Consider the following 67,757-nt stretch of genomic DNA (forward strand, 5'->3'; position numbering starts at 1 on the left):
ACTTGGTAGAAGCATTTGGCAAAAAAGTGCTTATACTTGAGACAACATGGCAAATGGTGATAATATTTATAGAACACCTGAGAAACAAATGAGCCAGTTGTGAAGCTATTTGCCTTGATGTGTAAAGAGGAAGAAACAGGAATGGTCTTGAGTTTGAAAGGTCAATTTAAGAATTGTTCATTTTTGTTTTTAAAAGATTAATAGTGCGAGCAAGAAAAGGAGGACAGGACTAAGTTAGGCAGTCCATTGGACTCGAGTGATTAGGATGGTGGAGAAAAAGTTACTTCCTGACTCAGTCACCAAGGAACACCAGCTAGAGGCATTCTGGACATGTTTCTTGTAGTTGTTAAGAGACACTGTTCAGGAAGTAGAAACGGTAGAATTGTCAGGCCATATCAGATTGCTTTGACCTGGGAAACTGTACAGAATGGAATCAAACCTGCTATACAACTTTTATAGATTTCAGATACGTAGAATATGAGCTACTCAAAAGATAAATCTGTTGTGGACAAATTGAGAGCCTGTTAGAAACACTTGGGCTTCGTTCCCACAAATAGTTCCAGAGTAGCCAGGGAAAAGTAAATTAATTTACCCAAGCGTGGCTGGAATGTAAATACTGGATAAGTCACTGGGCAGCGCAGTGGTTAGCTCTGCTGCCTCACGGCGCGGAGGAATCAAATTCAATCCCGTCCCCGTGTGGAGTTTGCACGTTCTCCCCGCATCTGTGTGGGTCTCACCCCCACAACCCAAAGATGTGCAGGGTAGGTGGATTGGCTTGTCATTAGAGGAATGGTTGAGGGCTCTGGGTCTGTACTCGTTGGAGTTTGGAAGGATGAGGGGGGATCTTATTGGAACTTGCAGGATACTGTGAGGCCATGATAGAGTGGACGTGGAGAGGATGTTTCCACTTGTAAGAAAAACTAGAAACATCATCTCAGACTAAAGGGACGATCCTTAAAGCTGAGATGCGGAGGAATTTCTTCAGCCAGAGGGTGGTGAATCTGTGGAACTCTTTGCCGCAGAAGGCTGTGGAGGCCAAATCACTGAGTGTCTTTAAGACAGAGATAGATAGGTTCTTGATTAATAAGAGGATCAGGGGTCATGGGGAGAAGGCAGGAGAATGGGGATGAGAAAATATCAGCCATGATTGAATGCCGGAGCAGACTCGATGGGCCGAGTGGCCTAATTGTGCTCCTATTTTTGATGGTCTTATGGCTACGCTAAATTGCCCCTTAATTGGAAAAAAAATTACTAGATAGTCACTAATAAATCCAACGGGGAGTTCAGGAGAAAAACGTACCCAGGAGCAATGAGAATGTGGAACTCACTACCACAGAGTGCTTGAAGTGAATAGTATATATACGAGCAAGAAGGGAATGGTGGGTTATGCTGCTAGTTAGATGAGTAAGAATGAGAGGAGACTCAAGTGGTGCAATGAATGCTGACTTGGACTGGTTGGGCCAAATGGCCTTTTGCTAGACTTATTTCTATGTAATTATCCAGGCAATTAGTCAGCAAGTCGGGTAGCATCTGTGGAGAAACCGAAGTCAAGTCAGTTGACTTTTCAGGTCAGCCTTCGTCCTGAGGTGGTTGACTGACTGGCGTCTCTTTTTCTTGGGAGCTTGCTTGACTTGTTGAGCATTTCCAGCTGTTTCTGTTTCTACTTTCTGTAAAGTTGAATCAATATGCTGATGCATCCTCCAAGCCAGAGCGAGCCCTGATCCCATTTGGTAAACTCCATACAGACTGACAGTGCAAGCAGAACTGCCACACTTTGAATATTTGCATCAAACTCTGCTTCAGTTTCTAAACTGCTGAGGAGATTGAGCAAATTGTACTGAAGTTACACTCCATGTGGAATCGAGCCACAGTGTGAGGCACTTCGGGGGTCTCCATTATTTATTTGCAGATGTGAGGAATTTATTTTCATATATTCATTCTCGGAATGAGAACATTGCTGGCAAGGCTGAAATTTATTGCCTAGCCTTCGTTGCCCTGGATGCAACGGAGTCTGTTGTTCAGCCACTTCAGGGTTCAGCCACTTCAGGGGATAGTTCAGAGTCAACCACACTCTCATAGACTCAGACCTGGTAAAGACAGCAGGTTTACTTCCCTAAGGGATATGAGTGAACTAGTTGGATTCTTTCACAGAAGTCTGACAGCTTTATGGTCACTTTCACTGGCCCTAGCTTTTTATTTCACAAATGAAATTCACGGGACTCGTTCAGTGCGTACTACAGTGCATTGTGGAGCGAGAGATATTTCAGCTCCATGATATGGCCCCAAATAAGATTTTTCTCGTGTGCCTGTTAATTTGGTTTGAAAAGCATTGATAATGCAGTTGTGGTGCCAGCATTCTGTTTAGGTTTCACTAAAATCATAAACGGTATCCCCATTGTCACAGCAGGCACTTTCTTATTTTTCGTGCAAATTGCCCAGACTACAGCTTTATGTTGACATCTCGGGGGGCAGTATAGTATACTGATTTGTTATGAGTTCATCCTCAGACCAGGAACGCCTAACTGACTGTTGCCATTGTCGGCATCGCTGAATCATGGAGTCGGTTATACAGTTGGGAAATTTAAAATAAAAGGCACTGTAAATTGAACTTGCATCCCAATAAACTGCCCTTTAAATTTCACGCTAGCTATTATATATAGCACAGAAATAGGCCATTCAGCCCAACTGGTCGATGCTGAGTGTTTATGCTCCACAAGAGCCTCCTCCCATCCTATCAGCATGTCCTTCTATTTCTTTCTTCTTTGTCTTTACCTTGATTCCCCTTGAATGCATTTATCCCATTTGCATCAACTACTACCATGTGTTGCCGAATTCCACATTCTCAACACACTCTGGTTAAGCGGTTTCTCCTGAATTCCTGATTGGGTTTATGATTGACTGACTTCGATTGATGGCCCCTAATTTTGTGTTCCCCCACAAATGAAAACACCTTCTCTGTGCCTACCCTAACAAGCTCCTTCATAATTTTAAAGGTCTCCTTCGGGCTTTCTCTTTTCTAAAACAGAGCACCAGCCTGTCTTCTCTGGTAGTTATAATACTTCTGGTACTATCTTTGCAAATCCTTTTTGCATTTCTCTAGTGACTGTATTCATTTTGTAATGTGGAGACTGGGAAAGTTGTGTTATAGTTTGATGCAGTCTCCAATATTAATATTTACCAGCACAAGCAAATTGGTGTCACAATACAGAGCCACATAGACCAAGAAAGGAAGAATTTTGCAAGTGCGTGTATCCCAAAGTTGCACCAGTTTGTTGTGATGGTGTGACTGTTGACATCCCTGTGCAATGCTACTTGGAGATTGAATTCTGTGACTTAGAGTATGGATAGGAGCGAAAGCAACAGGGTAGTTGTTGTGGGGGACTTTAACTTTCCAAATATTGACTGGAAACGCTATAGTTCGAGTACTTTAGATGGGTTTGTTTTTGTCCAATGTGTGCAGGAGGGTTTCCTGACACAGTATGTAGATAGGTCAACGAGAGGCGAGGCCACATTGGATTTGGTACAGGGTAATGAACCAGGACAGGTGGTAGATTTGGAGGTAGGTGAGCACTTTGGTGATAGTGACCACAATTCGATTACATTTACTTTAGTGATGGAAAGGGATAGGTATATACCGCAGGGCAAAAGTTATATCTGGGGGAAAGGCAATTATGATGCGATGAGGCAAGACTTGGGATGCATCGGATGGAGAGGAAAACTGCAGGGGATGGGCACAGTGGAAATGTGGAGCTTGTTCAAGGAACAGCTATTGAGTGTCCTTGATAAGTATGTACCTGTCGGGCAGGGAGGGAGTGGTTGAGCAAGGGAACTGTGGTTTATTAAAGCAGTCAAAACACTTGTCAAGAGGAAGAAGGAGGCTTATGTAAAGATGAGACATGAAGGTTCAGTTAGGGCGCTCGAGAGTTACAAGTTAGCTAGGAAGGACCTAAAGAGAGAGCTAAGAAGAGCCAGGAGGGGACATGAGAAGTCTTTGACAGGTAGGATCAAGGATAACCCTAAAGCTTTCTATAGATATGTCAGGAATAAACGTATGACTAGGGTAAGAGTAGGGCCAGTCAAGGACAATAGTGGGAAGTTGTGCTTGGAGTCCGAGGAGATAGGAGAGGTGCTAAATGAATATTTTTCGTCAGTATTCACACAGGAAAAAGACAATGTTGTCGAGGAGAATACTGAGATTCAGGCTACTAGACTAGAAGGGCTTGAGGTTCATAAGGAGGCGGTGTTAGCAATTCTGGAATGTGTGAAAATAGATAAGTCCCCTGGGCCGGATGGGATTTATCCTAGGATTCTCTGGGAAGCTAAGAAGGAGATTGCTGAGCCTTTGGCTTTGATCTTTAAGTCATCTTTGTCTACAGGGATAGTGCCAGAAGACTGGAGGATAGCAAATGTTGTCCCCTTGTTCAAGAAGGGGAGTAGAGACAACCCCGGTAACTATAGACCAGTGAGCCTTACTTCTGTTGTGGGCAAAATCTTGGAAAGCTTTATAATAGATAGGATGTCTAATCATCTGGAAAGGAATAATTTGATTAGAGATAGTCAACACTGTTTTGTGAAGGGTAGGTCGTGCCTCAAACCTTATTGAGTTCTTTGAGAAGGTGACCACACAGGTGGATGAGGGTAAAGCAGTTGATGTGATGTATATGGATTTCAGTAAAGCGTTTGATAAGCCCCACAGTAGGCTACTGCAGAAAATACGGAGGCATGGGATTCAGGGTGATTTAGCAGTTTGGATCAGAAATTGGCTAGCTGGAAGAAGACAAAGGGTGGTGGTTGATGGGAAATGTTCAGACTGGAGTCCAGTATCTCGTGGTGTACCACAAGGATCTGTTTTGGGGCCACTGCTGTTTGTCATTTTTATAAATGACCTGGAGGAGGGTGTAGAAGGATGGGTGAGTAAATTTGCAGATGACACTAAAGTCGGTGGAGTTGTGGACAGTGCGGAAGGATGTTACAAGTTACAGAGGGACATAGATAAGCTGCAGCACTGGGCTGAGAGGTGGCAAATGGAGTTTAATGCAGAAAAGTGTGAGGTGATTAATTTTGGAAGGAATAACAGGAAGACAGAGTACTGGGCTAATGGTAAGATTCTTGGCAGTGTGGATGAGCAGACAGATCTCGGTGTCCATGTACATAGGTCCCTGAAAGTTGCCACCCAGGTTGAGAGGGTTGTTAAGAAGGCATACGGTGTGTTAGCTTTTATTGGTAGAGGGATTGAGTTTCCGAGCCATGAGGTCATGTTGCAGCTGTACAAAACTCTGGTGCGGCTGCATTTGGAGTATTGCATGCAATTCTGGTCGCCGCATTATAGGAAGGATGTGGAAGCATTTGAAAGGGTGCAGAGGAGATTTACCAGAATGTTGCCTGGTATGGAGGGAAGATCTTATGAGGAAAGACTGAGGGACTTGAGGCTGTTTTCGTTCGAGAGAAGAAGGTTAAGAGGTGACTTAATTGAGGCATACAAGATGATCAGAGGATTGGATAGGGTGGACAGTGAGAGCCTTTTTCCTCGGATGGTGATGTCTAGCACGAGGGGACATAGCTTTAAATTGAGGGGAGATAGATATAGGACAGATGTCAGAGGTAGGTTCTTTACTCAGAGTAGTAAGGGTGTGGAATGCCCTGCCTGCAACAGTAGTGGACTCGCCAACACTAAGGGCATTCAAATGGTCATTGGATAGACATATGGACGATAAGGGAATAGTGTAGATGGGCTTCTGCGCAACATTGAGGGCCGAAGGGCCTGTACTGCGCTGTAATGTTCTATGTTCTAAGGGCATAACCAACTTATTTTCCTATATTTATTGTCAGGATGGAGAATTTTAATTCTGAGGAAAGACTGGTGAGTTTGGGGTTTTCCTTGGAATGCAGAAGGTTGAAGGGAGATATGACTGAAATGTATAACATTATATGAGAGGCCTAGAAGAGTAAACAGGAAGGACCTATCTCCCTTAGCAGAGAGATCAATAACCAGAGGACATAGATTTAAAAATACTTGCTGGAAGAATTGGAGAGGAGTTGAGAAATGTTTTCATTTGCTTTGTATTTTGTTTAAAATAGTATTTGGATGTGCATCGAGGTGCTACAACCAAAAGAGCTATGGGTCAAGAGCTGGAAAATGGGATGAGGCTAGGATGCTGTTTTATAGCTGGCATAGACATGATGGACCAAACGGCCTCCTGTCAATTTCTATGATTTTTATGTGCTGTCAAGTAAACATATGCTCCATTTTTGCCTAGATTTCTGTCATATTACATTGAATTGAATGGAAACATGAGCTTAATTGATGGAGAATAACAATGTGTTGAAACTGTAGATGTGGTTTCAAATTGTGCAGGGTCTTTTTGATTATGTTCTGTATGTTTCAAAAATCCAGTATTTGGTACTGTGCTTTTTTGTTGGCACTGTGGGCAACAAGGCAACTTTTAATCTTGCAATTGGATTCATAGAATTTACAGTGCAGAAGGAGGCCATTCGGCCCATCGAGTCTGCACCGGCTCTTGGAAAGAGCACTCTACCCAAGGTCAACACCTCCACCCTATCCCATAACCCAGTAACCCCACCCAACACTAAGGGCAATTTGGACACTAAGGGCAATTTATCATGGCCAATTCATCTAACCCGCACAGCTTTGGACTGTGGGAGGAAACCGGAGCACCCGGAGGAAACCCACGCACACACGGGGAGGATGTGCAGACTCCGCACAGACAGTGACCCAAGCCGGAATCGAACCTGGGATCCTGGAGCTGTGAAGCAATAGTGCTATCCACAATGCTACATGCTGACCAGATACTCAATAGTTGAGATTCTTGGTGAGTGGGATGCATCAGTAAAGAATGACTGTATTTTCATGCAGGAGAGCGCAAGCGATCCCTCCTTTTACAAAAACGTCGGGAGAGCTCCCTGTGATCAAAAATTACATCCAACTTTTCAGTTCTCCCTGGGCCACACGTGACTGGTGATATCAGGTCTGCTAGTTGCAAGAAATTCCAAGACCGTTGGACCAAATGGCCACCTTCTGCGCTGCATAATTCAAACAGCAGAAACCTGCTTCTCCACAGTGCATACTCTCTTGGCTCTGAAGTTTAAAGTTAGGGTCGATGGGCCTGATTCTGCTCCTATATCTTGTGAACGTACGAATTGTACAGTGTGTTCAGCATAGCAACAAGCGGTCCAATAGATCGCACTACAGTTCTTCATGCTGCACACATGCTCCTTCCAACCTACATTCTCACTGCTCTCTGGATAAGAGGTTTCTCCAGAGTCCCCCAACTTCTGATTCAGGCAAGGTTGTTACCTAGTGAGTTAGGGTTGATAAATATTTGTTTGGGGAGTGTGTGGGGGGGAATTAGCTCTTGCTTGCATTGCAGTGATATTCACGGCTGATGTCAGGAAGCATCTTTCCAAAGAAAGGGTAATGGAAATTCTTTCCCATCCCCACAAAAAAAACTTTGATTTGGTTTTGGGTGGGGTTGGTTTTGGGAGGGGTTAAGTTAAAGGTTCAGATCTGAGAAAGTTAGATTTGGTTGGGTAGGGGAGTAGCAGAATGTGAACCAAAGGCAGGTAAATGGAGTTGAGGTATGGACCAGCCATGATCTGATTGCATGGCCAGAACAGGCTTAAGGGAGCAGCCGCCTCCTGCTCCAATTTACTACTGATATAATCACAATGTTCTAGCTGACCAGCATTGTTTGGTTACAACCAAGTGATTGTTAAACATAAGACTGTTTTTAAATACAGGAACAGAAATATTTTTATATATCAGTACTGGAGAGCAGGACAATTGGAGCATTCTTTTATCTGAACATTGCCTGATTTTCAGCTACTAGTTGGATATGTGGACCTTGTCCAGTGCAGTCTCACCTGGTTGTGTGGCTGTAATCGGTAAATGTCCTTTATCTAAAATAAGACACTAAAATTCTTAAATGTAAAATGCATACAGTAGATTTCTAGCATTATTCGTACTCTTGGATTATCCACTGCAAATTTTAAAACCTGCATGAGGCTGGGGCTTAGATTTTTTTGGCCATCTTTGCAAATCACCACCGAGGTATTGATAACCTAAAGGAAGCAATTGCTTTTGTATCTTTCTTATCCTCTGGCTGTTCCAAGTTACTTTACAGCCATTTATTTAGTTTTTGAAGTGTGGTCAGTGTTACGTCATTTAACTTAATTTGTTCTGTAAATGCTGCAAGGAAACTTGTTTAACTTGACTCTGAACAGCAGTGTGACATCCCATTGCATTATCTTTTGCCTCCTACCATTATGGCGGGCAAAGAACAGCCGCCCAAGATTTTGAGAGTTGCTGTGATGGGCTTTGACAATCAGTACTTCCAAGTAAATGACTAATGACATTTAAAAATTGCTGCATGTTCTTTTATATTCCATGATTCCAGAGATGAGGGGTTTGTCGTATGAAGAGAGAGATTGAACAGTTTAGGCCTGTACTCTCTAGAGTTTAGAAGAATGAGGGGAGATCAAATTGAGGTGTACAAGATGATAAAAGTTATGGATAAAGTAAATGTGGAGCAAATGCTTCCTCTTGTGGGGCATTCTAGAACGAGAGGATAAGAGGTAGACAATTTAAAACAGATGAGGAGAAACAACTTCTCCCAAAGGGTCGTGGATCTGTGGAATTCGCTCCCCCAGAGTGCGGTGGATACTGGGACGGTGAGTGAATCTAAGGAGGAGTTAGACAGATTTTTAAAATTGGTAATGGGTTATGGAGAAGGGGCAGGAAAGTGGGGTTAAGGCCAGGATGAGATTGGCCATGATTGAATGGCAGAGCAGACTCGATGGGCCTAATTCTGCTCCTATATCTTGTGAACGTACGAATTGTATAGTGTGTTCAATGGATCGCACTGCAGTTCTTCATGCTGCACACATGCTCCTTCCAACCTACATTCTCACTGCTCTCTGGATAAGAGGTTTCTCCAGAGTCCCCCAATAATAATCTCTATTGTCACAAGTAGGTTTACATTAACACTGCAATGAAGTTACTGTGAAAAGCCCTGAGTCGCCACATTCCGGTGCCTGTTCGTGTACACAGAAGGAGAATTCAGAATGTCCAAATTACCTAACCGCGTGTCTTTCGGGACTTGTGGGAGGAAATCAGAGCACCCGGAGGAAACCCGCGCAGACACGTGGAAAACGTGCAGACTCCGCACAGACAGTGACCCAAGCTGGGAATCGAACCTGGGACCCTGGTGCTGTGAAGCAACAGTGCTAACCCACTGTTACCGTGCTGTTCATTGGAGTGCTTACTGACTTATCTTTTATTTAAGGCTCATTGTTCTGGTCTTCCCCATGAGTGGAAGCATTTTCTCTGTCTGCTGTATCGAGCCCCACCATAATTGTAAAGCTCTTTACCAGCTCTCCCTGCAACACATTCTCTTTTCTAGAGGAATAAAACAACTGCCCGTTCAGCCATTCCAGATAGCTCTGTTCTGGTATCATCCTAGTAAAGGATGAATGTGTTTCCTTATTAATGTTGTTCTTCTGCCAAAGCAATCATTACTTAAAGGATGCGTGACAATTTAATCTCGGGTACGGCATTTCAAAGCGGCCATTAACGATTCATCTCACTGCTATAGATGACGAGACCTTGCTATCAGAATCTATTTGAGCAAGTTTGTCTCGTGGAGGCCCGTAGATTAAAACTGACCAAAAATTCAGGATATGGTGTTGGAATTCGAAAGGGGAAAAGTTTCCTATTTTGAGCTTAAAGATAGCTACATTACAGTGGCATGGTGGTTAACACTGCTGCCTCACAGCTCCTTGGACCCGGGTTCAATTCAGGCCTCGGGTGACTGTGTGGAGTCTGCACGTTCTGCGTGAGTTTCCTCCGGGTGCTCTGGTTGACTCCCGCAGTCCAAAGATGTGTGGATTAGCCATGCTAAATTGCCCCTTGGCATCCAATGGTTAGGTGGAGTTACAGGGATAGGACGGGGGAATGGGCCAAGTTAGGGTGCTTTTTCGGAGGGTCGGTGCTGATTCGACGGGCCGAATGGCCTCCTTCTGCTGTGTCTGGATTCTATGATTAGTTGCACTTTGCGGATTTTATAACTGCAGTCTCATGCAGTGTTCAAGCATCCTGTGGGCACAAAGTCACGTTGCCAACGAGAGAAGGGAGCAGCATCTGGTGTGCTACATCACCTACTGCCCAATTGCCTTGGATGTCAGCCACAGCTCAGTGGGTAGCACTCAACTCTGATTGAAGATTGTGGGTTCAAGTTCCACTTTAGTGACATGACCTTGTAATCCAAATTGACTGTTCAGTGCCTGTATTGAAGGAATGCCGCACAGTCAAAGGTGCTGCCATTCAGATGTGACTTTAAATGGAGGCCCTGTCTGCCTTTGCGGATAGAATTAACAAAATCTGCTGGCCACTATCTCGAGGAGCAAGACTATTCTGCTTGGTGGCCTGGCTGGTATATTCTCAGTCAACAACATTAAAACCAATTTAAAAACACAAACTTCTGGAAATACTCAATAGGTCAGGCAGCCTCTGTGGAGGGAGAAACGGAGTTAATATTTCGGACAGGATAGATGCTGAGAGGTTGTTTCCCCTTGTGGGAGAGTCTCAGACCAGAGGAAATAATCTCAATAAGGGGTCACTTGTTTAAGACTGAGATGAGGAGGAGTTTCTTCTGAGAGTAGAGAATCTGTGAAATTCTTTATCACAGCGGGATGTGGAAGCTGGTCGTTGGGTATGTTCAAAGCTGAAATAGATAAATTTATAATTCGTAAAGGAATCAAGGTTGTGGGGATACAGCAGGACAGTGGAGGTGAGGATTGTCAGATCAGCTGTGATCTCATTGAATGGTGGAGCAGACTTGATGGGCCGAATGGCCTACTTCTACTCCTACGTCTTTCAGTCTAATTCTGTGTCACTAAAACAGATGATTGAATCATTATCACTCTGCTGTTTGTGAGAGCTAGCTGTGTGGAAATTGGTTGCTGTTTCCTATCTTACAGCGGTGACTACTTCAGAAAGTTCTCCTTCAGCTTCAAAGATTTTTGGGACACCCTGAGGCCATAATGGCCACAAATCTCTTCATTATATGAAATAGTGGTGTTCAGATTCCAGCCTGGATTTGTGGGAATGTGTTTTGTGGGATTTCAAAACATCACCAAATGGATAATTGAGCCAAGGCCATCATTGTTCCATTGGACCGATACCCTTGGAATCCTTGGTTTTCTCTTAAATGCGGTCTATCACTGTCTGGCGAGGTGCTGGCAGGTTGATTCTTACTCCAATCAGTGTGAATCAGGGAACTACCTGATCTGCGGGTACAAACAGTTCAACTTGAGGTTGCCTCTAAATCAACAGCACTAATCCCAAGCATCGCAGCATACCGTGCCAACAACACACACTGTGTTGTAACTGAGAACAATTATACCTTTAACATTGTTCAGTAAAGAGGTGTTCTGCTCAAGTTGTTTTATTTGCTTTTATAGGATGTGGACTTTGCTGGCTAGGCCAGCATTTGTTGCCCATCCCTAATTGCCTGTGAGAAGGTGGTGGTGAGCTGCCTTCTTGAACCGCTGCAGTGCATATGGTGTAGGTACACCTACTGTGCTGTTAGGGAGGGAGTTCCAGGATTTTGACCCAGTGACAGTGAAGGGGAATGGCGATCTATTTCCAAGTCCGGGTGGTGAGTGACTCGGAGGGGAACCTCCATGCGGTGGTGTTCCCAGGTATCTGCTGCACTTGTCCATCTAGATGGTAGTGATTGTGGGTTTGGAAGGTGCTGCCTAAAGAATCCTTGGTGCGCTCCTGCAATGCATCTTGTTGATGGTATACACGGCTGCTACTGTGCGTTGATGGTGGAGGGAGTGAAAGTTTGTGGAAGGGGGAGCAGTCAAGCAGGCTGCTTTGTCCTGGATGGTGTTGAGGTTCTTGTGTTGTTTGAACTGCACTAGTGGAGATAATTCTATCACACTCTTGATTTGTGCTTTGTAGGTGTTGGACAGGCTTTGGGGAGTCGGGAGGTGAGTTACTTGCAGCAGGATTCCCAGCCTCTGACCTTCTCTTGTAGCCACAGTATTTATATAGCTAGTCCAGTTCAGTTTCTTGTCAATGGTAACCTCCAGGATGTTGATAGTAGGGGACTTAATGATGGTAATGCCATTGAATGTCAAGGGGCAATGATTTGATTCTCTCTTATTCTAGATAGCCATTGCCTGACACTTGTGTGGCGCAAATGTTACTTGCCACTTGCAACGCAAGTTTGAAAACTGTCCAGGCCTTATTGCGTTTGCATGTGGACTGCTTCAGTGCCTGAGGAGTCGCAAATGGTCCTGAACATTGTGCAATTATCAGCAAACATCCGCACAGCTGATCTTTATTTTGCAAGGAAGATCATTGATTAAGCAGCCAAATAAAGGTGATTTGGCCGAGGAGACTACCCTGAGAATCTTGTGCAGTGATGTCCTGGGACTGAGATGACTGACCTCCAACAACCACAACCATCTTCCTTTGTGCTTGGCTCCAACCAGTGGAGAGTTTCCCCCCTGATTACCATTGACTCCAGTGATGCTATGGCTCCTTGATGCCATACTTGATCAAATGGTGACTTGATGTCAAGGGCAGTCACTCTCTCCTCCCCTTTGGAGTTCAGCTCTAGTGTCCATTTTTAAATCAAGACTGCAATGAAGTCAGCAGCTGAGTGATCTGGCGGAACCCAAACTCAACATCAATGAGCAGGTTATTGCTAAGTAAGTGCCGCTTCATAGCACTGTTGATGACGCCATCCATCACATTACTGATGATTGAGAGTAGACTAATAGGGTGGTAATTGGCCGGGTTGGATTTGTACTGCTTTTTGTGTACAGGACATAGTTGGGCAGTTTTCCACATTGCCGAGTAATGCCAGTGTTGCAGCTGTACTGGAACAGCTTGGCTAGGGCTGCAGCAAATTCTGGAGCTAGGTTTTCAGGACTGTTGCTGGAATATTGTCAGGGCCCATAGCCTTTGCAGTATCCAGTGCCTTCAGCTGTTTCTTTTTTAAAAAATTTGGAGTACCCAATTAAGGGGCAATTTAGTGTGGCCAATCCACCTACCCAGCACATCTTTTGGGTTGTGGGGGTGAAACCCACACAGACACTGGGAGAATGTGCAACTCCTCATGGACAGTGACCCAGAGCCGGGATCGAACCCGGGTCTTCAGTGCCGTGGGCAGCGGTGCTAATCACTCCTTCACCGTGCCGCTTTCTTCAGCTGTTTCTTGATATCGTGTGGGGTGAATCGAGTTGGCTGAAAACTGGCATCTGTAATTCTGGGGACCTCTGGAGGAGACCGAGATGGATCATCACGTGGGGTGGCACAGTGGTTAGCACTGCTGCCTCACAGCGCCAGGGACCCAGGTTCAATTCCAAACTTGGGTGACTGTCTGTGTGGAGTCTGTGTGTCCAAAGATGTGCGGGTTAAGTGGATTGGCTATGCTAATTGCTCCTTAGGGTGGGGTTACAGGAATAGGGTGGGGATTGGGCCTCGGTAAGGTGGTCATTCGAAGAGTTCATATTGACTTGATGGACTGAATGGCATCCTTGTGCACTGTCGGGATTCTATGATCAGCATTTCTGGCTGAAGATTATTGCGATGCTTCATCCTCATCTTTTTCACTGTGCTGTGCTCTTTCATCATTGAGGATGCAGATATTGTGGAGCTGCCACCTCCAGTGACTTGTTTAATTGTCCACCACCATTAATGCTTGGGTCTGACAGGTCTGCAGTGCTCAGATATGATCCATTGGTTGTGGGATTGCTCAGCTCTGTCTATGACTTTTTCTTATGATGATTTTATTGTCACAAGTAGGCTTACATTTACACTGCAATGAAGTTACTGTGAAAAACCCCTAGTCGCCACACTCCGGCGCCCGTTCGGGTACACCGAGGGAGAATTCAGAATGTCCAATTCGCCTAACAGCACGTCTTTTTGGGACTTGTGGGAGGAAACCGGAGCACCCGGAGGAAACCCACGCAGGCACACAGACAGTCACCCAAGCCGGGAATTGAACCTGGAACCTTGGAGCTGTGAAGCAACAGTGCTACCCACTGTTCTACCATGCTACCGTTATGTTGTTTGGCATGCAAGTAGTCCTGTGTTGTACCTTCACCAGGTTGACATCTTATTTTTGGTATGCCTGGTGTTGCTCCTGGCGTGCTCTCCTGCACTCTTCATTGATCCTGGCTTGGTGGTAATGGTGGACTGGGGGATATGCCGGGCTGTGAGGTTACAGATTGTGCCTGAGTATAGTTCTGTTGATGCTGATGACCTGCAGTGCCTCGTGATGTTCGCGATCTGTTCTGAATCTATCCCATTTGGCACGATGGTCGTGCCACACAACACGATTGAGGGTATCCTCAATGTGAAGTCGGGACTTCGTCTCCACAAAGACTGTGCGGTGGTCACTCCTTCCGATACTGTCATTGACAGATGCATCTGCAGCAGGCAGGTTGGTCAGGGTGAGGTCTTGTTCGTTTTTCCCACTTGTTGGTTCCCTCGCCACCTGTTGCAGACCTAGCCAACAGTTATATACTTTAGGGCTCATCAGTAATGGTGCTACCGAGCCACTCTTGGTGATGGACATTGAAGTCCCTATATTCTGTACCCTTCCCACCCTCAGTGCTTCCTCCAATTGGTTTTCAATATGGAAGAGTTTGGATTCATCAGCTGATGGTGGACGGTGTATGGTGATCAGCAGGAGGTTTCCTTGCCCATGTTAGACCTGAAGCCATGAGACTTCATGGGATCCAGAGTCGATGTTGAGGACTCCTGGGGAACTCTGAATCCATACCACTGTGCCACCACCTCTGCTGGGTCTGTTCTACTAGTGAGTTAAGACATGCCCTGGGACAGTGATACTGCTGTCCGGGACATTGGTTGTAAGGTATGATTCCGTGAGTATGACTGTCAGCCTGTTGCTTGACTAGTCTGTGAGACCGCTCTCCCAATTGTGGCACAAGCCCCAGATGTTAGTAAGGAGAACTTTGCAAGGTCAACAGGGCTGGGATTGCCGTTGTCGTTTACAGTGCCGGGACAGTGCCAGGTGGTCTGTCTGGTTTCTTTCCTTTTAGACTTTGTAGCAGTTTTGATAAAACTGACTGGCTCGGCCATTTAGAGTCCAGCACAAGCACATTGCTGATCTGGAGTCACATGTAGGCCATGGCAGGTGGGGACAGCAGATTACGTTCCCTAAAGGACATTAGTGAACCAGCTAGTTTTTTTTTTAGGCAATGGACAATGGTTGGACTTTTAATTCCAGACATTCTGCTGTGGCGGGATTTGAACCGGGGTCCCAGAGCATTACCCTTGGTCTCTGGATCACCAGTCCACTGACAATACCACTATGCCACCGCCTCCCCAGTATGATAGAAGCAGCAGGTTCTCCTTTGTGTGCCTGGTTGATGAATGCTTGACTTGGGTGAAAGGGAAAGAATGTGCATTTATATAGCCCCCTCAGGACATCTCAAAGCACCTTCAAGACAATGGAAACACTGTTGAAGGCAGAATGGCAGCCAATGTGATAGTGACCAGCTTTTTTTGAAGTGATGTTGGGTAAATATTGGCACAGCACGCAAATAATTGTCTCTGAAGTGTAGCCATGGGATCTGTTATATTAATCTGGGGGCAGGCAAGGTCTCATTAAAGTGTCTTTTAATAAATGCCACCTCAAAGTGCAGAACCTCATTATTGCCAGCCTAGATATTGTATTCAAGACGCTGGAGTGAGACCTGGAACTCATGACCTTCTGACTTCGAGGGGAGAGTGCTATCTAGTGAACCACAACTTGCCTTGATGAGCATTTTAATATCTGTTCATTCTGCTCCTACCTAATTTTTCAGTATTTTTTATTTAGAATTGACTCTTTAATGTGTTGATATGAGCTGTTGGTGCCATGATCTGTGGTCACCTGTCATCTTGCATCCCTTGCTACTCATTGGATCGGCGATGTGCTTCAGAAGAAGCTTGTTGAGCATTCGCAGCAACTTTTAACTGACTTATCCTTAAAGGGTGATGATCTCAACACCCTGTGCCTGTTGTCCCCTGCACTCTTAATGTAACGTGTCATGAATTTTGGGGAAACTACCGACCACAAATGGCTTCTGTATTGTGCCAACTCCTGCAAGGCCATTTCCCCTTGAGTTGCTAGATTCCATCGTCAATTGTGTAACCTCGACACACAATGTCCACAAAGGAACCAATTGATCTAATGCCCTTTCTTGAATTGATTTCAAGGTGTCTAGTTTTCCATTGCTTCAAGTTTGAACACAGTCAGATGGAGAAGGAAAACCTAATCCTGTCAGCAACGATGAGTAAAGAAATTGAAATCCCATAGCACGGTACTATTTTAACACTAACACCTGTTCAGGCAGTCTAAGTGGCCTTTAACAGCTGTCACTGCAAGCATAGCAAATCATTCTAACATATAACAGTAATTTTATTTGCAAAGTGCCTAGGTCGTCTCATAAGTCTGAAGTTTAGAACTGTTGGATGTGTATATTCTGCCCCGTATAGATCAATTTAAGCTCAAAATAAATATTCATAAATGGTGATACAAAATTTGGAGAAAATGGAAAAATTCACAAGTAAATTCTGAATAAACGAACGTAGAAGAATAGGATTTTCAAGATTTGTTAATAAAATGTGGACTGAGATCAACTAGGCTGATTCCAGGGTGGAGAAGTTTGGCTTGTGAAAGGTTGAGCAGGTTGGGACTATACACATTGGAGTTTAGAAGGAGAGGTGATTTTGTTGAAATGCATAAAATTCTGAGGTGGCTTGACAGCGTAGATGTTGAGGAGTTTTTTTTATCTCCTGGGAGACTCGAGAAGGAGTGGAACAGAAACGTAAGGGCTGCCTAAGGGTGGTTGTTAGTCTTTGGAATTCCCTTCCTCTGAGAGCAGTAAAGACTGAATCATTGGATGGCATGGCAGCACAGTGGTCAGCACTGTTGCCTCACAGCGCCAGGGTCCCAGGTTCGATTCCCGGCTTGGGTCACTGTCTGTGTTGACTCTGCACGTTCTCCCCGTGTCTGCGTGGGTTTCCTCCGGGTGCTCCGGTTTCTTCCCACAAGCCCCACCAAAAAGACATGCTTGTTAGGTGAATTGGACATTCTGAATTCTCCCTCTTGTGTACCCGAACAGGCACCGGAATGTGGCGACTAGGGGATTTTCACAGTAACTTCATTGCAGTGTTAATGTAAGCCTACTTGTGACAATAATAAAGATTAATATTATTGTCTAACTCGGTCTTGACTATATTCAGAATTCTGATAGACGAAGGAGTCGAGGGTTTTGAGGATGGGCAGGGAGTGGAGTTAAGGCCACAATTGGATCAGCCATTACCTTATTGAATGGCTGAGTCAACTTAAAGGGCTGAATGGCCTTTTTTATATTTATTCATTCACGGATATGGGCGTCAGTGACTGGGCCAGCATTTGTTGCCTATTCCTAATTTCCCTTGAGTAGGTGATGGTGGTGGCTGCCTTAAACTGCTGCAGTCTATGTAATGTAGGTACACCCACAGTGCTGTTAGGGAGTGAGTTGTACTCCTATTTCTTTTTTAAAATAAATTTAGAGCACCTAATTTTTTTTTCAATAAAGAGGCAATTTGGCATTGCCAATTCACCCACCCTGCACATCGTTTTGGGTTGTGGGGGTGAGACCCACGCAGATATGGGAAGAATGCAAACACCACACGGACAGTGACCCAGAGCCGGGATCGAACCTGGGACCTCAGTGCCGTGAGGCAGCAGTGTTAACCACTGTGTCACCGTGCCACCCCTGTCTGTTCCTATTTCTTGTGATGTTTGATCCTATATTCCTTTGACCACAATCTGCATGTAGAATGTTTGCCCTTTTCGTGAGGGAGACCAAGCATGTTGCCTTGTGGATGTAATGGTGAATGGTGTTATGCTTGTGTTGTTAGACCAGCAATTCAAATTCCATCATGGCAGTTTGAAACTGTTTAATTTAGCTGAAACCTGGAAGTAATTAAAAATCTGGTGTCAGTACAAGGAATGACGAAGCTGTTGGATTGTCGTAAAAGAAACTAACCGGTCCAGTAATGTTTTTTCGGGAGGGAAACTTGCTGCTCTGACCCAGCCTGTGACTCCAGTTGGTGGCTGATTCTTAACCACCCTCTGAAACAACGTCACAAACCAATATCCAGTATGAATAATATATTAAAATTATGGTCTTTAAGATCGGAAATTGCAGCAAAACTGCATTTGGGATGGCAACTAAACCGATTCCGTATTCCACCACATGCTATTAATGGTGAGCGTGCTGATTCGGGGTGGTACCTTTCGGGTACTTGCTCCTTTTTATGAATGAATTGTGTTGAGATATTGACAGCCCAAACAAATATGACACCTGTTTGTTTTTCCTGATTGCTAGCAGGATGTTGAGGAGTATTTCAAATTATTATTATTTTTCACTTGCGATTTTATGAATTGTTCACGGAACTTGTGGGATGTGGTGTACATATGTGAACATGACCTTGTGAGCTTATTTCTGCCACATGGTTGGCTTATATTCAAGCACTGGCCTGCTATTGGTGTGATGTTTGGAAGAGCAGAGAATGGATAGCAGTTGTATACAGTAGATTAAAAAAAGCAACATTTTTAGCCCAACTAGTCTGTGCTAGCTTATATATGCAAGTTTCCTCTGCCTTAGTTCAGCCTTTCAACTTATCTTTCGCTTCCTTTTTCTCTCATGGACAATAGACAGGATAACCCTATCAATTACCACATTTTCAAATGGAAATTGGGTGTCATTCTATCGTTCAGTTTAACAGAACATTGTCTTGGCGATATAAATGCGCAAGCTGTTGTCTGGTTGCCTGGTGCTTATCCATCGTCATACCTCCTTTGAGTATTTCAAGTTGTTCACTGAAGTTATGGGACCAGACACTTGTCCTTCGATGAAAATACAGGCCACTGCCACTCCCCAGAGCAAGCTTGAGAGTGAGCGTTCCTCCATTAACCTCCTCCTCCTGGTTTCATTCCAATCAACTTGCACAACGCCAACCATGGCCTTGATATCCTTCCTACATATAATGGTGTGCCCAGGATACCATGCAGTGCTCCCAACTGCGGCCTAGCCGATGACGTGTACACATTCAGCTGCAATTCCTTTCACTCAGTGCCCATGTAGGAAACCCAGTGAGTTTTGATACACGTGGCACTGTATTGACATGCATGCTTCTAAATCAGGTGGTTGTGGATCCATTCCCTCAACAGAGACTTGCATTCAAAATCCAAGCTGAGACTTCAGTGCAGTACTGTCGAAGCACTGCACTGTCAGAGGTGCCAGCTTTCTTTTTTTTTTAATTTTTTTAAAAAAAAATGTTTTATTGAAATTTTTTTCCCAAACAACAATTTTTCCCCTCTTACAAAGCAAACGCAACAATAACAATACAGAATTTTAACAATACACAAGTAACAAAACCCCTTTATCTTTGACCTAAACTAAACCCCCTCCTCCCTCCCCCTTCCCCCCTTCCCCCCCCCTTCCCCCCCCCTTCCCCCCCCCTTCCCCCCCCCTTCCCCCCCCCCTTCCCCCCCCCTTCCCCCCCCTTCCCCCCCTTCCCCCCCTCCCCCCCCTTCCCCCCTTCCCCCCCTTCCCCCCTTCCCTTCCCCCCTCCCCCCCTTCCCCCCTTCCCCCCTCCCCCCCCTTCCCCCCTCCCCCCCTTCCCCCTCCCCCCCTCCCCCCTTTCCCCCTCCCCCCTTCTTCCCCCCCCTCTTCCCCCCCCTCTTCCCCCCCCTCTTCCCCCCCTTCCTCCCCCCCCTTCCCCCCCCCCTCTTCCCCCCCCCCCTCTTCCCCCCCCCTCTTTCCCCCCCCCTCTTTCCCCCCCCTCTTTCCCCCCCCTCTTTCCCCCCCCTCTTTCCCCCCCCTCTTTCCCCCCCCCTCTTCCCCCCCCCTCTTCCCCCCCCCCTCTTCCCCCCCCCCCTCTTCCCCCCCCCCTCTTCCCCCCCCCCCTCTTCCCCCCCCCCTCTTCCCCCCCCCCCTCTTCCCCCCCCCCTCTTCCCCCCCCCCCTCTTCCCCCCCCCCTCTTCCCCCCCCCTCTTCCCCCCCCCCTCTTCCCCCCCCCCTCTTCCCCCCCCCCCCTCTTCCCCCCCCCCCCCTCTTCCCCCCCCCCCTCTTCCCCCCCCCCCCTCTTCCCCCCCCCCCTCTTCCCCCCCCCCCTCTTCCCCCCCCCCTCTTCCCCCCCCCCCTCTTCCCCCCCCTCTTCCCCCCCCCCTCTCCCCCCCCCCCTCTTCCCCCCCCCTCTTCCCCCCCCCCTCTTCCCCCCCCCTCTTCCCCCCCCCCTCTTCCCCCCCCCCTCTTCCCCCCCCCCTCTCCCCCCCCCCTCTCCCCCCCCCCCTCTTCCCCCCCCCCTCTTCCCCCCCCCCCTCTTCCCCCCCCCTCTTCCCCCCCCCTCTTCCCCCCCCCCTCTTCCCCCCCCCTCTTCCCCCCCCCTCTTCCCCCCCCCCTCTTCCCCCCCCCCCTCTTCCCCCCCCCCTCTTCCCCCCCCCCCTCTTCCCCCCCCCCCTCTTCCCCCCCCCCCTCTTCCCCCCCCCCTCTTCCCCCCCCCCTCTTCCCCCCCCCCTCTTCCCCCCCCCCTCCCTTCCCCCCCCCCTCCCTTCCCCCCCCCCCCTCCCTTTCCCCCCCCCCCCTCCCTTCCCCCCCCCCTCCCTTCCCCCCCCCTCCCTTCCCCCCCCCCTCCCTTCCCCCCCCCCTCCCTTCCCCCCCCCCCTCCCTTCCCCCCCCCCTCCCTTCCCCCCCCCCTCCCTTCCCCCCCCCCTCCCTTCCCCCCCCCCTCCCTTCCCCCCCCCCTCCCTTCCCCCCCCTCCCTTCCCCCCCCTCCCTTCCCCCCCCCTCCCTTCCCCCCCCCTCCCTTCCCCCCCCCTCCCTTCCCCCCCCCCTCCCGTCCCCCCCCCTCCCGTCCCCCCCCCCTCCCCGTCCCCCCCCCTCCCTTCCCCCCCCCCTCCACCCCCCCCCCCCTCCCTCCCCCCCCCCCTCCCTCCCCCCCCCCTCCCTTCCCCCCCCCTCCCTTCCCCCCCCCCTCCCTTCCCCCCCCCCTCCCTTCCCCCCCCCTCCCTTCCCCCCCCCCTCCCTTCCCCACCCCTCCCTTCCCCACCCCTCCCTTCCCCCCCCCCTCTTCCCCCCCCCCTCTTCCCCCCCCCTCTTCCTCCCCCCCCCCCCCTCTTCCCCCCCCCCCTCTTCCCCCCCCCCTCTTCCCCCCCCCCTCTTCCCCCCCCCCTCTTCCCCCCCCCCTCTTCCCCCCCCCCTCTTCCCCCCCCCCTCTTCCCCCCCCCCTCTTCCCCCCCCCCCCTCTTCCCCCCCCCCTCTTCCCCCCCCCTCTTCCCCCCCCCCTCTTCCCCCCCCCTCTTCCCCCCCCCCTCTTCCCCCCCCCCTCTTCCCCCCCCCCCTCTTCCCCCCCCCCTCTTCCCCCCCCCCTCTTCCCCCCCCCCCCTCTTCCCCCCCCCCCTCTTCCCCCCCCCCTCTCCCCCCCCTCTTCCCCCCCCCCCCTCTTCCCCCCCCCCCTCTTCCCCCCCCCCTCTTCCCCCCCCCTCTTCCCCCCCCCTCTTCCCCCCCCCCTCTTCCCCCCCCCTCTTCCCCCCCCCTCTTCCCCCCCCCTCTTCCCCCCCCCCCTCTTCCCCCCCCCCTCTTCCCCCCCCCCCTCTTCCCCCCCCCCTCTTCCCCCCCCCCCTTCCCCCCCCTAACCCCTTCCCCCTTCCCTCCCCCTTCCCCCCCCCCTTCCTCCCCCCCTTCCTCCCCCCTTCCTCCCCCTTCCTCCCCCCTTCCTCCCCCTTCCTCCCCCCTCCTCCCCCCTTCCTCCCCCTTCCTCCCCCCTTCCTCCCCCCTTCCTCCCCCCTTCCCCCCCCCCTTCCCCCCTCCCTTCCCCCCTCCCTTCCCCCCTCCCTTCCCCCCTCCCTTCCCCCCTCCCTTCCCCCCCCCTCCCTTCCCCCCCTCCCTCCCCCCCCCCCCTCCCTTCCCCCCCTTCCCCCCTTCCCCCCCTCCCCCCCCTCCCCCCCCCTCCCCCCCCCTCCCCCCCTCCCCCCTCTCCCCCTCTCCCCCCTCCCCCCCTCCCCCCCTCCCCCCCTTTCCCCCCTCCCCCCCTTTCCCCCTCCCCCCCTTTCCCCCCTCCCCCCCTTTCCCCCCCTCCCCCCTTTCCCCCCTCCCCCCTTTCCCCCTCCCCCCTTTCCCCCCTCCCCCTTTCCCCCCTCCCCCCCCTTTCCCCCCCTCTCCCCCCTCCCCCCCTTTCCCCCCTCCCCCCCCTTTCCCCCCTCCCCCCCTTTCCCCCCTCCCCCCCTTTCCCCCCCTCCCCCCTTTCCCCCCTCCCCCCTTTCCCCCCTCCCCCCCCTTTCCCCCCTCCCCCCCTTTCCCCCCTCCCCCCCCTTTCCCCCCTCCCCCCCTTTCCCCCCTCCCCCCTTTCCCCCCTCCCCCCTTTCCTCCCCCTCCCTCCTTTCCTCCCCCTCCCCCCTTTCCTCCCCCCTCCCCCCTTTCCTCCCCCTCCCCCCTTTCCTCCCCCTCCCCCCTTTCCTCCCCCTCCCCCCTTTCCTCCCCCTCCCCCCTTTCCTCCCCCTCCCCCCTTTCCTCCCCCTCCCCCCCTTTCCTCCCCCTCCCCCTTTTCCTCCTCCCCCTCCCCCTTTTCCTCCTCCCCTCCCCCTTTTCCTCCTCCCCTCCCCCTTTTCCTCCTCCCCTCCCCCTTTTCCTCCTCCCCTCCCCCTTTTCCTCCTCCCCCCCCTTTTCCTCCTCCCCCCCCTTTCCCTTCCCCCTTTCCCTTCCCCCTTTCCCTTCCCCCTGGGTTGCTGCTGCTGGTCATCTGTCTTCCCTCTAACGTTCCCCTAGGTAGTCGCGAAATGGCTGCCACCGCCTGGTGAACCCTTGAGCCGATCTTCTCAGGGCAAACTTTATCTGCTCCAGTTTAATGAACCCCGCCATATCATTTACCCAGTCCTCCAGTCCGGGGGGTTTCGCCTCCTTCCACATGAGTAGGATCCTGCGCCGGGCTACTAGGGACGCAAAGGCCACAACGTCGAGAGGTGCCAGCTTTCTGATGAACAGCGACTGTCCTTGGGTGAATGTAAAAGATCCCACGGCCACTATTGCAAGAAGAGCTTCCCAGATGTAATGGCCAGTGTTTATCCCTCAATCAACATCATTAAAATAGATGATTTGGTCATTACCACAACTCTATGTGGGAGTTTGCTGTGTGTAAATTAGCTGTAAAGCACTTTGGGATATCCTGAATTTATGAAGGTGCTGTAGAAATATAAACTTTCCATTCTTTTAATTAAAATGGGATTTTAAAAATTATTTGAAACGTTAATCCAAATGAAGCAACCTGCGAATTGAAGGAAGTAGACAATATTCAAAATAACCAGCTATCATATCAGTAAATGCAGGGCAACCAACTAAGAGTTTTGATGAAGGCTTTGGAGTGGTTAAAAAGGAGATTTACTGGAATGGTTCCCTGGAATGAGGGATTACAGTTACAGGGCTGGAGAGTTGGGGTTGTTCGCCTTGAAGCAGAGGAGGCTAATCGCGAAGAGTAAGAAGTCTCACAACACCAGGTTAAACTCAGGTTCATTTGAAATCACTAGCTTTCGGAGCACTGCTCTTTCCTCAGGTGAACTACGAGTTGTTGGACGTTTTAGTTGCTGTGAAATGAAGAGTCTAAAGTTCTTGTTCATTTTCACCAAACACCATTTATTTCACTTCCACAGCCTCTACATAAAAACTCTTAACAACACCCCACCTGACAGAGACCACCTGAAGCCCCTTTACATATCAGTGTCAATTAATAGATACTTAACATAAATGAGACAAACTAATTGCAATGTCTCTTAATCCATTACTTAACACGAGCCACCTGAGGAAGGGAGCAGTGCTCTGAAAGCTAGTGATTTGAAACAAACCTGTTGGATTTTAACCTGGTGTTGTAAGACTTCTTACTGTGCTCACCCCAGTCCAACGCCGGCATCTCCACATGTTATTCAATGATTCACTCATTTTTGGCATAGTTTCTCCATTCAAACATTGCTACTGAATTTTAGTAAATCATTGGTTAGGCCACGACCAGAGTATTGTGGGCACAACAGGATAAAGGTCTTAAAGAGGATACGGAGGAGGTTTACCCCAACGTTCCTAGGGATGAGGGATTCTTTGTTATGAGGAAAGATGGGAAACTGGGAAGGTAAAAGTTGACCAAATCAGGTGATTGAGAGAGTATGTATATAAAATACAACCCCTTTGGTGAGTGGGTTAATAACCAGAGATCATAGGTTTAAAATTATTGGCAAAACAGTGAGGAGAAATGTTTTCACTTTGGTTGTCGGGATTTGAAACCCTCCACCTGAAAAGGTGTTGAGAGCTTATTCCATGAATAATTTTCAACGGGGGCTCGGGGGTGAGGTGCTTGCAGCGTTATGGACAAAAAGCGGAGACTACTCTTTGAAAGAGTCAGTACAGCATGACGGGCTGAATGTTCTTCTCCTGTGCTGTAAGCTACTATGATTCAAATTGAAGTGTTTCTCCAGGCACAGTTACATGAAACATCTTTGTTTTGTTCCAGTAGCCGGATTGAGCTTGGAGATGTTACTCCACATAACATCAAACAGCTGAAACGGTTAAACCAGGTCATCTTCCCTGTCAGTTACAACGACAAATTCTACAAGGATGTGCTGGAGGTTGGAGAACTTGCAAAATTAGGTAAAATTTGTGTTTTTGCATGTACACGTACACTTATTTACTGCTAAATTATTTTAACAATAATTTGTCAGGGTTGAAACCTGTGCTGGTGCCATATTCAAATAGTTAGCCAAATAAGTATGAGAATCAAATTTTACTTTTTATATTCATTCATGTGATTCATTGGTTAGGCCAATTGGTTAGGAACAAAGCACAAGAGTAGGCCATTCAGCCTGCCCCGCCAATCAGTATGATCTCGGCTGATCAGACACTTCACTGCCGTTTATATCCACTATCTCCATAACCTTTTACATTATTGTTAATCAGATATGACCAATCTCTGCTTTAAAACCCTCAATGCCTGAGCTTCCACATCCCTCTGGGGCCGAGAATTCCAAAGCTTCGCAACCCTTTGTGTAAAGACATTTCTTCCCATCTCGGTCCTCATTGGCTTCTCGCTCATTTTGAAGTTTTGCCTCCTGGTTCTAGTGAGGAATTGAACTAAAGAAAAGAGCAATAGACTGAGATGACCTGTTAGAATAGTGCATTATGGACATTAATTCGGGTTGCAGGGAGTGGACAAAGAGATGGGCAAAGCATGGCGAGAGGGAGGGGGGTGACTATAGGGACTGGTTCTTTGCACAGAAGGAAAGGAATGTGTAATGAGCCTATCAGAATCCATGGCAGTTAGATTATTTGGTGGCAGCGGAGGGATTTCTACAGGCGACCACCGGTCATCTGCGAAATTAGAATTAAACTGATCTCGGACAGAGAGAGGGGAAATGGGCCCACGGCGTGTGTAGCTGGAAAATGACCATGTCGGTTTTTCTCTGTCTCATAGTCTGATGAAGTTTAATCACTCGCACATGGTCAGGTAAGGCCGTCTCGACAAAATCAAAGATCAGTCTGGCGGATTAGAAAATTAATTTCAATTGATACAAGTACGATTGAGGGCTATTTAAGTGAGGGAATTCGAGGGGACAATTCAGCTAGGGCTGAGGGAATGTGCCTCGGAATTCATTTTGCATGTTGAAAATTAAAAGTGGTTGTATTGAATTACACTTTAATTCGGTTAAGGCCTTTAACAGATTGACGAAATGTTAGACAATTCAGCTAAGACCACTGAGGGAATGTTCTGGAGACAATTCAATGCCGTACAATTAGAATTGATTAAAGTTGGATTTTGTTAGGAGGAGATATGTCTTATGAGTGAAAAAGTTGAGATGAATGGCCACTAGGGGGAACCAGCGACTTGGAAAATTCAGAACCGTATTGGAAAAGAGATTTCAGGAATGTTATATTTACTTTACAGTTTTGAAGAAGGAAAAAAAGGTGCAAATTCAAAGTTTATTGTCTAATTGGTTGAAATGAATGAACGTATAATGATTTGAATTCCTTTTGTTTGAGTCGAGATCTCGATGGTGTTTTTGAAAACTCACCACTATTCTTAGAATTCCCCCTATACCAAAAAGGGCCGACATTCTAAATGGTGATCAGGGATTCTCACTCCCCGACTCCGATGCAAGCTTCAGTGGGTGCTATTCAGGTCAAACTATATTTTCAAGTTATCCCCCCATATAACCCATACCTTCACCGAAGATTTCATCTACTTACCACTTAGTAGCATCGATCCCGGGTCCCGCATTGCTAAGTAAGTAAAGTAGACTAATAACCACTGTTTCAGGTTAAAACTTTAAAGTTATTTTATTATTATATATTTTTTTCCCTTTTTAAAAGATGCAATCACTGTCTTTACAGAAAAGTAAAACGATCTTGCTTCTGGGTCCTTCTGGTTGGTTGAAGGGACCTTCAGGCCCAACTTGACAATCAATCTTTTTAAAATCTGGTCTTCTTTAGATGTATTCGCTGATGAGCTCAGTTGTTGTGTCCTATCATTCCCATGCACAGAGCTGTGAGAGCTATCTCTGAGCTGACTCTGCCTACTTTTTAAATTCTAGTCTTCCTTAGATGTATTAGCTATTTTAGCTCGGCTGCTTTGCCCTGTCTCTTTCCCATGACCGAGCTGACTGTAATCTGACTCTAGCTGCCTCTCCCCTCTCTCTGAGTTCTGGTTGTCGTTCTGGTTCTCTTTCTTCAGGTTTATATTCTCTTTCTGACAGTTAAGTTTTTATGATGTTATTGTGAAGTAACTCTTATTTTCTTTGATTGTAAAAAGTATCTTTGAGCTAAACCTTCTAATCCAACTAAGTATTCATTTTGACATGACTTCATCTCATAGATCTGATTACATTTTGTGTCCTTTGTGGTGTTCAAAATGCTTTGACTTCAAGAGGTGTTACTTTTAATGCCTGTCATTGCTATAGTTTTATTTTCCAATTGTGTCCTCAGCTCATAATTTTGACTTTGATTTTGGCTTTGAATTATGTTTCTCGTAGACTGATAGTCTCCAGTATTCTTTAATTTACCTGGTATTAGCAAATTTTCACACTTAGAATTATCACCAAATTCAACTGAACCTCATCCATTGCAGCTCCTTACTAAGATAGTTACTTTCAATGTAGGTGTGGTCCATTGTTTTTGGCTTCATTCAAAATCCTGTTTGTCTTGTTTGCTAAGCCTGCTTCACCAAGGATATCTGCATTTTACAATCGTTCCCTGGCAGCTGCTGTTAACCCTTTGTGGGATCTTTCCCTGTATCCTCTCCTGTTTCTCTCAGACCAGATATTGCCAGACTTCCATGTTTCAAATGACACATCTTTCCATATTTTCAATAACAGTGGATGAATGAGTGCGTGTTTAATAAGAATTTGTGAACTTCCTCTGGTATTCCTAATTTTAAAATGTTGTGTTCTGCAAAACGAAGTTGCACATCAATTGGGAGGTATACAGGGGCAGTTAAAGTGAGATTTAAAATGGGGTAAGTATTTGAAAGTTCTTTAGAAAATCAGTAATAATGATTGACATTGTGGAAGTTATTTAGAACACAATTCTCAGGAAGTAAACAAAAAGCAAAATCGAAATGTATAAATTGGGATTTGTAAATGATGAGTTGAACTCGGCATAGTCTTGGTTGGTTAAAAAAGAAACAGAGAGAACAAAGGAATCTAAAATTGAAAGGTGAAGACTAGGCATTTGGTGAATTGAGTCCATGTGCTCCTTAGAGGCAGCCATGATGTACCTACATTAAAAAATGTTGTTCTGTGTTCCAAATTTGTAGAGATTTCAGTATTTTCTCTGTAAACTCACTACGCATCAAATTTAAGATTCGGGGATTTTCATATAGCAAAGACTTTGGATTTTTAACTTTATTTTAAGATTACACAGGGGAAAGGAAGATCCCAGTAGAAAGGAAGAAAGCCCAGATCGTAAGAGGGGTTAGGCAAGTACTGGGGACTATTCGACTACTGTAGGGCCTTGGTGTATAAGCACCCAGAACTTGAGGGGACGCTGCAAGCACTGACCCCAGGGGGGTAGGCATTCCCAAGAGCAGGTAGAATGGGGACTATAGCAGGATACCGCTTTCAAGAAAACATTTATTCAAACATGCCCTCGCGTTATATTGGGATAGTGGAACGGGGCATTGTGGCAGTAAGGGGCTAGAAACACGGGGACCAATGAGGCCAGTATTAGGAGGTAGTCGGTGGAAGTGATGTGACACGGCTCCACTGGGTCTGAGTGCCCGCTGAGGTGCAAGAAAATCACCAGCAGAAGAAATGAAGTTTAGAATTTAACTACGTTGCAGGCAGAGCTTTAGGGAATAAAGATATGGGACCGGAGCTTAGATTAGGAGTATTACTTGCAGTATCAGCAAATGAGAATCTGATGGCAGGGAAAGATTAATAAAAATAGATGCAGAAAAAAAATTAAGATATTAAAACCAATTGATAACGTTAAGGAAAGCAAACCTAGCAATAGAAAGAATGACACAGGGTTAATCAGCACACAATTCCAGCACACAATCCAGGGAGACGATACAGGCCGTAAAAGAAATAGCCCTTGACCGGAGCTGCCAAATGCAAGCTGGAGATAATGATCAAAGAGTTAGAATAGCACGGAATCATTCAAGAAGTCACATATGCATCGACGAATGGCCCACTTCAGGTAGTTAGCAAGCCTGCTGGTACATTTGGAATGGTAACGAATTACAAAGCATTAAATAAGGTTACAAAAAGAAAAAAAGAGAAGGAAAACGGTATTTAAGAAATCCACAAACTAATTGGAGATGATGATCAGGGGGACACATGTTGAAAGAGTGACCAAAATTATTAAAAGACTTAATGCAGCAAGGTTTAAGATCGGGTTAAAGAAATGCCAGATTGGCAGGAGCGAAGTCGACTATCTAGGGTAGTCAGTGGGGAAGCCAGTGTTGGGATGAGAGAGATAGCTGCCAGAATTGCAGTGCCCATTTCACAAAACGGGGGTAAGCAAATCATGGGAATTTTGGGGATATTTGAGACCAGTAGTGGAAGACTTTGGTCTTTAGGCTCGACCCATTAATGAAACTTTAAAAGGGGATTTTAGGTGGACCAGTGAAGAACAAAAATTACAGCACAGGAACAGGCCCTTCGGCCCTCACTCTGCGCCAGTCCAGATCCTTTATCTAAACCTGTCACCTATTTTCCAAGGATCTACTTCCCTCTGTTCCCCGCTGTTCATATATCTGTCTAGATGCATCTTAAATGATGCTGTCGTGCCCGCCTCTACCACCTCCGCTGGCAAAGCGTTCCAGGCACCCACCACCCTCTGCGTAAAAACTTTCCACGCACATCTCCCTTAAACTTTCCCCCTCTCATCTTGAAATCATGACCCCTTGTAATTGACACCCCCACTCTTGGAAAAAGTTTGTTGCTATCCACCCTGTCCATATCACTTGAGATTTGTCCTACTTTCCCGACATTGCTCCAAAGCTTCATCAGATTTAAGTCGCCTAGATCTTATGTATGCTTCATTTTTCATCTTGGCTAGTCTCACAATTCCACCCGTCATCCATGGTTCACTAATCTTGCCATTTCTATCCCTGATTTTCTCAGGGACATGTCTGTCCTGCACTCTAATCAACCTTTCCTTAAAAGACTCCCACATTTCAAATGTGGATTTACCGTTAACCAGCTGCTCCCAATCCACATTCCCTAGCTCCTGCTGAAGAGGAGGTTGGACCAGTTAAAAACAGCTGTAGCAACATCCGGGCCATTAGAGGAGAGACATGAAGAGGACGATTTGAGCATTAAATTTGATTTGTACGCAAATGGATATGGTATGGTGCTTGTTAATCATAGTACTCAGACACCTATCAAACATTGACAGGAAATTGGGCAAGGGCTAAACAAAAGTTTTCGGACATCGCAAAATGTTTGGCAGCAATAACAAAAAGGATAGCAGAGATTGAAAATTTATCAGCCGGAAAGAAAATTTATGTCACAAATGAATTTTTAGAATTGACAGAGTTGACCAAGAGACAGGGTTGCCAGCAAGGTGCGAATACAGCTCGATGGGAAACCATTCTTTTAAACACTGCCTTAATGTTTATTCATAACATTAAAAAGGGACAGAAACTTCATAAATCAGTTAGTAGAACAGAGTTGGTAAATGCTTGGGTGGTACATACGGATGGTAGTAAAGTTAAGGAGGATGACGGGCAAGTCAGGGGGGCATCCATTTTTTTAAAAAAAAAGAAAAAAAAATTCAGGAAAGAAAATGGTAAAGAAACAGGGAGCAGCATAGAAAAACACCGACACCGATGGAAGAATGGTCACTAGAGTATGCAGGCCCTCTTTTTCCTGGGAGTAGCAAAAGTAATTTGTACTTTTTAATCAAAGCTGATAGCAGCAGCACGGGGGACGTTGAATTATAGAATCAGTGGCATCTGGAGCAAAGGAATTGTATCAGAACTAAAACATCCGACCCAATTAAATGATAAAACAGGGATTATTATAATCCATAAGCAACCTATCGGCAGCAAATGAAGAAACGTAATAAGTAAGGAGTTGAGAATATGGGATGATAGGTCACGGGCTGTTGTTAATGGACCCCAGTTTAAAACGATTCATTGTCAACATAACGAAACAACGTGTCAAGGATGTGGCACGTTTTACAAAATGCCCAGTAGTTTGGACAGGGAGTAATCATATGAAACCTAGGAGAATGGCAGATATAGCATTCAGGTGAGTTGATATTGCATTTAGAACGACAGAAATGGGGACATGTTTTTGCTCCCAGGGAAATTTGGGGAATTCAGTTGTCATGATTGTTTTGTGAAACATCAGGCAACACTGATGATCGAAGTTTGTGACCACATGATAGCTTTTGACCATGGGATGGTGTGGTAATGATCAATTGTAATTACTGTAGAGAAAACCAAGCTGATGATGGAGTGATTTGGAAAGGATGTGCAGGATTGTGAAGTAGTGATAAACTTGTGGTACCAATTAGTGAGGGAGTACGTAGTTTAAGAGATGTATCACTGCAATGATGCCGTGCCACAGGATAGATCATATCCCCAAACCGCTCGGACAAGGGAAAAGGAATGTTTGGTTATGAGTGGCAGGGGATAACTGCACTTACTAGTATAATGGAATCAGTGGAGTGGGATGCCAGGGAATTGAAACCTGTTAGCAGCATCGATAGGACAGATGATAAGGTGAAAATGACATGATTGGAAATTACTTTCATAAAAATCCGGTCGTATTCTAAATTAAAGGAATTAAAGTACATGCAGTAGCAATATCCGACATGTATCAGGGAAAGTTTTGATCCGCTTGGATCACTGAGTTAGTAAAAGAGGAGTTTGAGATTCTTCGAGTCTCACTCAGGGGTACAACGATAGGAGAAGGAGGCTTAATGGGCCTTAATCGTATGATGTACGTCAAGGATGAGAAAAAAAAAGGAATTAAATGGAAATCTGGAAGTCCTGGAGAGGGCACTTCTGGACCATCCAAACAAGAATAGAAAGATACAAATTAAGAAATAGGGCCCTCTCCGCCTTTGACCTGTTCATTTGGTTTTCAGATGAAGCAAAAATAACACAGACGAAGAACGAGAACTACACTCCAGAGAAGAATGTTTTAGACAGTATGGGGGGAAAACTAATGATACAATTGGCTACATATTTGAGGGAATTAAATGACAGAGCCCAGAAGGAAAACCTTCCGGGTTAGAAACAAATCAAAATATTAAATTATTCCTCAATAGTGAAACCTCCGGTCAGACATCTCGAACTGCACGTTAACTGATGGATGATCTGTGGTCTCCGTGGGGTGTGTACTACGCCGTGGAGTTATTCAGGGTCTTGGCAGACGGCAGCGACTGACGAGGAACCCCCGCATTTTAAATGACAATAGTTTAGGAATTTTGGCAGCTTGATGCCACGGTGGGAAATTTGTAACCAATGCAGCAAACAATATTGCATTGGAGAGTGTAATAGTTATTACGGACGAAATGTCCTGTAAGTTGTTAGGGACTGTTATGTATGGATTCAATTGGGTTGTAACCCCAAAAGTTGACTGTATTGAATGTGCAAGTGGTGTTATTGCAAAGTAGAAAAACAAACGAACAAATAATGGCAAGTATACACTCCATGCTATTAGGAAAATGATAACGGACAAAAGGGATTTGAAGAAAACTGAGTATTGTCTCAGGTAAACCGGGGCTGGCAGACTACATGGTTCAGTACAATGTTAGACATTGGTGTGAGGAAGTCAGGAATAAAAACAGGATTGATTGAAGCTTCTGCAATTCATAAAGCAAGATAATCAGTGGATAGTACATGATATTATAATTTACCATTCCAATGCGAAACAGAAAGCACTTCCTACACAAAAAAAAATATCAGTGAGGGCTGAAAATCTTTTTGGTCGCTGATGGACTGAGTTGTGTGCTGTTTCTAAGGGACATGAGGAAGCTTTTACGGTGCTGCTACCCCAAGGTAATCAGATGCCTTGGAGGTAGTGGAACACACGGATATAGCTATTGGGTTACCTTCCTGAGTAGCGACAGCTATGGTTCACGGTGATTGGACTTGAGGCAAGAACAATACAAAGAGTCTATCGACACTGGTCTGCAGGATGGATGAACTTACAGTTGATTTCCGTGCACAGTTTACAAATCACGACATGTAAAGGATCGGGGATAGCTGCTAGTCAGTACGACTAGAAGGGGGCTATAAACCCTACAGTAGGGTTCAGCTCAGAGTCAGCTCTCATAGCTCGGTCATGGGGTTTTACCTGATGCATGGATTGATAATACTTGTTATTATAATTGTATATTGTATAATCATTGGATGCCTTAATATGTGTTGTAAGATGACTATGGCTCGGATGATGCCGATAGACTCGGCCCATCACCGCTCACCAAGATGACATCCCATTACTGGCGACCATCAAACCAGAAGGAACCCGGACGGAGAGCCAGTGGCTGTAAAAATGTGATGAGGTGTTTATGATTGTTGTGGTTTATTAACCCAGGGATGTTTATAATGGACACTGGGAGTTGTATGCCTAACCAAACTCCACATTTGGACCGAGACAGCGACAGGACTATTATTGGTCTGGCGAATTGTTAGCACACTTTTTGACCATTAGGGGGAATATCTACCCACACCTTTCTCTGGCGATCGAGACCCTCGTGGCAGAGGTGACAGAAAATATAACATGTCTGTTCTCCACATGCACGGCACGGAGGTGTAGCGTAACCCAGACGTCAGGCCAATGCACCTGCCACAACGCCACCAGTGTCCCGTTGTCGGCGAGTAGCGGGCGGGAATGTTGGTTGGGAGGCGGCATAGTAGTTATAGAATGATAAAAGGAGAGAATGAGGAATTGAACTAAAGAAAAGAGCATTAGACTGGGATGACCAGTTAGAATAGTGCATTATGGACATTAATTCGGGTTGCAGGGAGTGGACAAAGAGATGGGCAAAGCATGGCGAGAGGGGGAGGGGTGGCTATCGGGACTGGTTCTTTGCACCGAAGGAAAGGAATGTGTAATGAGCCTATCAGAATCCGTGGCAGTTAGATTATATGACCAGGTTAAGGAAAGGGCCTATCGGAATCTTGTATTCGTGTATGTGGAACTTGATACTGCATGAATGTAAACTAAAGACCCCATGTGTTGCCTCCCTTTGTCTCACTCGCTCTGGAAGTTTCAAGAGACATGGGTCTCCTGCCTCTGTCAGAGGGAGTGTAAGCTTGCAAGCTATTTGAAATAAACTAAAGGAATTTCTAAATCCGAACTCAGCCTTTTGATTGAGACCAGACGGGGCAGAAAGAACTCATTTCATCACTAGACTCCCCAACCAAACATCTTAATAGCATTTACCCTGTCCATTCCTTTCAGTATTTTGTGGGTTTCAATAAGATCAACACTCATTCTTCGAAACTCGAGAGAATACAGTCCCAGTTTGCCCAATCTCCCTTCATGAGACAGCCCTGTCATCCCTGGACCAAGCCTGATGAACCTTCGTTGCACTCCCTCGATGACAAGAATATCCTTTCCAGGGACCAAAAGACACAGTACTCCAGTTGCGGTCTAACCAAATTCCTATATAATTGAAACAAGACCACACAATTCCTGTACTCAAATCCTCTTGGGATAAAGGCTAACATTCCATTAGCCTTCCTAATAACCTGCTGAACTTGCATGCGAGCCTTTAGTGGACAAGGACACCCCCAGGTACCTTTGTACATCTACACTTTGCAATTTCTTACCATTTAGGAAATGTTCTGCACATCTGTTACTTCTACCAAAGTGAATTACCTCCCATTTTCCCACATTATATTCTATCTGCCATATTCTGCCTTGCCCACTCACACTCTGTCCAAATCCTTCTGTAGCTGCTTTGCATCTTCCTCAACACATTCCCGCCTAGCTTTGTATCATGTGCAATTTCGGAAATATTACATTTTATTGTTACAAATATTACATGCCCCCGCATCTAAATCATTGATGTATATTGTGAACAGCTGGGGCCTCAAGTACTGATCCTTGTTCTACCCCACTAGCCCCAGCCTGCCAATGCGAGAATGACCATTTGTCCTGCCCTGTTTTCTGCCAATCCTTAACCCATGACAGTATGTTGCTTCCTAACTGATGTGCTTTTATTGTGATTTATAATTAACCTTCTGTGGGGACTTATCAAAAGCCTTAAAGTCCAAATATATTAAGGCCGACGACTTTCCTTTCTCAATTTTGTTAGTAACATCTTCAAAAATCTCCCAACAAGTTTGTCAATCATGATTTCCCATTTGTAAATCCATGCTGACTGCCCAATAAGATCATGATTGTCCAAGTGTTTATTCATCACATCCTCCCAGCATTTTCCCCTACCACAAATGTAAGGCTACCAGGTCTGTAGTTCACTATTTTCCCACTCCCTCCCTCCCTTAAATATTGGGGTGACATTTGCTACCTTCGGGAATCATTCCAGAATCTAAAGAGCTTTGGAAGATGGTCACCAATGCTGGTGGTAGTGGTGGTGTGCTGCCTTCTTGAACCACTGCAGTCCATGTGTTGTAGGATTACCCATAGTGCTGTATCTGTATCCATTTATCATACAGATTTTAATTCTCTTCTGCACTTTCATCTCTGTCGTTGGGTCAAACTCCCTAATAGCTTTTCTGGGGTACTTGCATATCGCAGACTGCAGTTGTCCGAGAAGGTGGCTAATCACCACTTCTTGAGAACAATTAGCCTTGCCGGGAGACAAAGTGCTCTTAAACAACAGCTGGGGTGTTGGAAACCTGCACAACAGTGGTTAGCACTGCTGCCTCACAGTGCCAGGTACCTATGTTGAATTTCAGCCTTGGGTAACTGCCTGTTTGGAGTTAGCACATTCTCCATGTGTGTGTGGGTTTCCTCCAGGTGCTCCCGTTTCCTACCACAGTCCAAAGATGTGCTTGTTAGGTGGATTAGCCGTGATAAATTTCCCCTTCGTTTCCAAAGTTGTGCGGGTTAGGTAGGGTTACGGGGATAGGACGGCGGAGTGAGCCTCGGTAGGGTGCTTTTTCAGAGGGTCAGTGCAGGCTCGATGGGCAGATTGGCCTCCTGCACTGAAGGGATTCTATGCCTAATATATGGAAACATCCTCATCAAAGTGATGGTTTAAAATGAGCAGAAACTGCTCATCATTTGCTCGCAAAAATAGACTGTGAAATGCTTTCTTGTTCTGGAAAAATCAGCTAGTAAATGCAGGTCATCAGGACCGACGACAAGCAGCCACTTGAACCAGATTCACAGCAGAGGGATTCATGGAAGGGATTTTTGTATACAAAACCACAAGAAATTCTCTTTCTGCTTCCGAATCTAGCTCCAAAAACATGTGATAAATCCTTTTATTTTCGTTGAATCCCAATAATAAAAAGAAAATAATAGTGCTACTGCCATGCATTCATGAGAGCTTTGGACTGGTGTGTTCTGGACACCTTTGGAATCTAAGCGTTTGCTTGTTGGGACCATGCAGGAGAGTGACCTCTACCTAAGTTTCTCCTACAAGGAATATTGAAATTTTAGTTTTTGAATGCGGCACAGTGGTTAGCACTGCTGCCTCAACACCAGGGACCCGAGTTTATTTCCAGCCTCTGGAACCGTGTGTGGGGTTTGCATATTCTCCCCGTGTCTGTGTTGGTTTCCTCCGGGTGCTCTGGTTTCCTCCCACAATCCAAAGATTTGCACGTAAGGTGTATTGGCCATGATCAATTGCCTCTTGGTGTCCAGAAGTTAGGTGGACTCATGGGTTTGTTGGGGACTGGGCGAGGTAGGATGCTCTTTCAGAGGGTCGGTGCTGACTCGATGGGCCGAATGGCCTCCTGCACTGTAGGGATTCCATACCACACAGCATCTCTGCATGTATGCCAGAGATGGAACCCAGATTACATTGTATAGGTCCGTACAGAGTTTTCTGCTGCCCATGCTTTTTGAAAGCCAAACTCCCTACTTGTATTCTGGAGGTAAATTATTTCTTGTTTGTTACAAAGAATAGCAAGTGCAAACCCATGGAATGTGGCTACAGCTGCAAACAAAAAGGGGAACAGTTTCTCCTTTGGCACATTGAAGGTGTGGGGGAAGGCTTGTTGAATCAAACAGCGATACAGCACAGAAGGAGGCCATTCAGCTCTGTGCTAGCTCTTTGGTAGAGCTATTCAGTTAATCCCACTGAACGGCTCTTCTACAAATGCCCAATAATTTATTTTCTTTTTTGAAAGTTACTATTTAATCCGCGTCGACCGCTGTTTAGCTCATCCCAGATCACAACAATTCACTACATTTCTGTTAAAGAGGTTTCCTCATGTTTTAGACCTGAAACAACGTTGACCAATTGGGCCAAATAGGCTGTCTCTGTGCTGAAAATTCTATGTAACTAAAGGCATGAGAAAGAGCTGTAACCAGAGCTTTGAGCACATTAAAAAACACAGGCATTAGAGGTTTATTCTTTGAAAGGTCTTGAGAAGGATGGGGCCATCCCTGCACAGGAAAGCTCCATCCTCACCCACTCCGGTTCCTTGACCCATCCCGCATTCTTTTTCTGCTGTGGCTGCCCACTGGTGGATCTGTAGGTTCGATAGGGCCAGGCCTCCCACTTTTCTCTTTCTGTCTCTGTTCGTGCCATGATTAACCTGTTGCCTGCAGAGACCGGAACAGGAAGACGAACCTGGGTAGCACATTTCACTTTGATCGGCTGCACTCGCCGCCGGGGAGAGTGGGAGTGAGCCCCACCTCTGCAGGTCATTTTTTACTTCCTCCACCAGACTCGTCAGGTTGCATTAGTGGACACGTGTTCAGTCGTGGGCTATTTGGATCCCCAGGTAGCAGAATTTAGTCTGGGCCCATTTGAACAGCAGTGCCCAAGCTCTGTGCCCCCCCCCCCCTTGCGGGTTCACAGGGAAGATCTCGCTTTTGCTCGGGTTTAGGTTGTAGTCTGAGAAGGCTCCGAACTCCTTTAGCAGTTTCATTATCCCTTCCATGCTGCCCCGGGGATTCGAGATGTGGAGAAGCAGTATACCCACTCTAGTCCAAAGATGTGCGGGTTAGGTGGATTGGCCATGCTAAATTGCCCTTAGTGTCCAAAAAGGTTAAGTTGGGTTACGGGGATAGGGTGGAGTGGTGTAGGGCTTGGGTAGGGTGCTCTTTCCAAGGGCCGGTGGAAACTTGATGGGCCGAATGGCCTCCTTCAGCACTGTAAATTCTATGCGTGAGACTCTATGCTCTTTGTCTCCCTTTGGATACCTCTCATTCCTTCCACTCTGAGAGTGATTGCCAGTGACTCAATCGCCAGGGCAAACAGTAGCGGGGATAAAGGACATCCTTGCCTCGTATTTCTGTGCAGCCGGAAGTATCTTGAGCTGGTGCAGTTTGTCCGTACGCTTGCCATGGGAGCTCTGTACAGTAGATTCACCCAGGAGGTGAACTCTGCCCAGAACCCAAACTGTTCCAGGACATCTAGGATGTACCTCCATGCGACTCTGTCGAAGGCCTTTTCTGCGTCCAGGGTGATGATCACTTCTGGTGTTCTCTCCCCGGATGGGGTGGTTATCACGTTCAGGTGCCTGTTGTTCGTTGTTAGCTGCCTATCCTTGACCAAGCCCGTCTGACCTTCCGTGACTACCTCTGGCATGCAGCTCTCCAGCCGCCACACTAGGGCCTTTGCCAGGATCTTTGCGTCAGCGTTTAGGAGTGAGATGGGTCTGTAGGACCAGCATTTTTTGGGTATCAACGATATTGAGGCTTGGGCCAGCGTTGGTGGCAGGGCACCCCTTGCTGGCGAGTCTGCAAACATCTGCAGGTGTGGGGTCAGTGCTAGTGTGAATTTCTTGTAGATGTCTGCCGGGAATCCATCCGGTCCCGGCGCCTTCCCCGCCTGCATGGAATTGATACATTCCATGAATTCCCTCACTTCTAGTGGTCCTACCTACCCCACGACTGGCATGTCCAGTCCATTGAGGAACTGCTTCATCTTCGAGTCCCCCTCCTTCTGTAGAAGGTTGCAACGGCTTCATTGATCAGTTCTGGCGACTACCTTGCTGCACCTGTCTTTGACCTGAGCTCTTTCCCTCGTGGCTGCCTGCTTCCTCAGCTGGTGAGCCAGCAGGTGGTTGGCTTTGGCTCCATGCTCGTAAAAGGCCCCCTCGACGTGTTTGGTGGAGAGCAGGTCAAAGTCCATTTGTAATTTTTTTCCTCTCCGCCAGTAGTTCCACGTTTGGGGCTGTGGAATACTGCCGGTCCACCTCTTTTCCATGAATTCCGCGTTGTCCCTGTTGGGAGCATTCACGTTTACAAGGACCACTGGTGCTTCTTCCAGGACACCACTAACCATGACATACCGTCCCCCTGGGTCTGTAACCATCTTTGTCACTGTGTATTGGAGTGAATTTGATGATGTTGCCCTTGCATCCAGCTGTTCGCTATGTTGAAACCTATTTGAACCTGGCTGTTCAGTGCAAATCATATATCAACAAATTGTTTTTATGTCAGAAAAACTTGAAAACTCAATCTCCTGAGCAATCCATATGATTTTCAATGTTCACTGTCACAGATGGCTGGGACTTTTTTCAGATAAGGCATAAAACTAAAACCATAACTGACAGTGTGGCATTCCCTCAGTTCTGTGTGGGCATGAGTTATGAACTCGCCAGCCCCTCTCTTCATTGAATCTCTCAAGACATTAACCCAGTCTCTTTAGGAATGAGGTCATGGTTGTCCTGCTTCTGGGTCACTATTCCTAGATTGTTCGAGTTTAAAGGCAGAGAATCCCAGGCAGATATTCTTGTCCTTGCTTGTTAAAGTTGCAAGGGTGCCCTACGCCTTGAGAATGTCACTGTTTCTATGTGACCGTTCAAAAAGGAACTTGTACAGTTTTTACAGAAAATTTAAATGGTTATGCAAGAATGAATCTCATAGTACAACAGAAATCTGTACCAGAGTTCTACTGATCGAATCCAAAGGCAACCCTATCCTCAATGCATACTGAAATGTTAACAGAAGGGGCCATTCAAACCTGCAAGGGCATGCGTGCATTACTGGTCACAGGCCATCTGGGGTGCAGCAGCTTCTCTTGGCATTTAACAGCACTGTTTGGTATGAGAGTCAAGCAGTTCTTTTTGATTTTTAATGGTATTGTGTTCAAGGGGAAAGAAAGCCTAAAAGTAAAAAAAAAAGGTAATCTTATGCAATATTTCTTCCATTTTATAGCTTCTCGAATCATACAGCTCAGCAGGTGGCCTTACGGCCCGTTGTGTCAGTACTGGCTAGATCTCCAGAAAAGCTATCTAATCAGTGCCACTTCTGAAGTGGGATTCAGTTTCCTTTGAGTAGTTTTCCAGGTCCCTTTTGCAAGTTACTGTTGAATCTGTTTCCATCACCCTTCCTAGCAGTGCATTCCAGTCATAACAATTCACTGTGTTGGGGAAAGAAATAACCTCTTGCATTGTCTGATTGCTTACCCCTTGCCAGTGGAAATAATCGCTCCCTACCTATCCAATCAAAACTACGTCATAGCCTCTACAAGACTAACGGTCAAATGTTGGCACATCCCTTCCTCCCTCGGCTCCCTCACTGCTTCATCGGCATCTGATTCACACTTTTTTTTACTGCCGCTGTGGATTTTGGACCAGCCTGGGAGTTCGTTTACTGCTGGCTTTTCCTCCTGCGAAGCTGAGCAAGCAACAACAGTTGCCTGGAAGGAGGGTTTGCAAGGTTCTGAGGATTATGTCTGGAGCAACCAATTGAAAAGATTGGAATTCCCAGTGGCCATCACCATAACCTGCATTGTTGGAGAAGTTGAGGGAGAATTGCAAGGCAAACATAGGATCAAACTAAACTAAAATTTAGGGTAATTTTCAAAATGGTGATCAATTGTAAAAGATGTGGATAATACTTTACATAAAGTTTAATCTCCTTAATAAAGCAAAATGTATGTTTGGAAGAAAATTATGTAGCATTGAGGAAATAATGTGGTTTATTGTATAATTTTGTTTGGCTTCCGTTTTGGTTGGAAATGTGTAGTGCTGCATGGTGATATTCAAGAATTGTTTAATCTGGTTTACTTTCAGCTTATTTCAATGACATTGCAGTGGGCGCAGTGTGTTGTAGGGTGGATCATTCGCAAAACCAAAAGCGATTGTACATCATGACCCTGGGATGCCTGGCACCATACCGCAGGCTAGGAATAGGTAAGTTGAATGAGAAGATTACAAAATCACATTTCCTCTGGTGCCTTTATAATTCTTGAAGATACTTACCTACTTAGACAAGGTTGCTTCAACTCTGCTTATATTTCTTTGAGCATAGGAGCTTAAAGGCTGATCTGATTAGGAGATTTCAGATGATCCAAGAACTTGATAGGTTAGATAGAGACATTAGAGTCATAGAGGTTTACAGCTTGACAACAGGCCCTTCAGTCCAACTTGTCCATGCTGCCCAGTTTATACCACTAAGCTAGTTCCAATTGCCCGCATTTGGCCCATGAGCCTCTATACCCAGCTTTCCCATATAACTGTCTAAATGCTGTCAAAATTGTATCCGCCTGTACTACTGCCTCTGGCAGCTCGTTCCAGACACTCACCACCCTCGCAAGTGGAACATTCAAATTGGAGTTGGATACTATGTTAAATGGTCATTTTAAAAATAAATTTAGAGTACCCAATTAAGGGGCAATTTAGTGTGATCAATCCACCTACCCTGCACATCTTTGGGTTGTGGGGGTGAGACCCGCGCAGACACGGGGAGAATGTGCAAACTGCACATGGACAGTGACCCGGAGCCGGGATAAAACCCGGGTCCTTGGCACCGTGAGGCAGGGCCCATGTCCGTGTAGGTTTCCTCTGGGTTCCTCCCACAAGTCCCGAAAGACGTGCTTGTTAGGTGAATTGGACATTCTGAATTCTCCCTCAGTGTACCCGAACAGGTGCCGGAATGTAGCGACGAGGGGATTTTCACAGTAGCTTCATTGCAATGTTAATGTAAGCCTACTTGTGACGCTAATAAAGATTATTATTAACCACCATGCCACCCATGTTAAATGGTAGTTGAGTGATGAACTTTATAAAAAAAATTAAAAAAAATTTAAGTGTTCCCAATTATGGGGCAATTTAGCGTGGTCAATCCACTTACCCTGCACATCTTTGGGTTGTGGGGTGAGTGATGAACTTCTGTGCATTAAATAGCCTGTTCTCAGATTTGGCGTTCACTGGTTTGGTTTTGTTTATCCAGTACATTCTGTTATGGGGGAGGCGTTTTCAGAACGCCAAAATGTATCATGGAGCTCAACCAACCTCGCCCTTTAATGGATTTGTTGCTTTTCCTAGCACACAGCTTTTTCCCTCGGTGTCAGATTACAATTATGGACACGTGGGTTTTTAAACACAAAACACTGTTTATTCCATGAATTCAACTTAACATCTTAAATAAACATTGGATCTCTTAACACCCCTTACTTCAAAGATAACTCAGAAAATATTGCAACAGTAAATAATTCCTTAAAATGGTCCTTCAAACTTCCAAGAGATTTAACACCTTTAAACAACATCACATCAGGTTAAAGGCTTCACTATTATAAGTTTAAATCGCCCAAATGAACCAGAGATGGTCTTTTGTGGCAGAGATCCAGCTCACTGCAAAACACCGACACACACCCAGCTCTTTTCAAAAAACTAAACTGCAAAATGGCTGACCTGAGCTCAGCCCCACCCACTCTGACATCACTGTTTTCTGAAAGGTACGTTGCTTAAACATCCATGTCTTAAAGGTACTCTCACATGACAATTCCGAGAACATTGTTGCGAGCGATGCAACATCCAGTGTTTGTTCTGACAATCAAATATCACAGTTGCTGGTTAGATTTGCTCAAACCTGCTGCAATGAGTGAGGCAGAAATACTTTACACTGGTATCATTGATATCTTCGCTCCCATGTGGAGTTATGACACTCTCAGCCAGGGTAGGGCAGAACTTTGATGATGACTCTTAATTCCCCCATCCAATATAAAATGGTTTTGTTTCATGTGTTGCCTCTGAATTATGTATTTTATTTTACACCAGGTGTTGGGGAGTATAGAGTTGGCTGCACTTAATGCCCAACGCCACTCTGAACCCCCCAGATGCTCAAACCCACCTTTTAAGACTGTACTGGATGAGGATGGCTGGATGCCAAGCCTACTAGATAAACTTCATCACTGAGCATACAGCGAAGCTGGCCTGCTTTTGTAGAGTCCTCAGCAGAGCTATGTGGCTGTATATTGCAGCTCTCTGAAGACATTTTTGGGCTATACTTTGCGTATGGAGGAAATATTGTCTTTATAAAACAAACTGGAAATAATATAATTTTTGAAGGTCTCGTGGAAGCTTAAAGCAGGTCTGGGTAATAGTGCTCGAAGAAATTAGCTGTGTGTGTGATTTTCTCGAAGGAATTAGCTCTGCGTATGAATTGAATCCGTTTAAGGTCAAAGCCACAGTTTAATTTTGGTCAAATGACCACATCGCCTACCACCACCACCTAGTGGACATGATTTCTCAATGTCAAATTTTTGGATAAGGAAAAACATTTTTGGGAAGATTGCTCCCGATTTCACTTCACGATGTGGCACTTCTCATGGTCTATTCTTGTCTAGGGGATTGGTTCCTTTTCACTCTCAGCACCTGACCTGTCTTGGGGAACTGGCTAATAACAAATGAAGACCTGAATTTCTGTCGCACCTTTGCCAACCTCGGGTCATCCCAAAGCGCTTCACAACCAATTTGAAGTGTAGTCACTGTTGTATGTGAAGCACACCAGCCAATTTACACACAGCAAGATCCCGCAAGATCCCGCAACCAGTGTGTGACAATAGTTGAATCATCTGTTATAATGTTGCTTAAGGAATGAATCTTGGCAAGGATACCAGGGCGTAATGCTTTTCAAATTAGTGCAATGGGACCCTTTTTTGTCCACTTGAGAGGGAAGGTGGGGGCTCCGTTTAGTGGCACATCTGAAAGATGACACCTTTGCTACTGCCACACTCCCTCAGTACTGCACTGGAGTGTCAGATTTGATTGTGTGCTCGTGTCTGTGAAATTATAAAATAGCACAGTTCAGGAAGTGGCCATTTGGCCTATTGAATCTACACTGGCTTTTGTGACGAGCAGTTCAGAGAGCCCCACTCGCTAACCGCTTCCCCATATCCCTGCAGTCTTTCAAATATTTATCCGATTCCCCTTTAAAAGTTTCTACTGAACCTGTTTATACCACCCTATCAGACGGGGAGCATTTCAAAGTAGCTTTTCTTCATTTTGCCTCCTGTCAATTTGCCAATCACCGTAAATCTGCACTCTCGACTCTTCGGCCATTGGAAACAGTTTCCCTTTATTTACTCATTCTAAACCGCCTTAACATTTTGAGCATTGCTATTAAATCTCCGCTGGACCGTCTTCACTTTCTCCTCAGAACCGTAATTCCACCAACCCTGGAACCAAGCTAGTAAATTTCTTCAAATCCTTTACATCTTTCCTAAAGTGTAGTGCACAGAATTGGATTTAATACTCCAGCTAGGGTCTAGAAAGGTTTAACGTAATTTCTTGCTTCTGTACTCTGTGCCACTACAAAGCGAAGAACCCTGTATGTTTTGCGACAGCTTTGTTAACCTGTCCCGAAACCATCAAAAATTTCAAGTCTTCAACACCCAACCATCTGAGTAGGTGAGGATACTAACACCTAATTTTAATTTGCTAACTGAGAATGTGGTCAATATTTGAGATTTTGATCAGAGAAGTTCAGAAAGTGTCTTTTGCACTGATTGGTGAGTAGAGGGCATCAATTTAAGCAGGGAGATGTCAAGGTGAAATCTAAGAAGATTAAGATGTTTGTCATGTCCAGCAAAACTACTTCAAATTCATAACTTTAAATATGGACTATATTCAGTATAGAATTTTCTGGAATTGCCTTTTTCAAAAACTGACATTAAAGGGAGCTTTGCTCTGCATCTACGGTACAGTAGTTAACACTACTGCTCCACAGCTCCATGACATTAAAGGGAGCTTTGCTCTGCATCTACGGTACAGTGGTTAACACTACTGCTGCACAGCTCCAAAGTCCCAGGTTCAATTCTGGCCTCGGATGACTGTCTGTGTGGAGTTTGCACTTTCTCCCTGTGTCTGCATGGGTTTCCTCCGGGTGCTCCGGTTTACTCCCGCAGTCCAAAGATGTGCCGGTTAGGTGGATTGGCCATGATAAATTGCCCTTAGTGTCCAAAATTGCCCTTAATGTCCAAGAAAAGGTTAGGTGGGTTTACTAGGTTACAGGGTTAGGATGGAGGCGGGGTATTAAGTAGGGAGCTCTTTCAAAGGACCGGTGCAGACTCGATGGGCCGAATGAACTCCTTCTGCACTGTAAATTCTATGATTCGATGAAAGGCTGCTAAATTGGCTGCTGAGGGTCAGGTGAATTTTGGAAATCTGCAGACTCCAGTATCTTAAATATCTAACATTATCTGTACCTAATTGAAAGACCACAGGTGGAGTCCTTTCTTGAATGGACATATCAAGGTGAAACCATCTATGAAATTCGTACTTCCTGTTGTTTGTAGACTTACCCAAAACTCAATCTATGGACTCCTGGACTCACCATCTCAGAACTTAACACCGAGAGCTATAAAGAAAGTGGCCAAATCATAAGTTAGGTATGAATGGCCACCATCCACCCTGTTCTTTACCAATGGCTGCAAACTTCAAATCATTCTGGGTGGACAACAGAAGTAATGAACATTACTGTCTTTCTTACTTCAAGGACTGGGAGAACTCGGTCAGTTTGTAAACACCATAGCAAAAATCAGCAGGACCAAAGGCCACAATGTCACGTAAAGTGGTGGGCCGCAACATCTGTGATGTAAAATGGGAGGCCGCAACATCTGTGCCGTAAATTATTGAATTCTCCTATCTACATTTCAAGTGTGAAAAAGAACCTGTTCATCACCAGGCCTCCGCTGAGATGACCTAATCACGTGACTCTCAAACTATTCCTTTCTAACACAATAGTGCACTATCCACTTTTTCTCCACTTTAATTGTATTTTATTTGATTGCGCGTGAGAGAGTTGGGGAGGGAGTGATGTTATGTTAGATTTTGTGAGGTGAACGCTTCAATAAATAGCCCTCTTTATTTAAATCCAGGAAAGCTTGCTGCTGGTTGTTCAAATTGACCACACACAGGGTTCAATAAGCACACATATCTTCCCTTTCAAAAGAGACTGATTACGGACTGTAAGGGAAGGGGACAAGGGTTCCTATTCTCTCTCAACCCAGTTTGTAACCCGTGGCATGCCCTATCAGAAACAGTGGTGATAGCAAAATCCATGCTGGTTTTTAAAGAGTGGTGGATAAATATTGGGAAAGGGAAAACTTAAATACACGAGGGAAAGAGTATTTTAATTAGACCTAGAAATGAAATGTTGCCAGGATGGAGTGGACATTTAGAGGGCTGTAAGATGCAACTGCCCTTAAATAAAATCTGCAGCACATAAACCGGTCATTCTGTCTGTTTCATCTTCTCTAATCCCTGGGTTGATGAGTTCCACATGCTTGTATATTTGAGATTGAAATGTAAAGGTTGTCCATTCCATTGTGCAGTTTAGTAATGGAATGTAAGCATGAACAGTTTGCTGTTATTGCCTATTCGTGGTTATTGGGCATGAGATCTGGCCGAAAGTTACACATATTTAACAGCTGAGTGCAGGGAATGTGGCAAATGCTTGTTGCTGGAACAGAATTGTGATAGAAACATTCGGAATGGACACTGAGCATATTGGGAAGTCTCGGCATAAAATTGGATAAGTAAGCAGGCAAAAGCTGTCATGGTGGATACTCGGTTTGCATGGGTTGGAATTCAAGGTATCTGGACTCCCTTTTTAAAAATCACTGTTTCGATCAATATTTTTTTGCTCTGCTTCCGGTGGCAGCCATGAGGTGAGCAGTTGCACATGAGGCGGCTCCCGCCTGGGTTTTGTTTTTGTTTTTTTTGGCCCCTACTGCCCAATTAATGGGTGATCTTTGGGAAGAAATTGGTACAGTTCGGCGGAAATAGATCCCCTCTGGCGAGTGATGTCTGGTGGGTACAACACCAGGGGCATAGATTGGGCAAGGGATCATGGTCGCATTGAGGCTTTCGAACCTCAGAAGGGGAGAAAATGGTGGAGGTCTCTGTGGCATCGTTGCTCCCTCGGGATGACCGAGTACTCAGTGGACTTCTTGTCGGGTGAATTCAGTTAACAGCGAGGATCTGGTGTAGGTGATCGAGGGGCCTGTGGCACCTATTCATGTGACCTTGGACAGGTTGGATCAGCGGGTGGAGGTACAGGGGGTGACGATTCAGGTGATGGAGGAGATGCTCACTGATCACAGCAGTTGGATTATCTCTTTGGAAGCGTTGCTGGCGGAGGACCCATGGTTAAAGGCCAAGTTCGATGGCCTGGAGAATCATTCCAGGTGGCAGAATTTAAGAACTTTTGGGTTACCTGACGCCCTGGCAGGTACAAACACCACTGATTACATTTGCAAGATGTTTGGACAGTGGCTCTTCTTGACCCCTCTTGAATTGGATCGGGCCCATCGTTCGCTGAGCCAGAAGCCCAGATTGGGGAGCCACCATGGGCAATCATAGTCCGGTTCCATCAGTACCTGGATAAGGAGCAGGTCCTGAGATGGGCGAAGGACATTCAAGAGTGTGGATGGGAAGGCAATCCCATCTGAATTTTATCAGGACATTGGGGAAGAGTTGGCAAGAAAGCGTGCGGCGTTTAATAAGGCCAAGGTGGCCCTCTGCTAGAGCGAAGTACATTTTGGGATGATGTACCCAGCTCATCTCTGGATTTCCTTCAGAGACAGACTACTATTTCGACGTGCCGGGGGAAGCAAATTACTTTGTTCAGAAACACGGATTTGGGGGAAAGTGTTTGAAGACTATGTTCTTGCTTGCTTAGTCATTCTTGCGTTCTTCTGTATTTGCATTTTTGTGTGGGATGGTTGTAAAGTGGAAGAGGGTGTGTTGTTATGGGACTTGTTGGTGTACGTTGTATTTGGGGGTTTATGTTTGGAACTGTCTGGGGAGGGGATTTGGGCGAGGTTCTTTGTTTCCTTGGTATTAAAGTTGGGGGGCTGTTGGTTGATGCACTGTGTAAAAGACCTTGATTTTTACACTAGGTGGGTGTCACCTCGCTAGCAGTTTAGCTGGTTAATGGGGACGGAGTGGGGAATAGGACTACAACAGGTTACCTACGGGGAGGTTGGGGGGGCGGGGTGATTTCTTTTGATTCTTAAGGGAGCGAGATTAGATTTTTTGTGTTTGTTTTGATGGGGTTGCGGGATAGGGGTTTGGTTCTTGGTTGTTTGTTTATCTGGTATCGGGGTCTGGGGGGGCGGGGGGTTGCGTGGAATGTGAGGGGTAAAATGGACCAGTTAAAAGGTCCCGGGTATTTGCCCACCTGAAATGTTTGATGTGTTTTTTTACGGGAGACCCATTTGAGAATTAGAGCTCAAACAAGACTGTGGAATGCATGGGTGGGGCAAGTGTTTCACTCGAGTTTTGATGTTAGGACATGGGAATCGTGGCGTGGATTAACAAAAGGATGACTTTTTCTGTAGTTAACGTTATGGTGGGCTCAGGAGGAAGCTATGTATTAGTTAGTGGGTGTTGGCGGGCACACCAGTAGTTTTGGTTAACATGTATGCGCCGAATTGGAATGATTCAGAATTAATTGAGAAGGGGCGGAGCACTTGGTGATCGTAATATTGGATCATGCCCCACATTATACGGATCTGTTACTGGAGCCAGGACGCTCTTGTCGACCCCGTGGTGGTTGGATATGGTGCTGCTTGTTGAGGGATATTGCGAGTGGGTGTCCTCCGCTATTGGGGAGTATGTGGAGTTAAATAAGAATGTGGCAGTTTCGTCCTGCACACTCCGGGAAACATTGAAGGCTGTCATTAGGGGGAGATAATTTCTTATAAGGCACATAAGTCCAGGTGGATTAAGAGACCAAGGTTGGTGGCTTCCATCTTTGAGGTCGACGGCAATATCGGAGCTTTGGTGGAGAGAAAGGAATTATAGATGGATTTTAAATTGTTCTCAATGGGGAAGGCAATGAGCCCACTTCATCGTGCGAGGACGGCGTTATGTGAGTACGGGGAGAGGCCAGCAGTCTGATAGCTCACCAGCTGAGACGGCAAGCTGCCTCCCGGGAGATAGTTCAGGTTAGGGACTCTGGTGATGGGTTGCTTTCTGCCCCAGAGAAGGCCAGTGAGATGTTTTGAGGCCTTTTACCGTGGGCTATCTAAGTCTGAGCCTCCGGAGGAGAATTCGAGAATGTTACAATTTTTGGGTGGGTTAACCTTCCTGCAGTGGAACGGGAAGAAGGCAGGAGCTGGAGACGCCGATTGGACAGGAGGAGATCATGAATTGTATTTGGTTAATGCAGATGGGTAAAGCTATATGGGTGGATTATTTTATAGACAGTTTGCTGGTCTGCTGGTTCCACTTCTGGACATGTTCAATGTTTGTGTCCCGGAGGGTGTTACCGGCCATGTTGGCACAGACATCAATCTCCTTGATCTTAAAAAAGGACAAAGATCTGACGGAGTGTAGGTCGTACTGACCCATTTCTCTGTTAAATGCTGACGCTAAACTGTTGGCTACTCGTTTGGAGCCCTGCTTGTCAAAGGAGCAGACAGGATTTATTGGGGGTCAGCAGCTGTCGGCCAATATTAGGGGATTCTTGAATGTCGTGCTGTGACCCTCAGTGGCTGGGCCAGAGGTGATTATCTCGATGGATACGGAAAAAGGGTTTGACTGCGTGGAGTGGGGGTGTTTTAAAGATTATTTGGGGTTTGGGCCAAAATCTATACCGTGGGTTTGGTTTTGTATTGAGGTACGTTCAACTGAGCAAAGGTCCGAGTCACGGGTTTCCACTATCCCCATTGCTGTTAGCAATTGAGCCGCTGGCCATTGCGCTGAGATCGTCTTCTAAGTGAAGGGGGATACAGCGGGGCGGACGGGAGTATAGGATGTCCCTGTATGCGGACGATTTGCTATTACACATTACAGACTCTCCAATGTGGGGGAGATAATGGAAGTGCTCCGGAAGTTTGTTTCGTTTTCAGGGTACAAGTTAAACATGAGCAAGAGTGAATTTTTACGGTGATGCAGTTCAAGGTGATGTATAGGGTGCACTCGACCAGGGCATGTATGAGTCCGTTCTTCTCGGGTGGAGGATAGATGTGAGTGGTGTTCCATGGGGCCAGCAAATTGCATGCACATATTTTGGTCCTGCTTCAAGCTTGCTGATTTTTGGGTCCTTTTTTTTTTTTTTTGAAACAGTGTCAGGGATTCTGGATGTTAGGGTGGAGCAGTGCCCAATAGTGGGCATTTTTGGCGTGCCGGACTTGCCGGTGCTACAGGAGGGGGAAGAAGGCGGATATCTTGGCCGTCGCCCCTCTAATAGCCCGGAGGCGAGTCTTGCTCGGGTGGAGGTCCCCGGTGCTGCCTAAGGCTTCAGCTTGATTAGGGGATCTAATAAAATTTTTGTCCCACAAGATCCAAAGATGCCATGAGAGAGTCGATGGATTGGTTTTATTCAAGGTGGCAGGCATTCATTACCTTTTTTAAGGAGCTGGTTACTGTCGGCTGTTGGGAGGGTTGGGGTGGGGTAGTCAGTCTAGTCGGTTGTGGGGGGTGGGGGACTCGCAGTGTGGGGGGATAGTCTTGGTATGAAACTGGGTTAGGATGGGTGATCTTGTGTTGGGAATATTGTTGTATAAATGAAAAGTTTCTTTGAATATTTTGTTATAAAAGAATAAAAGTATTTTAAACTTTTTTTTGCTCTATACCATTATATACAGAGGTGACAGTGATCACAGTTAATTGGACAAGCCCACGTTTGATCAAACTGCGGCATCAAAATCAGAAACACAAAGTGGTGGGAATTTTCAGGCAGTCTTCCAGCGTTTCTGAAATGAGAAACTGAGTTAACATTTCAAGCCGATGACCTTTCCGAACAGTTTGGTATTCTGCTTAAAAGCATTGAATTCCATAAGTCATTCAGTCTTGTCCGAAAATTGGCAGCAGAGCATGTTGAATGGTCTGCACCGTCGTCTGATAACTAAACCCATCAAGTTTCTTCACTTAGCACCCTTTTGGACCGGTTTCTATTTAAAATTTGGGACTTCTGTTCAAAGTGCCGACAAAGTACACCACAACATCCAACTGTGACAAAAATACAGTAGTTGCCCGATCCGATGTGTGACATGGCAGTAAGTAAAGTCGCTGTAGTCCCAGACGACCATCGGCTGCTCTCCCCTTTGAGAGCTGTCTGGTGGTGATTTAACCTCCAGTGAAGGGCAAGATTGAATAACCGCAAGGGGCAAGGTCGTGAATAACCTCAGTCGGTACGGGAATTGAATCCGTGCTGTTGGCCTCAATCTGCACCCGAACCAGCAGTCCAGTCAACTGAGCTAAACCGACTTAGCAGTAACCCCTGGATGGCATTTATTCATTTATTTTTAAATATGAATTCGGAGTACCCAATTTTTTTTTTTCCAATTAAGGGGCAATTTAGTGTGGCCAATCCAACTACCGTGCACACCGTTGTGTTGGGGTGAGACCCATGCAGACACGGAGAATGTGCAAACCCCACGCGGATAGTGACCCGGTGCTGGGATTGAATCCGGGTCCTCGGTGCCATGAGGCAGCAGTGCTAACCACTGCGCTGCCCTCTGGATGGAATTTATATCCTTTTTTGTTGCTCTGACAATTTGCCACCGCCAGGTCCCCAGAGAGCTTTGGTCAGGAGCCTGTTAAAGGTTCAGTATGAAAGTGGGGTACTTTTGAGTCCTTTCTGTTATTAGCCTCCCACATTAAAACATCTAGGAGTTGTAATTTAACTGCTGGAGCCCATTTGATCCAATCAGTCTCCATTTTAAATTGTGATGTTGTCATGGGACAAAACGCCATTGATGAGTTTTTGTTGCCAGATGTCATGGGTCATAACAACTGGAAGCATCTTTAGGTATTGGAACCTGATAAGAAAGGCATTCTGGAGGGAAGGAACATAGGTTGTCCTTGTATGCGGATGATTTGCTGTTATATGTCACGGACCCACTCTCCAATGTGGGGGAGGTCATGGAGGTGCTCAGGGAGTTTGGCCCCTTTTCTGGGTATAACCTAAACCTGGGCAATAGTGATTTGTTTTCTTGGCGTACAGTTGGGGAGGGGAGCGGAACTGGGCAGGCTACCATTTCGTCCGGCCAGGACTAATTTCCGGTATGTGGGAATTTGACTGGCCCATGATAGGGCCTCGCTCCATAAATTTAACTTGGGCCAGTTTGATGGATGGGGTGAGGGCTGATTTGAAGAGGTAGGATGCCCTTCCTCTGTGTTTTTGGTTGGGGGGGGGGAAAACGAGTGCAAATGGTCAAGATGAATATTCATCCAAGATGTTTGTTTTTGTTTAGTGTCTCCCAGTCTTTATTTCTAAGGCTTTCTTTGGTAGGGTCAGTAATTTAGTATCCACTTGTGTGTGGGTGGGTAAGACCCTTTACATTCACAGGGCATTTCTGCAAAGGTATAGACAATCAGCAGGGGGTTGGCACTACCTAATCTGTGTTATTACTGAGTGGCAAACATTGAGAAATTGCGGAGGTGGCTTGAGAATCCGGACTGTCTATGGGGGCAGATGAAGGAGGCTTTTGCATAGGGTCAAGTCTGAGGGCCCTTGGTACCGATTTCTGTGGTAAAGCGTTTGTCGAGCTTTAGTGGTATTAGCCTCTGAGGATTTGGAATCAATTTAGGCAGCATGTAAATTGGACTCTCTGTTGTTGGCGCTGATTTGCAGAAACCACAGATTTGTGCCATCTGGTTTAGATTCAACATTCAGGCAGAGGGAGGAGTTGGAGAGGTGTTTTAAAACTAAATTTAGAGTACCCAATTCTGTTTTTTTCCAGTTAAGGGGCAATTCAGTGTGGCCAATCCACCTAGTCGGCACACCTTTTGGGTTGTGGGGGTAAGACCCACGCAAACACTGAGAATGTACAGACTCCAAACGGACAGTGACCCGGGGCCGGATCGAACCCGGGTCCTTGGTGCTGTGAGGCAGCAGTGCTAACCACTGTGTCACCGTGCTGCCCCTGGGTTGGAGAGGTTTAGGGATATATTTCAGGGGGGTAGGTTCCAGCTCCCGAAAGGGAATGGTGACCATCAGTTGTTTGGGGGTGGGGGGGAGGGTTTGTGAGTTTGTTAAGGTCCTCTTTGTCGGGGACGTGGGTGGGGTATAAAACTGGGTTGGGATTTAGAACTGTTGGGGTTATTTTTGTCTGAAAATTTTGTTTAAATAAAAATATAAAAAAACAAAAGCACACTCAATGAAACTGAGTAAAATGAGAAGGCTCCTACCATTTGTGCTTTAATATCCAACTCCAAATGTATAATTTTAATTAAGTTGATGTAAAAACCCAGCTTGAAGGTCAGAACTGAAACTTGAAGTAGTCCCAGCAGATGTTTTGGTACACTTGTATAACAACATGAAGGCATTATATCTGTTGCAAAATTACGAGTGCTTTAATGGCCATGATCTGTTTCTTGGAGTGCACCCTGACATGGAAACTTCCAGTGTATCGTATTTGCTCATCATCGTGCCCTGCATTGGATTATGTGCATGCAACATTTTGGGTCACTGCCTACTTTTGATGCACAGACAGTTTTTTTTCCAGAGAATGTGTGCTCGTGACTACCGGCATTGAATGATTTATTCTTTTTCATTATTTAGGAACTAAAATGCTGAATCATGTGTTAAACATCTGTGAAAAGGATGGAACTTTTGACAATATTTATCTGTGAGTATGCACTGTTTTCTTCAAACCAGTTCCTTCCCAGCAGATAATTGTTTGTTAAACATGGGTTTGGGAATGGTTCTTGCCTAAGATTGTACAGGGATGTTGCTTGTTCAACAAACACAATTTCTGTACACTCATATATATGTCTGCAGCCTTTGCCTGCACTGTCTGAAAGCAATCTGCACTCCGATACTCCTTGTATCCATTAGGTTTTGAGAGGTGACTCTTACCTTGTTCACTAGATGGTCCTGCCTAATGCCTCATTGGCGAAATGGAGTCTGATCTCTGATCGGAGGTCCTGTCTGGATCTACAGCCTGTCGCTTCAGGTCCTGTTCACCACCTCTTGTGGTGAGCCCTGTTAGCCTCTATCTCACCGTGTTGGACAGATGTTGAAACGGTGTAACAAAGCCCATTGTGGCATGAAGTATTACAGGTATTTGGTAATTTTGACCGATGTGGCACAATGGCAGCATAGTGTGGACTGTGGCAAAGGGTGAAAGCAGAGAAACATCCTGTACCAGCCATCCACGGCAGCTGCCAAGCTACCCAGTCATCATGGATCTTCCTTGCCTCATGCAGCCGGGAGAGTGAAGGCAGCAGCACGCATCCTTCCTGCATTATAATCAAATTCCTTAAATATCCATCCAAACTATTTCCTTCTGATGAGTGTTCCACCACACAACCACCTAACTTCACTGAGAAGTTCATAAATAGCTTCATGCTCCAACCTGATTTAAAAACTTAGAACTTGCTGCAGAACGTTTTGGCTTTTTGCCGGGAGAGTTATGTTAAAGACAATCATTTATGGTGAAGACACAGCTTGTGGGAGAGGGGCCTTCATTGTTGTTTTGACTGAGGTCCATGAGCCTTTTTGAACTGTCCCAAGTGCACAGGAAGCATAAATAACTTTGTTCTTGCTGTAAATTTGACCCTCTGGGCTTCCAGTAATTGTACTCTTGGCTAAGTGTGGATGTCAAACTCTTCCGGCTTAACCTACTCTGAGGGAACTTGCAATGACGAAAGCTGTTGAGCTCTCCAAGTAGCACAGTGGTTAGCACTGTTGCTTCACAGCACCAGGATTGATTCCCGGCTTGGGTCACTGCCTGTGCGGAGTCTGCACATTTTCCTCGTGTCTGCGTGGGCTTCCTCCCACAAGTCCTGAAAGATGTGCTGTTAGATGAATTGGACATTCTGAATTCTATCACTGTGTACCGCGGTGTATAGGCGCCGGAGTGTGGCGACTAGGGGATTTTCACAGTGACTTCATTGCAGTAAGCCTACTTGTGACACTAATAAAGATTATTATTACTGTTATTAAATTCTCTACTTGTCTCCCGATCCAAATCAGATATCAGCAAGTGCCATCCAGACACTGTGTGCCAGAATAGCAGGGCATTCGCACGTCACAAGTTTGACATTGGTACAAAATCGAAACCACCTTGTGCAAATGCTGAATCCGACGTGTAAATTAAATCCCAAACAAAGCACGATTCTCTTCCCCAGGGATCCCTTACTACATTTCCTTTTGGTATCTGGTTAAGTGTTGGCTCCAGATAAGTTTGTAAATGCAAAATTAAACAAAAGCATTTCACTCCAGTGCTGCAGCATACTGTAAATATGTCCTGTTGCAATGCTGCATTTCTAAAGCTGCTTCATACATTAACACTATGTTTACCTTTGCAGGCACGTTCAAATCAGCAATGAATCAGCTATTGAATTCTACAGAAAATTTGGCTTTGGAATAATAGAAACTAAAAAGAACTACTACAAGAGGATAGAGCCAGCTGATGCACATGTTTTGCAGAAAACCCTCAAATACATTTCTCCATGCCAGAGTGTGGAAAATCAGAAGTGAAATTGTGGCTGAGCTTGCACGTTTGTTGCCAAAAAAAAGTCTGTACAGACGGTTGGGGGGCGAGCGTCGAGAGGAACCTGTTCTCTGCAACGCGTTGTGGCAATATTCTTACCACGTTAACCTGAAACCACTCAAAATTATTCTCGCATAAAACATTCTGTATCTTCACCAGTTAGAATTAATGTATCTGAGACGAGCAACCCATCTGCCAGAACTGTAATCAAAGCATGGGGTTTGGGCATGTTTTTATTACTTTACCAAGTTCTAAATTGGATTTTTTTTTTTTTTTTTTTTTTCAATTCAAGCGTGCAAAGAAGTGATCTGGTTTTTGTATTGAAAAAAAATTCAGAGCAATTCGTGCATAGTTCATTTTTTTCCACAAAAGTTGAATTAGTACTTTCAAGAACTAATTGTCCTACAAACTTATTTGTGCCTATTGGAGTTATATCTCCCACTTTTCATTTCATGGAATAAATATTTCAATTTTAAAGGTGATACTGGATAGTCTGGTTGTGCTCACTGATTCATTTGTCAGCAGGAACCATGTCCGGTCCTTTGTCCTGCTGGAGTTGTTGTTGTATCCACACACTGGTCTCCATTCCCGTGTTTGCTCCTATTTAATGTGTCAAGCAGCCTTGGGTTGTCTTGTTTCACAACCCAAGCCTGTACTACACGAGGATTGGATGAAACCTCAGATGTTACGGCTGGAACATATAAAGGGTCACCTTTGGGATTTGAAGTGAAGAAATGGGACCTTGGTTAAATTATTTAAAAATCTATATTTTAAAAAAATTATTTCATCGCCGGCTAGACTAACATTCATTGCCCATTCTTTTTTTTTTTAAACAAACAATTTTATTGAGGTTTTTTTGGCATTGTAAACAGTTACCGATAACAGAAATGTGCAAACATCAATATAAAACCACTACTTCAATCAAACCATACTGCACATGCCCTCTTCTCTTCCCTAGACACTACCCGCCTATTTATCTCTCCTACTCTACTCTACTCTTTCCCCCCCCCCCCCCCCCCCCCCCCCTGCTGACGTTCACTCTCCTGCGAAGAAGTCGATGAATGGTTTCTACCTTCTGGCGAACCCCAGTACAGATCCCCTCAAGGCGAACTTAATTTTTTCCATACCCAGAAAACTTGACATGTCTGAAAGCCATCGTTCGGTCTTCGGGGGTTTTGAGTCCCTCCATGCCAGCAGTATCTGCTGCCGGGCTATTAGGGAAGCAAAGGCCAGAACATCTGCCTCTTTCTCCCCCTGGACTCCCGGGTCTTCCGAAACCCCGAAAATTGCCACCCCTGGACTCATCACCACCCTTGTTTTCAGCACCCGGGACGTGACCCCCGCAAATCCCTCCCAGTACCCCCTAAGCTTAGGACATGCCCAAAACATGTGAACATGGTTCACTGGTCCTCCCGCGCATCTAGCGCACTTGTAATCTACCCCAAAGAATTTGCTCATCCGAGCTACCGTCATGTGTGCCCGTGAACGACCTTAAATTGAATCAGCCGGAGCCTGGCACATGTTGCGGTTGACTTTACCCTACTCAGAGCTTCCGCCCACAGCCTGTCCTCCATCTCCCCGCCAAGCTCCTCCTCCCATTTGAGTTTCTGTTCCTCCGTCTGGGACTCTTTCCCCCTTCATGAGCACCTTGTAGATATCCGAGACTCTACCCTCTCCTCCTTCTCCTCTAGAGACTATTCTGTCCTGGATCCCTGTTGGCGGGAGGCGTGGGAAGGATGGGACCTGGCTGTGTACAAAGTCCCGCACCTGTAAGTACCCAAAGTCATTTCCCCTTACCAGCCTGTGGGGAGGGGGAGGGATACCCTCCCGCCACATCCCCCACAGGCAAAAACTGCCCACAAAAAATACACCACAAGGCACCTTTAAAGCAGTAAACAGTCAACCTGCAGTCCAGACACAGTAGGCGTCCCTTCAACCAGTAATTCTTGGACCCTAGCTTGCGTCCGTGGGTCCTTTTTTTTGAGACCAGCACCCGATCCCTCACAAAGTCCATCGCTTCTTCGGGCTCGGCGGAGTAGTGGTGTTGGCCCTGATGCGTAACCCGAAGACGGGCCGGGAAGAGCAGACCAAACTTCACGTGCTTTTTGAACAACACCTCCTTAACTTGTTTGAAGGCTGCTCGCCGCCTGGCCACCTCCTGGCTTAGGTCCTGGTAAATGCGAAGGACACGGTTATTCCACGTGCTGCTCTTAGTGCTCTTTGCCCACTGCAGCACCTGCTCCTTCTCCACAATCCTGTGGAACCTAATCACTATCGGACAGGGGGGGACCCCCCGGACGCACCTGCCTCGCCTGTACTCTGTTCCCCCCTCCAGCTCCGGCGGTCGCGGACAGGCTTCAGCCCCCATCAGCTGCATCAACAGGTCCGCCACGAACACTGTGGCATCAGCTCCCTCAGCCCCCTTCGGGAGGCCGATGATCCTCAGATTTTGTCTATGGGCTCTATTTTCCATCTACTCTACTCTGTCCAGCAGTCTTCTCTGTCTCTCCTTCAACCCGTCGACTTCTAGCGCAGCAATCGTCTGCACGTCCACCTGCTCCTCCACCGCCTCCCCCAGCTCCTTAACTTTTTCGTCCTGGGCATCCAGTCTCTGGTTCAGCTGATCCACTGCCTTCTGAAGTGGGTCCAAGTTATCCCGCTTCAGCGACTCAAAACTGCTCTTTATCACCTGCAGCATGTTTTCTAGCGCCTGCTGGATCGCCGGGTCCGGAGGTCCGCCATCTTTGCTCCCGGGTCAGCTTCCCCTGCACCTTGCCTTTGTCCCTTCCTCTCCCCTTTGCGCTGCTTTCTGCTCTCCCGCAGTTCCATGCAGCTCTGCTCGCTCCTTAGCACCCCGTGGCCGTCCTTTCAGCGCTCCACAGCCCCGCAAAACCGGGGAACCAGGTCCTCAAATCCCGCCGGAGTGAGAGCCCCCGAATGTGCGGCTCACTCACTCATTGCCGCCACCGGAAGTTGCCTTCATTGCCCATTCTTAATTGCTCTAGAGAAGACGGTGGTGAGCTGCCGCCTTGAGCTGCTGCAATCCATGTAATCTAAGTACAGTGCTGTTTGGATGTTCCAGGAATATGATCCAACTAAAGTGAGGGAAGGGTAATATCATTCCAAGTCGGGATGAATGAGTGGCTTGGAGGGGAGCTTACAGGTGGTGATGTTCCCAAGTGTCTGCTGCCCTTGTCCTGCTAGGCAGATTGAGGGTTTGGAACGTACTGTCCGGAGCCTTGCTGAGATGCTACGGTGCATCTGGTATGTAGTACACACTGCTATCACGATGCATCGTTGGTGGAGGGAGTAAATGATTTGGGTTGGTTCATAGGGTCAGGCAGGCTGCTCTGTCCTAGATGGTGTTGAGCTTCTTCAGTGTTGGGAGCTCTCATCCATCACACCCCTGACCAGCCTTGTAGATGGTGGACAGGCTCTGGGGAATCGGGAGGTAGGTCACTCACTGTAGAATTCTTAGCCTTTGACCTGTTCTTGTAGCCACAGCATTTGTGTGGTTGGTTCAGTTTCTGGTCAGTGGTAACCCCAGGATGTTGAGTGGGTGATTCAGCGATAGTAATGCCATTTAAATGTCCAGATCAGATGGTTAGATTCTCTCTTGTTGGAAATGGCCGTTGCCTGGCATTTGTGTGGCATAAATGTTACTTTCCACTTGTCAGCCCAAGCCTGAATATTGTCTGGATCGTGCTGCAAATGGCCATCGACTGCTTCAGTATCTGAAGAGCTGTGAATGGTACTGAACATTGTGCAGTCATCAGCAAATAGCCCCACTAATAACACTATGTTGCAGTGATGGAGGGAAGGTCATTGATGAAGCAACTGAAGATGGTTAGATCTAGGATGCTACTCTGAGGAACTCCTGAAGCAATGCCCTGTGACTGAGATAATTGGCCTCCAACAAATTGAACCATCTTCCTTTGTGCTAGGTATGGTTCCAATCATAGAAACAGGAGGAGGCCATTCAGCCCCCTTAGCCTGTCCTGCCATTCAATGAGATCATGGCTGATCTGTGACCTAACTCCATATACCTCCCTTGGCCCATATCCCTTAATACCTTTGCTTAACAAAAAATTATCTGTCTCATATTTAAAATGACCAACAGGTCTGGCACCAATTGCCTTTTGTGGGAGAGAGTTTCAAACCTCTACCACCTTTTGTGTGTAGAAATGCTTCCTAACATCTCTACTGAATGGTCTGACCCCGAGTTCTAAAATCTCCAACCAGTGCAGTTTATCTATCCTGCCATTTGCTGTAATATCCTGAAGGCGTCTATCAGGTACCTCTTAACCTTCTAAATTCTAACGAAAACAGGCCATATTCCTATAATCTCATAACTTAACTCCTGAAGTCCAGATATCATTCTTCGAAACCTATGTTGCTCTCCCTCCAAGGCCAAAATATCCTTCCTACGGTGTGGTAGCCAGATCTGCTCACAGTGACTACAAGTGGGATCTAACCAGAGTTTTGTAACTTGTTTTGGAATCAGTGGAGAGTAATTACCACCCACCCTAATTCCCGTTGACTTCAATTCTGTCACATTTCCTTGATGCCACACTTTTGTCAAATGCTGGCATGATGGGGGCAGTCACTCTCGCCTCACTCCTGGAATTCCGCTCTTTTATCCATGTTTGGAAAAGGCTGTAATGAGGTCAGGAACTGGGTGGCTGTAGCAGAACCCAAACTGAGCATCAGTGAGCAAGTTACTGCTGTGCAAGTGCTACTTCATTGCACTGTCGATGCTTTCCATCACTGACGTTCGAGAGAAGGTTTGACTGCACTGGATTTGTTCCACTTTTTGAGGACCGGACACAGCTGGACAATTTCTCATATTGTCGGGTTGATGCCTGTGTCGTAGCTGTACTGAAATCCTTATCTCCTTAACTGTCTATTGTCGCTTCTGCTTTTTGGCATGCAACTGGTTCTGTATTGTAGCTTCACCAGGTTGGTTCCTAATTTTTAGGTTGGCTGCAGCATCCTCTCCTGCACTCTTCATTGAACCAGGGTTGATCCCTTGTCTTGGTGGCATGATAGAATGAGGAATGTGCCAGGCTATGAGGTTACAGATTGTGGCCAAATAAACTTCTGCTGCTGCTGTTGGCCCACGGCGTCTCATGGATGCCCACATTTGAGCTGCTATGTTTGTTCTGAACCTATCCCATTTAGCACGATGGTGGTGCCACACAACACAATAGAGTGTATGCTCAGTGTGAAGACAGGACTTCATCATCATCACAAGACTTCTGTGGTGGTCACTCCTACTTCTAATGTCATGGGCATCTGTAACAGGTAGATTGAAATGTCTATTAAGTTTCCCCCACCTGGTTCCTTCCATGCTTGCTGCAGACCCAGTCTAGCAACCATGCCCTTTGGGACTGGGCTAGTTCGGTCAATCATGGTGTTACTGAGCTCCACCCGGAGTATATTTGTGTGTGTGTGTGTCTGTGTGGCAGGGTTGACAGGGCTGCGAGTCCCTTTGCGGTTTCCAGTGCCTGGTGATGCCGGATAGTCCTGCTTTTATTCCTTTTTGACTTGTGGCAGTTTGGTACAACTGAGTGGCTTGCTGGACCATTTCCGAGGCAGCTGAGAATCATCCGCATTGATGTGTCTCCACAGGTCTGGACAAGGTAAGATGTCAGACTCCTTCTCTAAAGGGCATTGGTGAACAATTAATAGTTCCATGACACTTTTACTGAGCTTTCGATTAAGCATTTGAATTTAAATCATGGTAGGATTTGAACCTGTGGCCCCAGAGCATGAGCCTGGATTACTAGTCTAGTGGCCCTTACCACCAGGCCACTGTTTCCTCCTGTGGAAATGGCTTGTGCAGACCAGGGAACAGTGAAAGAAACGGACTGAGGTATTCACGTTAACTAGCTTCAAAGCAAATTCTGACTGCATGCCATCTCTAAGGCTATTTCCACCTGAGTGACATCAGCTGATTCCATCCCCACTTCAGCGTTTCTGCTGCTGAAATCTTCGTCCATGCCCTTCACTCTAGGTTTGACTATTCCAGTGCACCTCTGGCTGGTCTGCTACATTCCACCCTTTGTAAACTTGAGGTCATCCAAAACTCCACTTCCCTTATCCAAGGCCCTCAAGTCCTGTACACATCACTCCTGTGCTCTCTGGCCTTCACTGGCTCCTGTTGAAGCAACACTTCGAGTGTCATTTTTTTTTTTTAACCAAATGCCTTTTGAGTTCTGCAACCTTCTGAGTTATCTGCATTCCTCTAATTCTGATCTCTTGAGCACCCCTGATTTTAAACACTCCATCTTCGGCAGTTGTACCTTCAGTTGCCAAGGCCCTAACCTCAAATTCTCTCCCCAAACTCTGCATCTCTTTCCTCTAAGATGCTCCCTAAAACCTACCTCTTTGGCCAAGCTTTTGATCATCAACCCTATCTTATGTGGCTCAGTATCAAAATGCTTGGTGCTTCATGTCACTGTGTCTGATGACGTTCCTGTGAAATGCCAGGAACTCAGTATTTCATTAAAGGTACAATACAAATGAAGTTGCTAGCAACATTGTGGATGGAGAAATTAGATTTGAAAACAAAAATTAAGATCTGGTTCATCAAAAAACCTCGAGCAATAATAAATACAACATACCAGAAATAAGGGTACAGGTTTGAAACTTAAAGATAGATGCATTTGGTGTGTTGTGATATGTTCGAAGGCTCAAACAGTCAAGGGATTCTGATGGTTTATCAGTACTTTCTCTTTCTAATTGCTGGGGTCGCAGCTTTTTATTTGCTGTGTATTTTATGTGCTGGACATTGATTTGTTAGTTGAAATTTGCATTTAGTTAATGACACCTGCCTATTGACTTGGACGCTGATTTATATGGCTGAGAGCGCCACTGTTTTGGGGTAACTGGCAGTAATTGGACAATGTGGCCATTCCGCATGTATGTGCAGCAGAATGGTCAGAATCAGCAAAATCTATTGCATCCAAGAAGCTTGTAATCTTCACTCAATCAACACCCTCATCATGTCCTTCATCATTCTCTTTTCCAGAAATGCCTCAAGTTGCCCCTTGAACCCACTTCTGTTTGCATGGGGCTCGTAACTTTAAAACTTTAATTTAAAAGTTCCAAGTTCAAAGGCATCATTTCAAAATTTTCATATGATGCCAAACTTGGAAATATTTTACCAATATGTTCCAAATGTTTCAAATGTTTTCTGTTTTTATCTCAGTCACACTGTCTCATGAAACAGACAGAAACGTCACCCACTCGCTGGGGGCTTTACGATGGGCATGTCACAATCTAACCACTAACTCTCGCATGACACCAGCTAAACTGACTCCCTGTAACTTTGCAATGTGATCTGAGGAATTTACCATGTTCCCTTTTAAAAGATTAGTGATCACACACTCGCCAGTTTGTCACAGAGTGATGACTGCTCTGGTCAGACCCCATTTGGAGTATTGTAAGCAGTTTTGGGGCCCCGTATCCAAGGGAGGATGTGCTGGCCTTGGAAAGGTTCCACAGGAGGTTCACAAAAATGATCCCTGGAATGAAGAACTTGTCGTATGAGGAACGGTTGAGGACTCTGGGTCTGTACTCGTTGGAGTTTAGAGGGATGAGGGGGGGATCTTCTTGAAACTTACAGGATACTGAGAGGCCTGGATAGAGTGGACCTGGAGAGGATGTTTCCACTTGTAGGAAAAATTAGAACCAGAGGACACCATCTCAGACTGAAGGAACGATCCTTTAAAACAGAGATGCGGAGGAATTTCTTCAGCCAGAGGGTGGTGAATCTGTGGAACTCTTTGCCGCAGAAGGCTGTGGAGGCCAAATCACTTAGTCTTTAAGACAGAGATCGATAGGTTCTTGATTAATAAGAGGATCAGGGGTTATGGGGAGAAGGCAGGAGAATGGGGATGAGAAAATATCAGCCATGATTGAATGGCGGAGCAGACTCGATGGACCGAGTGGCCAAATTCTGCTCCTATGAAATGAAAATCGCTTATTGTCACAAGTAGGCTTCAAATTTGCGGGCAGCACGGTAGCGTTGTGGATAGCATAATTGCTTCACAGCTCCAGGGTTCCAGGTTCGATTCCGGCTTACTGTGCGGAGTCTGCACATCCTCCCCGTGTGTGCGTGGGTTTCCTCCGGGTGCTCCGGTTTCCTCCCACAGTCCAAAGATGTGCAGGTTAGGGGGATTGGCCATGATAAATTGCCCTTAGTGTCCAAAATTGCCCTTACTGTTGGGTGGGGTTACTGGGCTGTGGGGATAGGGTGGAGGTGTGGACCTTGGGTAGGGTGCTCTTTCCAAGAGCTGGTGCAGACCAGCTTGTTCCCCTATACAACCATCCTGCCTTGTTCCCCTATACAACCAAAAGTATCCCCAAGCTAAATGCGTTGGTACGAACGATCGCCGTGAAGGCACTATAAAACAACCTAATGCAGGAGATAAACCTAGGTCCAAACCCAAACCTCTCCAGTATCCCAAAAAGATACTCCCTGTCCACCCACTCGAACGCCTTCTCCACATCCATGGAGATTACTACCTCCAACTTGGTACCTGACGAGGGGCCGAATGGCCTCCTTCTGCACTGTAAATTCTATGATAAATGAAGTTACTGTGAAAAGCCCCTAGTCGCCACACTCCGGCGCCTGTTCGGGGAGGCTGGTACGGGAATTGAACCGTGCTGCTGGCCAGCCTTGGTCTGATTTAAAAGCCAGCTCTTTAGCCCTGTGCTAAACCACCCCCAGTCTTATGGTCTTATGGACCATTAGGTATCTCCCGGCACAGCCTCCAATCTTAACATCCATTCTTTCAGGTTTTAAGTGTACTTTTAATATAGTTAATTTTAAAATTACAGCATTTTTAACTTTTCCATTTTGTTCCTTTTTTTCCCTTCCCTCTCACAATCTAACTTCTCTCTCTGTACCTGGTTTTAATTAATCCAGTGCTGGACTTCTAATGGCAGCCATGAAGTGAGAGGTTGCACATATAAGGTGGCTCCTGCCTGAGGATTTGATTTTTGGCCCTTTCTGCCCGTTTAACGGTTGCTGTGCGGGTGAAAGTGGAAGAGTAAGGATTCCTCCTCCGCTGCAGGATGTCCAAAGGTTACCATACAAGGAGTGTATCGAGTAAAGGGATCCCATCGGACTCGAGACACGCTTGGCGCAGGAGACGAAAATATGGCAGATAAGCCTGAGTCATCGTTGCCCACTCAGTGGTCGACTGAGAAGTTGGTAGAGTTTTAGACGGGGGAAACTGAGAAGGCTGGGAACAGGTGGTCACGGACGATCTGGCGAAAGTGCCAGCTGTTTCGGGCAACCCCCGGAAAGGGTGGTACAGTGGTTGGAGGCACAGAATTCAAAAGGTGGAGGAGACGGTCTTGGGTCATGATGATCGGATCGCCTCCTTGGAGGCAAAAGTGACTATTTTGGCAGAGGGGCAAGAATTAATAACGGCCAAAATCGATGACCTGGAGAATCGCTCCAGAAGGCAAAATTTGAGGATCGGAAGACTGCCCGGAGGCATAGACGGTGCAAAGGCCACCGAGTATGTGGCAAAGATACGAACGAGCAGCTGATGGGGCAGAGGGTCTTTGCATGCCCTCCTGAAATGGACAAATCCCACCGGCCGTTCTGGAAGAAGCTCAGATCAAGGTGAGCAACCACGGGCGATCATAGTCTTGACTCCATGGCTACTTAGACAAACAAAGATCCTGAGGTGGGCGAAGGAAACATGAGTGCAGATGGAAAGGCCACCATAAGAATGTACCAAGACCTGGGGCGGAGCTGGTGAAAAGTGAAGCGCCAAATCGGCTCTTTATAAGAACAAAGTGAAATTTGGAGTGGTGTACCCGACTCGTCTGTGGGTTATGTTTGGGGACAGAGCCAATTATTTCAAACTTTTTACCGGGGGTTGGACAGGTCAGAGCCTGCGGAGGGAAACTTGGATATGGTGCAGTTCTTGGATGGGTTGGACTTCCCGGTGGTGGAAAGGGAGATGCTGCAGAGGCTGGAGGAAATTATGAAGTGCGTTAGTTCCATGAAGTCTGGGAAGGTACTGGATCCAGATGGATTCCAAGTGGAATTTTACAAAATGTTGCCACAACTGGGGTCGCATTTGCTGGGCATGCTCAACAATTCACTATCCCAGGGGGTGCTGCCAGCCACACTGGCACAGGCCTCCATCTCTCTAACCCTAAAGCAGGATAATGATCCAGAAGAGTGTGCGTCATATTCACCTATATCTCTGTTGAATGCTGGTGCAAAGTTGTTGGCGAAGGTGCTAGCAACTCACCTGGAAGGATGTCGAATCATCTGAGGATCAGGCAAGGTTTATGAAGGGCCGACAATTTGTCAGCAAACAAGGAGACTCCTGAGTTTTGTGATGTTGCCCTCGTCAGGTACCAAGTTGGAGGTAGTAATCTCCATGGATGTGGAGAAGGCGTTCGAGTGGGTGGACAGGGAGTATCTTTTTGGGATACTGGAGAGGTTTGGGTTTGGACCTAGGTTTATCTCCTGCATTAGGTTGTTTTACAGTGCCTTCACGGCGAGCGTTCGTACCAACGCATAGAGCTTGGGGATACTTTTGGTTGTATAGGGGAACAAGGCAGGAGTGTCCACTTTCCCTGTTACTTTTTGAGTTGGCAATTGAGCCGTTGGCTATCGCACTTAGGTTGTCAACTGAGTGGAAGGGTATAGAAAGGGGAGGTATGGAACAGCCGGTGTCCCTTGAGTTACAGTTGTATGTAACGGACCCTCTAAGTGAGAAATATTATGGAGGTATTGAATATGTTTGGTTCCTTTTCGGGTGAGAAACGCAATGTGGGCAAGAATGAGGTGTTTCCAGTGAACCCTTTAGGAAAGGGTGTGGACCTAAAGAAATTGCCATTTTGGCTGGCCAGGTTGAGTTTTAGATATTTGGGAATATGCTGCATAAGCTAAATCTGGCCAGTCTGGTAGAACATAAGAACTAGGAACAGGAGTAGGCCACCTGGCCCCTCAAGCCTGCTCCGCCATTTAATGAGATCATGGCTGATCTTTGTGGACTCAGCTCCACTCTCCGGCCCGTACACCATATCCCCGAATCCCTTTATTCTTTAGAAAGGCATCTATCTTTTTCTTAAAAACGTTTAAAGAAGGAGCCTCAACTGCTTCACTGGGCAAGGAATTCCAGAGATTCACAACCCGTTGGGTGAAGAAGTTCCTCCTACACTCCGTCCTAAATCTACCTCCCCTTATTTTGAGGCTCTGCCCCCTAGTTCTGCTTTCCCCGACCAGTGGAAACAACCTGCCCGCATCTATCCTATCTATTCCCTTCATAATTTTATATGTCTCAATAAGATCCCCCCGCATCCTTCTAAACTCCAATGAGTACAGTCCCAGTCTACTCAACCTCTCGTCATAATCTAATCCCCTCAACTCTGGGATCAACCTAGTGAATCTCCTCTGCACTCCCTCCAGTGCCAATATGTCCTTTCTCAGGTAAGGAGACCAAAACTGAACACACTACTCCAGATGCGGCCTCACCAACACCCTATACAATTGCAGCATAACCTCACTAGTCTTGAACTCCATCCCTCTAGCAATGAAAGACAAAACTCGATTAGCCCTCTTAATCACCTGTTGCACCTGCACACCAACTTTTTGCGACTCGTGCACCAGCACACCCAGGTCCCTCTGCACAGCAGCATGTTTTAACATCTTACCGTTTAAATAATAATCCATTCTGCTGTTATTCCTCCCAAAATGGATAGCCTCACACTTGGCAAGATTGAATTCCATCTGCCAGACCCTAGCTCATTCACCTAACCTATCCAAATCCTTCTGCAGACTTCCAGTATCCTCTGCACTTTTTGCTTTACCACTCATCTTAGTGTCGTCTGCAAACTTTGACACATTGCACTTGGTCCCCAACTCCAAATCGTCTGTGTAAATTGTGTCGTCTGCAAACTTTGACACATTGCACTTGGTCCCCAACTCTAAATCGTCTATGTAAATTGTGAACAACTGCGGGCCCAACACTGATCCTTGAGGGATCCCACTAGTTACAGGTTGCCAACCAGAGAAACACCCATTTATCCCCACTCTCTGCTTTCTGTTAGTTAACCAACCCTCTACCCATGCTACCACTTTACCCTCAATGCCATGCATCTTTAGTTTATGCAGCAACTTTTTGTGTGGCACCTTGTCAAAAGCTTTCTGGAAATCCAGATATACCACATCCATTGGCTCCCCGTTATCTACTGCACTGGTAACGTCCTCAAAAAATTCTACCAAATTAGTCAGACATGACCTACCCTTTGTGAACCCATGCTGCGTCTGCCCAATGGGACAATTTCCCTCCAGGTGCCCCGCTATTTCCTCCTTAATGATAGATTCCAGCATTTTCCCTACAACCGAAGTT

The 67,757-nt window shown here is 46.4% G+C and overlaps 1 protein-coding gene across 3 annotated transcripts; it reads left to right on the plus strand.

The window, feature by feature from the left end:
- Positions 1 to 24,099: 24,099 nt before the first annotated feature.
- On the plus strand, positions 24,100 to 55,847 carry naa50 (N-alpha-acetyltransferase 50, NatE catalytic subunit). Of its 3 annotated transcripts, none has more exons than XM_072476038.1 (5): positions 24,100 to 24,211; positions 24,590 to 24,726; positions 40,703 to 40,822; positions 53,430 to 53,496; positions 55,181 to 55,847. In XM_072476038.1, the coding sequence occupies exons 1-5, from the start codon at positions 24,186 to 24,188 to the stop codon at positions 55,350 to 55,352; spliced, it is 522 nt and encodes a 173-aa protein (XP_072332139.1). In that variant the 5' UTR covers positions 24,100 to 24,185; the 3' UTR covers positions 55,353 to 55,847. The 3 variants fall into 3 exon arrangements, with proteins under 3 accessions (XP_072332139.1, XP_072332137.1, XP_072332140.1); XM_072476036.1 differs by lacking the exon at positions 24,100 to 24,211 and adding an exon at positions 24,382 to 24,476; XM_072476039.1 differs by lacking the exons at positions 24,100 to 24,211; positions 40,703 to 40,822 and adding an exon at positions 24,382 to 24,476.
- Positions 55,848 to 67,757: the final 11,910 nt, after the last annotated feature.

This window comes from Scyliorhinus torazame, chromosome 15 (assembly GCF_047496885.1).
Source record: "Scyliorhinus torazame isolate Kashiwa2021f chromosome 15, sScyTor2.1, whole genome shotgun sequence".
Taxonomy (NCBI): Eukaryota; Metazoa; Chordata; class Chondrichthyes; order Carcharhiniformes; family Scyliorhinidae; genus Scyliorhinus; species Scyliorhinus torazame.

Coding starts and splice junctions, on each gene's coding strand:
- naa50 (XM_072476036.1), top strand. CDS start 24,397: ATGAATAATTTTCAACGGGGGCTCGGGGGTGAGGTGCTTGCAGCGTTA. Junction 40,823..53,429: donor ATACCGCAGGCTAGGAATAG/GTAAGTTGAATG, acceptor TTCATTATTTAG/GAACTAAAATGCTGAATCAT. Junction 53,497..55,180: donor ACTTTTGACAATATTTATCT/GTGAGTATGCAC, acceptor TTACCTTTGCAG/GCACGTTCAAATCAGCAATG.